General features: G+C 33.9%; 2 protein-coding genes across 14 annotated transcripts; one reads left to right on the forward strand and one right to left on the reverse strand.

Annotated features, from left to right (window-relative positions):
- The first annotated feature begins 12,569 nt into the window (after positions 1-12,569).
- Positions 12,570-28,873, forward strand: LOC113701881 (cyclin-dependent kinase E-1). The gene is made up of 16 exons (XM_027222762.2): positions 12,570-12,951; positions 15,198-15,308; positions 16,108-16,211; positions 16,295-16,337; positions 16,467-16,565; positions 19,035-19,104; positions 19,219-19,313; positions 19,427-19,460; positions 19,534-19,618; positions 19,745-19,822; positions 20,347-20,394; positions 24,055-24,087; positions 24,376-24,484; positions 27,787-28,005; positions 28,085-28,151; positions 28,475-28,873. Exons 1-15 carry the CDS (start codon positions 12,688-12,690, stop codon positions 28,148-28,150), a joined length of 1,458 nt encoding a protein of 485 aa, XP_027078563.2. The 5' UTR covers positions 12,570-12,687; the 3' UTR covers position 28,151; positions 28,475-28,873.
- Positions 28,874-35,096: 6,223 nt separating this feature from the next.
- Positions 35,097-49,662, reverse strand: LOC113702015 (outer envelope protein 80, chloroplastic-like). 13 transcript variants are annotated; one of them, XM_072058778.1, is made up of 18 exons: positions 49,083-49,660; positions 45,955-46,600; positions 43,182-43,383; positions 41,775-41,864; positions 41,547-41,629; positions 41,318-41,412; positions 41,154-41,223; positions 40,229-40,322; positions 40,027-40,111; positions 39,882-39,917; positions 39,119-39,272; positions 38,912-39,049; positions 37,682-37,752; positions 37,516-37,594; positions 37,281-37,396; positions 36,981-37,128; positions 36,160-36,229; positions 35,097-35,684 (listed from the first exon to the last, which is right to left on the reverse strand). In XM_072058778.1, the coding sequence occupies exons 5-18, from the start codon at positions 41,568-41,570 to the stop codon at positions 35,530-35,532; spliced, it is 1,335 nt and encodes a 444-aa protein (XP_071914879.1). In that variant the 5' UTR covers positions 41,571-41,629; positions 41,775-41,864; positions 43,182-43,383; positions 45,955-46,600; positions 49,083-49,660; the 3' UTR covers positions 35,097-35,529. The 13 variants fall into 13 exon arrangements, with proteins under 13 accessions (XP_071914879.1, XP_071914875.1, XP_071914874.1 ...); XM_072058774.1 differs by lacking the exon at positions 43,182-43,383 and having other exon boundaries at positions 41,775-41,943; positions 45,955-46,586; positions 49,100-49,662; XM_072058773.1 differs by lacking the exon at positions 43,182-43,383 and having other exon boundaries at positions 41,775-41,943; positions 49,100-49,662.
- Positions 49,663-72,089: the final 22,427 nt, after the last annotated feature.

A 72,089-nucleotide genomic window follows, 5' to 3' on the forward strand; every position in this document is an offset into this window, starting at 1 on the left:
TCTTTAAGCATTTCTGGATTTTATATCATCTTTTTCATTAAGAAATCATTTGCCGTTGTTTCTGATGTTGAGCAACTTTTCTCCTTTTCTTTCTTCTATGGAGTAGTTGGGAAATTAACTCCTTTGGTAGATTGCTGATTTAGATTTGTCCATTTGAGTTTTTCTCCCGTCTCTAGGAATCTTAATACATTCTTTTGGTCACAAAATTCTTGATTGAATCCTGTCCACCATATATTGAATCCCATCCATTTTCAACTTTTTCATGACTTCTAAAACACTTTTCATAATTTTAGACATATGACAAGAGCTGTCCCTATCAAATTGGAAGGCTGGATTCAACAAAAAATAGCTACACGAAGATCATTTTTCAACATATTATCCCACTTGCTATTAATTATATCAATGTATGGGCCGCCAAAATTTCTCTTGTTCTTAAACAGTTTGTTAATGCCATTAGCAACTCTCCACATGCTTTCATATACATAACTCAATGAAGGTTTTTTTACAAAATCATAAATAAATAAGTGCATAATTGAACCTATGACTTTGCCCATAGGGAGCCTTTCTCTTGTGGAAAATATCTAAATCGATTCAAATCTGAGGATCACAAGTACTTAACACAAATAGTAAATGGAAAGGAAGTAGGGGTTCCTATGACTTGAAATATGACGAGCGCGAGGTATACATATAATATTAAACTCATTCCAATCAAGTTTTACATTTATAAACTCCTAAATACCCCACACGCGATTTATCGCAAGTATACGAATCGTGAGCGAGTATAGGGTATTAAGGGTCGATCCCACAGGGAAGATTGCAATTACCGATGTTTTCAAACTCCTTTATTATTTAGACTATCACAAATATAAAATTTATGAAAATAACACTAGAAAGCTCCTAGAGATATGGAATTTCTTACTACTCTTGCAAATGACATTACCGGTTACTTGTATGTTATTATCTTGGTTAGTTATGACGTAATTTCCTAATGTATGTGAAACCTACTCTCGTAGTGAATCAACTATACTTGTAGTTAAATCATACCTACTCTCGTGGTTATGAAATTAACTACAAGTTCATTCCTTCTATGAAATTACATGAAACAAGTCACTTAAACCACATAGGTGCACCTCTACTTTCGTGAGTGTACTCCTTATGTTTATCACTTCCTTGAACTAGTGTTAAATTCCAATTCTCATTGCAAATTTAACACCTTTAGATAATCACAATTAATGGCCAGTTAATTATGATTAGAAAATCAAAAGTGATAAATAATTTGATCAAAATAATATCACCAAGTAGCCAAGTAAACATCACAAATAAAATATAGCAAGTTCAACCATAATTCTAGGCATAAACTTTAACTAAACATAATAAAAACACAAAACCAACTTGTATTATAATTAAACATGAAATCCAATACAAGAAAGAAAGTAGTAGAAGAGATATCACCCTTGTCACATGAGATCAACCTCTTCATCTTTGCTCCTCAATCTTCATCCAAATCTAACTACAAATACAAGATGGATAAACTACTCTACCTATACTATACTAATGAACTAAGGAAACTCTAGTGAAAACTACATTTCTGGTGAGTTTCTCTAGCCTTCTCCCAAGTTTTTTTTGAATCTTGCAAGTCCATGGCTATATATAGGTGCATGCAATCAGGAAATGAGACTTGAAAATTCCTTTTACAGCTGCTAATTGGTTGTCATACGTTCATCCATAACTGTAAATTATTGAAGGAAAAAACAAGTTGTACCAGTGGAGAGCAGTTATTTCTGACCAGAATCTGGCTATTTTAACTGCTATTTTCTCTATGATGACGGCTGAATTGGCTCTTGTACAAAACATATAAGTTGTAGTCCTTTGAAATAGCTTTCCAATGCATTAAGAATCATCCAATTTGGAGTTCTGAGGATCAAGATATGATAAAAATACCACTAACTGGTCAATTCCGCATTTTCAGCTCTCAGCAGCAGACTTTTACTTCTGTATTTCGATATTTTGACCAAGAAAATAGCCGAATTGGACTTTGATGTCTTCATACCAAATGTAGATCTGTCTCTTAACTTAAAAAATGGTTCAAGAATCATCTCAATCCAATGTATGTAACTCACGATATAGCCAAAATACAAAAACGTGTCAAAGCTGAACATCTTGCTTCCTTTTGACTTTAATTGCATTTCTTCTTTCACACTTCATATTCTATTTTTATCACTTTAATCCATCATCAATCATCCAAATATCTTCTCAATGCAGTCCATTTGATGATTGAATCATTAAACCTATAAAATATGAAGTTTTTACTGTAAAAATCCATAAAAATGTAATTTTTACCACTTAAACCATAAAATGCATATTTTCACTAGAAACTTAGTTTATTAGCTATAAAATTAAATAAAACACACCAAAACTAATTAATAAAGCACACTAAAAATATGTAAAATATATTCTTATCAAAATATATCCATAAAGTCTGACATTGAACCAATGATCATTTATTGGGAGAATTGTGAATCTACAATTTGGTTTCAAGTTTTCCTTGACACGCAAAAAATAGTCGCGTTCACCTATCATATGGACTGTGATGTCTTGAATTTTTACTTAATGACTGATGAAAAAAAGTTGGTCACATTCATTCTCAATTCGATATATCCTATGAATTTTCAACCTAGTGGAATGCCTAAAGAAACGAATGATAGTGTGTATTTTGAACTTAAAAAGGTCAAAGGTCAAAGCTGATTTTTGGCAGATTGCCTATAATCTTGAAAGAGATTATGCCTCATTTTTTAGGGTGGCCAGTGATGAAAAATCTAAGAAGCTGAAAGCAATATTTGCTTGAGACTGTTTAATTTCAATTTAAAGCCAAGACAAAATTTGATGATTTGACGTGGTTAGTTTACTGATTTTTTGACTACTGCTGCAAATTTTGAAATAGTTTTTTATTATGAAGTATTTTTTGTTTTTAGAAAAGCACTGTAGAATACAAAGTTTGAGAAATCTAAGAAAATTGCTGATTTAAAATTTCCAGTTCAAGAGGGTGAATTTGAGAAAATTGTTAATAACCTTCGCTAGAGTATTCTTGTTCATGGTGATACCATAGAAAATTATAATTATCATCTAGACTATTGTAAATTTCTAATCAAAATAATAACATGAAATAAAAGTCAAATAAGTCATAAAATCTATGTAAAGTCTATACATCTTGAATATATGATTTTCTATTTATTTTTTCATAGTTCGTTTATCGCTATAATTACATAATTTGCATTTGATTAGACAAGTTTCCTCTTTAGTAGTTGCTCAATTTATATATTGTTATAAACTAAATATGCCTTTGCAGTGTAATATCAAGTTATTACATATAATAGTGTGACATTGAATTATAACAATTTACCAGAATAACAAAACAGAAGAAAAAAAATTGTATTTTACAAGATTAGTTTTTTGAGTATCACACATTATTTTTTTAACCAACGAGTCGAGCTTGAGCTTAAATTTATATACTCGTTCGAGCTCGAGCTCGAGTTCGAGTAATACTGCTTGAGATCGAGTTCGAGCTCGAGTATGGTGTTACTCGAGCTCGACTTGGCTCGATAGTAGCCCTACCTAGACCTCAACCCTCTACACCCCAACCTACCATTCCTGTGAATGAACCTACCAACTAACCTTCCTCTTCAGGTGTACGAAAATGCCTCGGTAGGGATAAAGGAGTCCACGTGGCTGTACCCATACACTTTGGAGGTCATTTAAACTTCACTAAGGCTACCGATAAGCAGCGATATGTCATGTGTTGTGAGCAGCAAATTATCCCCTGCAAAAGTTATGAGAAGCTTACCATGGATGTATTGGGTATAAGGGAAGAGGTTGAACGGATGTTTACCGCCATTGGTTGGTGATCTTATCTTGATATTTTTTGTCCCGCCTTTGCAGAACTGGTTAGAGAGTTTTACTCCACTTTTGAGTTTGACCTGCCTACGGGGTATACTATAGATACTCCAAATGTGATTCACTTTTGACTAATGGGTCAAGAGTTCCATTTCTCCATTACTCAGTTCAATTTGGCATTTGGATTCATTACTCGGGAATATGTTGAGACTAGGAAGTATGCTAAGAGTGCTTGTGACTACATAGAACAATTTTTCTCTCACTACCCCGATATTTGGAAAGAAATGTCTGTTGAAAGCGACCGTTATGACTCTTCTAGATCCAAGAGTTCTTATCTTAAGGAACCCAATTCCCGATATATTCAGCGCTTCTTAGCCTATAGTTACTCGGGTTGAAAGGATAGCTCTGGAATACTTTCTCGCCCCGAGTTCTTTTTTATCTGGTGTATGAAGAATAATATTAAGATAAATTTGGGGTGTTGGTTGGCATCTCAATTTAAGATAGTTTTAACCAAGAAAAACAAACTCTTGATACTCAGGTTGTATATCACACACCTGGTAATCCAGTTAGGGGTTCTTAATCTCCAAAACCACAATCTCCATTTGGCTTTTGACATGAAATTTCTGGATGACGATTGTCTATTAAAAATAGGAGTTATAGAGCGGGTTGATGATACCCTCTGATTTACACTCCTGGGACCTATTCGAGCACCGGGTCACCGCCCTTCTACACGACCAAGGTTCTCTTCAGCTCCTGGATCTGCTAATGACACTGCCGGACCTTCCTCTTCTGTACCTCCTCCACCGCTGGCCTCCGATTCTAAGTGGCGATATGTACGAGCACAGGTTCATCAAATGGACGAGCGGGTGATGAATATTGCTGATTAGGTGGCCCAGATGTCTCATAACTTGGCCGCCTACTTCCACCATGTTGGCTTCACTCCGCCGTTCCCACCTATTCCATAGCCAGTCGGGACCCTCCACCACTTATTCGGGGAAGTTTCATTGTCCTATTTGCTTTATGACCTCCATTGAGGACAATGTCTGATTTAGGTGTGGGGGGAGATGTGGTACAATTAGTATTTTTAGTTTTTAGATATGTTTCCTTTATTTCTTGTTATTTGTTCTGCTTTTCTTTTATTTTCTTTTCACTTTTATTAGTAATCAGCATTTCTGTGACTGCCAATGATTGATGATGGTTGGCTAACTCTAATTCTCCTATTGTCAAATTTTAGTAATAAAAGTGTATCAAGTTAATTTGGTTAAGTCCAAAATATCTCTTTGGTGAATATCGATGCTTTTGTGATGCTTACAATTTTTGGTTAACTTTTCTAAGCATAGAGAATAACTGCTTGACATTTGACTTGTAAATTGGTCTAATTATTAACCTTAGTTCTCCATGTATGAGGAAATGAGGCTAGCTGCTATTATTTTATGTGATATCTTGAGTTATTTTGTTACCTAGTTGTCAATAAATTTGGCTGTACTCTGCTAGTTATTACTGCTAAGTAACTCACAACGCAAGTTTATTATAATAACTCACTAAATAGAAGTTAACTAATATCATAACAACATAAGTTTATCATAACAACTAATTTATTAGATAATGATAGATAGATAGATTCAGATAGGAATATGTCAGTACTTCACAGTATCATAATTTATATTCATTTGGCACTAAATTAAAAAGAATATTGTTAATTGATAAAATAAAAAAGCTGACCAATATTTCACTAATATTAAACCTACTCTTTAAGTTTTCTTAATAATTGAAAATAAAAAAACATGTTTATCTCAATACTACATCTAAGATGTTCTAAACAAACATCCTATAAATATAAAAGTATATCAACAAAATGAAAAGTGCTCTATTATTAGCCTTGTCAGCAACTCTATTGTTCCTCTTGTCAACAACCTTTGTAGCAAATTTGTTTTTAAACTTATACGTCCTTATATAGTTATACATTATACATATAATTACGATTCTTTTCCCTCTTGAGTGCGAACATGTGAATTAGTGAATCTAATAGAAGGCAATCTTTATGCTCAGAAGAAGTTTTGACAAAGTATTAAATAAGATATTGAAAAGGTAAAGTTACAGTGTCCTACCCGACAATAGTAGGATATCAATCATGTCTCAATACCAAGCTCTACAATCTTGATAAATAGGATTTCTTAGTCATCAGAAAGGTAGGTCAACTGATGCACTAAGGAAACAACCATAAGTGTTAATCATGTTATGTATCTCAAACTAAATTCATAATATATATTGATGAGGTCTTTTTTTTAACTTAATTCTTAATGGTGTTGGCTAGTGTTTTTTAGTAGACAATTAATGAATTACTGCAATAGACAGAAAGAGTGTATGAAAAGAACTACTCCAATTTTGAGAAAGTTTTGAAATATTCTTTTATGTCTGAAAAATCATGTGAAATTTAAATGTATCTAATTAAGTTGATTGATTTGTGATCTGAAATTGATTTTTTTAACTATATCATATTATCTTATAATAAATGAAAGAAATCAATTGTTTGTTACATTAAAAAGCAAATAATCTGCATATTTTTCAAAGTTGGCATATTAGGTATATCTTACAATATATAAAGTGCGAAAGATCGAACGGTATTAATTTTTTTGCTATCTTTTGAATCACAAAATATCCCATTCTTATAATTTTGCTCATCTAGGATAAGGACGAATTATAAATTTTATAATGTTAGTTATATAATAAATAATAGCCAGTCCTTGCTTTAGTACTATTTTATTACTAATAAAATTAACTATTTGATGTTTTATTTTTTTTCTTTTGCTATACTAATAATTTGCAATGCACACAGGTGTGCATTAAGCATTAGTTACTCTTATGAGGATACAATTTTATGATTTTGTTACTTGTTGAAATTATTGTACTTTATTATATCAAAGATTTGATAAATTGATGTACTCTATCTTATTAAATAACTATTGAGTTAAAATAAACAAGTAGTGAGAAAAAAAGATCTTCTTTCTTGATTCTTGACATCTATGACAAAACTATACAATCTAATATTTACCAAATCTCATGCCTAGTTTTATTATTAATTCAAAACAATTAGAGATAAAATACGATGCAAAACCCAATTTAAGTGTCACATCTTGTATATATGTAGGAGATAATACCATCATGTTCAAATAAAGTAACTAGAAGACACAAGACATTTAAACATTAAAACAACTAAAATTTTAAATCGATTATGTGCATCACAAGAAAAATAGCAATTCTAATTCCCATGAAAGTTTTATAGTTAATAATAAAATATGAATGTACCTGAACTTAGTGATATAGTACCATGATAAACATCTAATGTAAATCTGATATCTATTAATTACAAGAGAAAGAAAGATTAATAGAGCATTTAGTAAGATTAAAAACTGAAGTTTGAATCTAAAGATTGAAACATATTTGCTAAAGTTCTTTTTGATTTGTTGAACCCATAAAGTCAAATTTATTTGATAATCAACCAAACTGCAATCACTGAATTGAAATACTTTATACCATGTGTATCATATTATTTAATAGTAATAATGTGTTCAATTTTTATATGTACGTTAAATTTTTAAATGCATTACTTTTTAATACTAAAAAACTGTATGTTAATATGATAAGTGTGTTTGTGTATATGTGTAAGAGAGATTATGTGTATGTGTAAAATTGTGTGTATGAGAGAAAGTATTTGTTTATGTATCAAAAATATGTGGAAATGTGAGAAATTTTAATGAATAAATGTTATAATAAAAAATTCAGGGAATCAACTTATACAACTCTCACTTAATTTTTTGCATACAAATTAAGTGGGTCTTAAATTTTTTTTTTTTTTTGAGAAAAGGTATTAATGTATTCAAATGCAAGCATATTTTACTTTTAAGAAAACATAAAAGCACCTAATGCACTAATCTGAAATACTTAATAGGCTATCGAACACCTCTTAAGTTATGAAGTCTAATAACTTAAGTAAAAGCAAATAAGTGCAACCTCTGTGTCTCTCTTGGCACTAAAATCCCCATCGAGTATCATAATCATATTTAAAGAAAACATCTACCCCAAAAAAGTGTTAGAAAAGTGGAACTAACCAAATTTTGCTTGATAATTAAAACAAGTACATCTCTATTTTTAGAGCATGTAACATAACATTATAGAGGCATTTGAATAGAAAATATAGTCTTTTTATAGCAATGTGAATTTATCAAATCAACATTAGTTACATATATAGAATGAAGCCATCAATTCAAGTCAAAAATTGAACAATTTGAACATTAAAAAATAATATTTTCTATACAAAATAATATTTTCAAACATATTACATTCATAAGCTTTTTCTAGAAATGATAGAAAGTATAACAGCTACTTAGCTTGATCAAAAAAAGCTATCATCAAGTTAGAAGTAGTTCTAGTCAAAGTCACTTTCCTCACCTATAAAACAATCAAAATACACTTAAATCTTTTTTTTTTGTTGAATCTTTTCAATGATCATTTCTAGCTTCTTCTCAAGCATTTGATGGAAAGTTACTATTTATGCTGTTTTACTCTAATTGCTTGTCAATTTTTACTACAATATATTAGAAGGAATGCTCCAAAAATACTAGATGCAAATAAAAAACTCTAGCCCCTGTATGCAGTCTCAACCTTCAAACTGCTAGACATCAACTAATGGGTTGGCCAGTGATTTCCATGATAGCGTTCCCGTCCCAACTTGACTACATATTTCATGCTTACCATATGCTTTATACCCTTTGAATTGTAATTCCATGGTCTGTTACCATGTAAAAAACACGCAATTGCTTAGGATCATCTTGATCTTCTCATAGTGTTGGCTAGGAAGCAAGACGACTACTTCCTCTATCCCTGTTGGCACATCACAATTCATAACCCGATGGAGTCTACTTAATATGCACTTCTCCTCAATGTACCAAGTTGACAGTTCCACTAGTTAATACCTCATAAATTTTCCTAAGCAGGAGCCAGAGTTTTCCCAAAGTTGACAAGCGGTTGTGTTATTTCAAAAGTGATCTAAATAGTTCATCTTCAATTATTGATAGAGAGCTAGCTTGTATTATATTTGTGAATACTCCCTCTGAACCCTAGTCAAGTATTGTGTTAATTGATAAATTTTACTCATATTTTCTGTTTGGTGCTATTTATAGAAATTTGAGGTTAAAAGGACCTTAAAAGATAGTTTCTCAATGACTAAACTTTGTTTGGTGTGGGTACATCTTATTTTGCTATGAAGTCTAGAGAGTGCGGGATTTGAAGTGCCCCTATTGCGTGGAACTCTTGCTGATTAATTAGAAACGGACTTGGTGTTCTTAATAGGCTAGTTGTCATTGATTCCTTTATAAACAGAAATTACTTATTTTACCAAGTAGTAGTATTGCTTAAGTAAGATTCTTAATAAGGAGATGAGACTTTTTTAAGATCATTCCCTGAGCAAATCCTAGTTTTTTTTTTGGCTGTGTTTTCACTGTGAAGAGCGGCTAAAGTTCTCTTTTTATAATTGAAAATTAATTAAGACTTTTGGTTCTACAACAAATGTGATATCTAATTTGGTTTTTATGTTTCATTAGTTTTATATGTATATTCTCTATGCTTCTCAGGGTGATTGTTTTGTTTGATTAAATAACATACCCTTATTTGATTTGACAAAATAATTTGATGCCATCTAAAATGTCAAATCTGTAATTGTTTGATAGTTTTGATATCTGTGGTAAGTGTTATAAAATTTGATTGTAAAAGAACCTTTTGAATATATGTCACGAGAATATATGATCTAGTTTAAATAAAACTTCGTAGTGTATTTGCTGATTAGAATTGATGGCTTTTCTAAAACTTTATGCTGTTAATAGATTAAATCTTATGGTCGTACCTAGGATTATTATTGAATTAGAGAAGTAACTAATAGTTGTACCTTGGTAGCTAAAAAAAGTAAGAAAATGCAGGTTGTTAGAATTTATTAACATCGATAACCTATTTATTTATGACTATGTGAATTTATCTTTACATCAATGACCAGTTGATGAACCAAAGTTGAAATTATTCCTTCGACTAAAAGTTGTCTCTTATTAATCTACTTTTATTAAGTTTTGCCTTTTTATTTTGTTAATTGAATTATTTTAGTTTAATTCCTTGAAACACTATTACTGTTTACACAAAAAAAACCACCCAATCCTTTGAATGCAACCCTACTCCTTGCTACTGCATTCAAAATTATGTTTTTGGAATAGGAATTTTATACTTACTAGTTTGACACCTATCAATTATATAATATTTAGTTAAAACACTTTTTCCTTAAATAAATTATCAAATCCATCTAATAAAACATAAACTTGAGTCTCAAAATTCTCAAATATCTCAAAAAATCATAGATTGACGTCACAAATTATTTCCCAAATAGAAACTCAAACAAGAAATATGATTTTGAGTTAATCAATCACAAGATTAAAACTCAATTTTATGTAATTTACTATATAGTAAGAGCAATCTTTACACTCCCAAATTCTAAATTTCAATTATGAGACCAACTCAAATAGCAACCTTGATTAGGGTTCAATAGATGATCTTCTAACTTGTCTTTTAGTAAATCTTCCTTGTATCCAACTTGGACACCTTGGATAAAGATATAAAGAAAGAGTTTAGGAAAAGGTAAAGGTACCAGTAATGCTCAATTAGAATGCATGTGTTTTCTTTTTGCAACCTATAGAAAATGTTCCATGTTCATAAACTAAGGTATATAATAACATATTTTATACATAGTGGTGAGGATGATAAGGAAGAAAAATTAAGGTTCAAGAAAACTTTAAAAAAATAAATAAAAGGAAAAAAAAAAAGAGAGAGAAGAGCATGAATAAATGAAAGTAGGCTTCCATTTCCACAGTTGGCCCTTTGACAAGTTAGGTCAATGATGGCAAACTCTATCTCGATTTGCATTATCCAACAAAATTATCTTTAATAAACTCCTCATATATAATAATAATAATAATAATAATAATAATAATAATAAGCACTATTGTTCGTCTCTTTACAAGACCCATTTGTCTATTCATCATCATAAAGTTCAACTACCATTGCATGTAAGTTGTCTCATCTTTCCAATGGATTGACTTTTCTGCCCTTATAATTCTTCAGTCAGCATTTTGGCTTGGACACTCTTGTCATACTAAACATGCATGCACATGGTGCACTTTTTATCTGCTTGCTTGTTAATTCAATTATGATGTAGTCCTTAATCAGGTGACAATGAGTTAAGGCATTTTATAGGGTTGGTGATGGAATTCCACATTTTCAGCTTTCTTGGTCAAATTCTTTCAATAGAGGCTTCTTGATTATTACTTGCAACAATTTATTCTTATCGTTTCGACAATACTAGATCAACAATTTATTCTTATCGTTTCGACAATACTAGATCATGTTAAATTTTTTAAGTGTAAGGTCCACCCAAGTGTAGTGACAACTTTGTCATTCAGGGTCCGTTTGTTTCGGGTGAAAATGTTTTCCAGGAAAATATTTTCCTAATTTTTCGTGTTTAGTTGCACAAAAGTTACTGAAAACATTTTCCTATGTAAAATATTTTCACTCATCTTATGGAAAACAACTTCCCTTCCAAACTTACTGAAGTTGTTTTCCGAAATGCATGCATCCCGCCTGTAGTATGTTCCAAACTTACTGAAAACATCTTGTAGTATGTTCTTTTTTTTTTTTAGTGTAAACAGGAGAACTCGAACCCAAGACCTCTTCCTTACACTCCCTCCCCCGTACCACCCAACCCAACCCAACCCTCCCCCTAGTATATTCAAAATAAAAAAAAAACCTCATCCTGCTCATTCTATGCTAGTAATTAATTATGTATAATAGGGACATTTTTTTCTAGAGAAACTTTCAGCAGTGAGAGTGCAAGATATATGTCACAATAAGCATTGCATGTGATTGATATTTGACACTAAATGACCAGCAATTTGTTTATTGCTTATGGAGATATTTTTTATTCATATATACATTTCTCCAAAATTTTTTAAAATTAAACAATGAGATAAATTTTCTTATTTTGCATGGGAAGAAGTATGTAGTTATAATGTGCAGAAAGTAAAGATAGAGATAAAAGTGAAAATATTTCAAAAGTTAAACAAACACCAGAAAAATGAAGTAAGAAAATATTTTCAATAAGCTAACCAAACACCTGAAAATGATGAAAGGGAAATGATTTTCATGGAAAATTACTTCCACGGAAAATATTTTCCCAAGGAAAACATTTTACTTCCAACCAAACAGACCCTCAATGCCTTTTCTTTTCTCCCCTTTCATTGGCATGCATTTTAGACATTATAACATATGTTGGATCCTCCTTGTATCTTGCTATTAATAGTTAGATTTTTAAAAAAAAAAATACAAATACATATTTACATAATTATCTCGTAATATTCAATTGCAGATAAATTCATTTATGACTACTTATACATATTAAAATAACTGCTAAACAATAGAAAAGTTCCACAAAATAAAAAGCAAACTGGTTTGGCAGAAAAATCAGCAAAGGACTAAATAGACAAAAAACAAAGTACCAGACCTAATTACATGAGAAAATAAGTTCAGGGACTAAATTAGCAATTTCTCGATAGATTATCGTTTCATACAAGCAGAATTCCTAATTGGGGAGGATTTTTGTTGTTCTCAGGCGTCTATAAATGCATGTGCACAGATTGTAAGAACAGCTGAGGAGCTAACTGATCGAACAGTGAAAATTCGAGGAGATTTTTTCTCCGATTGAAAATGGGAGATGGAAACACCAATCAGAGCAGCAGTAGAGCTGGGAATTCGAACTCGATGAGCGGTAATAACAACACTAGTGGCAATGGAAATCGTCCGGAGTGGTTGCAGCAGTACGATTTGAACGGGAAGATAGGCGAGGGGACGTACGGATTGGTTTTCTTGGCGAGAATCAAGTCTAATCGCAGTAAATCGATCGCTATCAAAAAATTCAAGCAGTCAAAGGACGGTGACGGCGTCTCCCCTACCGCCATCCGCGAAATCATGGTAGTAGTAATCCTCTGACGGCTTTGAAGAATAACATATAGGTTTCTGCTAGGTTTAATTATGCATTTTTTTTATTTGTTCATGTATGTTAAACGTAGAGAAATGCATGATTGTTCAGTTTCCTGGGGGTTTCTTTCAGCTAGGCAGTAGGAATGGGAAAGACAGAGAAACGGAAATGGAAAACAAAAAATTAAAGGTCAAAGAAAAGCGAATGAAGGAGGAGGATGGATACTAAAAGTTGGGGTGTTTTTGTCCAGGAGCACCCAAATTAGGGTTTAAGTGCCTATTTGAATCGTTTGAGGTGAAAAGTGGTACTACCACTAAAATGAAAGGGGATTTTAGTGTAATTTATGTTTGCAATTTATTTTTACTGTGATACTCTATCAGTAAATGTTTATCATATAGTATAGCTATGAAAATGTATAATTTGTAGTTATGAAAGTTTAGAATAGTTTAACAGTTGTTATATGAGAATTATGCTAATACAATGTAACTAGATGTTATTTACTAATATTGTCTTGATAGAGTAGAAAACAGTAGAAAATTACATACTGTAATATGTTGTTATGGTACATCCTAATACCTAACTTACGAACTACAAGCCACAACATGGTTAATTTGGGAAGATAATCATTTTGATATTATTAAGTTACTAGTTTAAAAGAAGTATCTATTAGTTGGCTTGGATTGAGGGATTTGGGTGGATTTGGATTCGAAATCCTCACCCTAGTCCCTAGTGTTTGGATAACTCAATGAGGATTTGGATTTGAAATCCACCAATTGTTGACAGGGTTTTAGAAGTTAAAATTGGTGGATTTCAAATTCCCTCAAAATAGGTATCATTTCAAATCCCACATTATCTCCCTTGTTATTTTTGCTGCTTGCTGCTTTCTGTGCTTGTGTGTGAGAATTGGGAGGATGGTGGGCATTGTTCCAGACAGAAGAGAGTAGATGCAAAAGAAAAGAAGACGGCTACTATTCTGATGGTCCCACTGTATACGGATGCATGTCCGCTGTGTGTTGTGTGAGAAAGAAAAATGTTATTAGGCTTCATGTTGGTGTACCTGCTAGAAACACGTGAGAGACGGAAGCAGGGACATTACCAGTATAGCTTCCTAGTTCTTAATGGGGGAAAAATAAATAAAAGTTGGGAAATTGAACCTTTACCCTCAAAACTTTTTAATTTTTATATTTTGACCTCAAGTATGTTTGTAGACGCAAAATCTCCTTGTTCTGAAAATTTTTGACCAAACAATGTATCTCAATTAATTAGAATTGCAAATTCATTGATTTGAAATCCTTTCTTGAGTTGAATTCCATGCATCCAAATGGACTCTATGTCTTGTTTATGCCATGTAAGGATCATATGGAATATGACATAGATAATGATCTTTAAAAGAATCAAATAAAAATTCTTTGTGTAATAGCTAATTATATCATATGGCATATCAATAATCATTGGGGCAATGTAGGCTATGTAGAACAAGTGTAGTACAATTTCTCATTTTGAGTTAATTAACAGTGAATATAGTGCTTTTAAAAAATTCTTTGTGTAATAGCTAATTATATCATATTGCATATCAATAATCATTGGGGAAATGTAGGCTATGTAGAACAAGTGTAGTACAATTTCTCATTTTGAGTTAATTAACAGTCTGAATATAGTGCTTTTAAAAATTATAGTGTGGAATGGAATCATTTCATATATTATGGGAATTTCTACTCATTTTATAGGTGGAGAATGAATGGACATGGCTAAATTTTTCCTTCTTTTAGGAATTTTATTCATTTGGATATTCATTTTGTTCAGCTGAGTAATTTTTGGGGATAAAATATTAACTTAGACTTTGTTTCCAAGTTTCTATCGGTGATCGAAGCCAAAGTATCAGGCTATTCTGGAGCATTGTTTTGTTATATGTAATTAAATTTTACACCATCATTTACGTTATGAGGTCATGCAACACAATTGAGAAAGCAGGATGTGACACGTTATGATTAAATTGTGTATCCCATTCATTGGCTTGTTTGTCAGTAGGTACTTGTGTGGGAAAAATTACAGGTATCAAACTACCACACCTCAATGATTTAAGTAATCTGTTTGTCTTTTTAAAATGCATTTTGACAGAGCAGTAAGGTTTCTGGTAAAAAAGAAAAAAAGTGCAATATTGTAGATATGATAACTATTATTATATAATTTAGGATTCTGGTCTTTCCTAATGATGTAAATGATATGAACAATGCTGCAGTTGCTTCGGGAGATAAACCACGAGAATGTGGTAAAGCTTGTGAATGTGCACATCAATCATGCAGATATGTCACTGTATTTGGCTTTTGATTATGCTGAGCATGATCTTTATGTGAGTATACACTTCCTTTCATGGGTACAACAAAATTTTCTCAATTTGTTTCTCTCTCAGAACAAATTAATCTGTATTGAATATCATAATTAATTGTTGATGCATCACTTGTGAATGAAACAAAAGATGGCTGTTTATGTGGTTTTTATGTTATGACAAGGATCTTGACATTATGATATGTTTATTGGTGGCATGTACCATTTAAGTTGTCTCAAATAACTAGAATAAGGCGAGTTGAATGAAATTGGCACATGTCCTAGGACTGTTCTGCCATTCTACAATAAGACGTTGTGTTTTGTCTAAGATAACAATGTAACCTTTCCTTTTGTGTGACCTATTGATCTAGCCAACCAACTTAGCTCTCACAAAATTGAGGATTGTTTTGCAGATTCGTCATGGGCTCTGTTTCATGTATCATATTAGTTGATGGCATGCCAATCTGTATCATTTATAAGCTCGTACATTTTTTCCTTTTGTTGCATAGGTTATTCAGTTTAGCGTTGTCATTGCCACATTCCATAGTTCGTATTGCTAAATCCAATTTTCCTGTGGAACTGGCAAAGCATGAAGTTCTTTTATACAATTTATTTGTTCTTGAAAACAGAGTGCAGAAGAGCAAGAGCTCTTTGAGGTCTTCATTAAAATGTCTTTTTCTTTTTGTTGAGCAATAACATTATACCAAAAAAGAACGACTTTGGCGTATCACCACAGGAGAGCTTTGTTTTGAAGTAGGTGATATTCTTTCTCAAGTCAAGAAAAGAAGCTCAATGTCTTATACTTTTGTACATGTATGTGGCAGGAAATTATTAGACATCACAGAGACAAGGTTAACCAATCGATTAATCAATATACTATCAAGTCATTGTTGTGGCAACTGCTTAATGGTCTAAATTATCTTCACAGGTTAGGCATATTTAAATATCTTGTTTTGGTACTTCTCTAAGCTAATTCTTACTGAACTTTTACTGTGTAAAACTATTCTGCAGTAATTGGATTGTGCACCGAGATCTAAAACCATCAAATATCCTGGTATGTCTTGGTTCATTCATTGGGCATTCAGACTCTAATACATGCGCATAAATTCTATTTACCTGGGTGATTTTGTTACTTACAATTGTCTTTTATTACCTGTAAATTCACTCACCTTATGTGCATTAGGTAATGGGTGAGGGCGAAGAACACGGAGTTGTTAAAATTGCTGATTTTGGACTTGCAAGGATTTACCAAAGCCCATTAAAGGCTTTATCCGACAATGGGGTAGGTTTTCCTCTAATTTTCCTCCACTTCTCTGTTCCTTCTCCTCTCTCCTTTCCCCCATTAACTAATTGTTAAAGTTTACCTTCTGCTTGGAGATTATTGTTTCTATGATACTTATAATGCAAAATACTTGTTACGCTTTTCATATTCCTTATGGTGTAGCTTCGTAACCATATTCCATGTAGACATGAATTCTTGTTTTTGCTAAATTTACTGACTTGAACTATAGATATGTTATGTGTGCAAGTATTTTGGACTTCTTTTTGTATTTGTATACCACGTAAACATTATGACTTTGAGAGTTCTCTGTGTCTTTTGAATATGATGCTGAATCAGTTCTACTAAATGAGTAGGATAAGTATACAAAGATAACTAAGGTATTAGAATAGGACTCTATGGATGAAGATAAGATATTTATTAGGATTGGAATTAGGATACAGGGACAAATAAGGTATCGCTCTGTCCATCAGCCCCTTTTTACTATTTGTCTATTTCAGATAATGTTGCAGGAGATTAACAAATTGGGCCCATAAACTCTGAAGAAAGGAGGATCTCGCATGTATTTAATGTTGATATTCAGGAGAGATAAGATCAATTGCTTTTTATATTTAACTTTAGACAGGAATCACTAGTGTTTTGTCAGATGTATGTTTGGGGGAAGGGGGGATTGCTTGTGTGTTTGAGAGTTAATGGTGGGCTGGTTGGTGATAAGCTGGTTGTAGGGTTTGCAGTGAGAGGGTGAATCAGGTGGTGGCGTAACTGAGTGGAGATATCTCTTGGGGGTTCAGAGTGATGGGATTGCCTTGGAAGATAGAAGGTGTTGATGGTTATGGGGCTGGGGGAAGGCGATTTCATGTATGGGAATGGGGATAGAATAAAAGAGAAAGGGAACTGGATATGCTTATTTTCATATAAGTACATTTCTGAATGGATGCGAATGTCCTTGAACTTAGCTGAAATCGAAGGACATAATAGCTAAACCTGATTAAGTAGTTGAGGTATGCCATTTCGGATAGTTAAGTAAATGCTTTGAAACCTTAAATAGTTCAGTGCTGAAAGTATATGACTTTATTGACTATTCATGCTTTTCCACTTAATGTTTGTTGATTTAGATAATCTACCAATCATGTTTCCAAAACCTTTCATTACTACTAGTGTATTGGTATGTAAAATAGATGGCAAAGTGGTCAAGAAGTTAATTGTTCTATACCAAGTTCCGAAGACCAATGCTTACTTTGGTACATTAGATATGGGAAGCTGGAGTCGAGACTTCAACAGTTGAATGGAGGGAATATTAATTTAGGCCCATCAAGTTTGGAGATAGAATATATTAGTGGTTCTGTGTCTCTTTTTGAGTGGATCATCTGATTTCATACTCAAGCAATGTGTTCATTTCGGGTAGCATTTGCCTCTCTTGATCATTGATTGTGACCATTTGTTGAATTCTCAGAAAGATTGTACCTGTTGTTTGATTTTCTTTTCTTTAGTCTCCTTTACTTGTGTACAAAAACACAAAAGCATTTTGTTGTCACAGCAAGGTTCTGTATTAGGTAGATAACGGGTTCATGTTTTATAAGTCGGAAGGTTCTATTGGTTTGTTGAGATTCAGGGGTATTTTGAGAATTATTGAACTTAGGTGGTATCTTAGTTCTCTTGAAATGTAAATTAGTTAGTTCCTACAGTCTTGTGAGATTATTTCTTGTTCAGATGTGATTAAGTTTAATCTTCTAGGTACTTGTTGGGATGTGATTAAATTTATTCTTCTAGGTAATCTCAAATTTTGACCGAATGTTTGGTAGTTTTTTAGCTCCTTCCAATTCCATTGCGCACTGTGTTTTGGTTGGTTGAAAGCTACACCTTTTTCTGGAAGCTGTATCTATACCTCTTTAGTAACGTCCGCAGATTCTTATTTGTGTCTATCCACTATTTCTTTTAGGCAGAACTCCTCATCCTTGAATGATTAAATAAGATTGAGAATTTCATATGTAAAAAAAGATAGTTTTGGTCTAGAGAGACTACAAATTTGAGTTTGAGTCTATTAAATGAACTTCCTTGAAACTTTGCTGCTATTGAAGTCCAACATGCTGGTTCTGCCTTAATTTATTGGAGCCAGACTGACTTTATGTGCAGACATTTCTTGAGCACATGATTATATCACTGGACAACCTGCACATGGTGGAATGTCCTTTTTAATAATAGTTATATGATAAGCCAATTGAGTTATGGGTATATTTTGGTTGATATTGGAACTAGAATTCTGTTGCTTATTCAGAATAACCTGAAGTCTTTGTAAATTCTATTCTATTGATTCTGCAAAGAGTTCTTATGCCTCTTTTGCTCTTGGCTAGGACTTTAAACTAGTTCTATGTTTTCAACAGTATGTTCTCTTTTTTCTGCTAGTGACATGATATTGCTTTAAATAGCTCTTCATTTTGTCTTCCAATTGATCTGCTCAATGATCAATGACAGGTTGTGGTAACTATCTGGTATCGTGCACCTGAATTACTCCTTGGGGCGAAACACTACACTAGTGCTGTTGGTATGGCACTGGATTAGACATTGTTCTCATTGCAAGCCTTGATTAAGTCCTAACACTCCATGTACTGTACAAGTTGTTATCTTCAAATTAAAACGAAGTGTTTATTGTGAATAGACATGTGGGCTGTTGGCTGCATATTTGCTGAGCTTCTGACTCTTAAACCTCTATTCCAAGGACAAGAAGTGAAAGGGACACCAAACCCATTTCAAGTATGAATCTTTTCACATGCTTTCAACACCCTTTCAAGGACTGTAACCCTTTTAAATAACATTCAATCCTTACTCTGTGGGTGTATTCTAATAAAAAACTGTTCATTATGCAGCTTGACCAACTTGACAAGATATTTAAGGTCCTAGGTAAAGTCCTTTCAACTCCTCCTCTGTGTAGTGAATTTGGAGCAACTGCCTGAAAATTTCATCATGGCTGTAGGTCATCCCACGCAAGAGAAGTGGCCAACCCTTGTCAATCTCCCACATTGGCAGGCGGATGTGCAACAAATTCAAGGGCGTAAATAGTAAGATTACTTCTCATTTATTTAGTCTTTTTGGTTTTAACAAAAAGTACAAATTCTTTAGTTCCTCTCATGGAAGTCTGTTCCTGTTTCTAAGCAACATTTCTTTTGCATTTTGCACTGTTGCAGTGAAAATGCTGGGCTCTACAGTGTTGTTCATCTCTCTCCAAAAAATCCTGCCTATGATCTCCTCTCAAAGATGCTCGAGTACGTGACTACTTCTTGGCTTGGTTCATGCTGTTAAATGTTTAAAAGTGCTATCAGTGAAGAATGACTCTCTTGTATATACTAATATATTTCTAAAATTTTGTGAGGTTGCAAACTTTTTTCATTAATGAATTTTGATGGCTTAAGAAAGTGTTCTTGCTCCTCGTCCAAGAAGTCACATTCCTCTTCAACTTTGCTCACTAAATTAGAAAGCAATTTACTTGTGCTGGGGTACTATGGTGACCGACATAAAATCACCTAAGCTGAATTACTTTCTCTATGGTTTTTTACAGATCATAACTCTTCATGGTTAGTCTGGGTGTTTGCTACTCTGTATTTTGCCAATAGACCATGTGCTGCACAATCCATGTACAGATAGTGTGTGTCGAATTTAGTTCCTTGTCTGTGGTTGATAGCTTCCACTTTTGATAGTTCGTGCAGTGTTTTTTTTCCCCCTTTTCTTTGGGTTTGTTTTCATCTTATTTTAAAGGTTATTACTTATCTCAATATGATTTTACTTGCAGATATGATCCACGAAAACGGATTACAGCAGCTCAGGCTCTTGAGCATGAGTATGAACTCTCTCTATATATATACATATATGTATGTACGTACGCATGCATGCATGCATGCATGTGTCGATGTATGTATCTCTCATGTGCATATGACAATGGTTTGTCCCCTGAATTGATGGACATTTGTCTGGTTTCTAGCTGCAACATTTTTTATGCTCAGTTTATGATAACCTCAGAAGTTAAACAGTTAGGCTGTGATAATTTTTGTGGGGAAAAGATATTGTTATAGTATGCTATCTTAAACGTGGAGAAAAGATTGGCTCAGTTAATCTTTTCTTCGCTCTTTGCCGTCTGGTTTGGAGGCAGGGGAATTGATGGTTCCTTGTCTACTATTGTTTTAATATAATTACTTCAACCAACAAAAGACTTCCTTTTCAGTCCTCATCTTGTGGTTCATGGTTCTTGTGGAATCTGGAAGGAACTGTGGCTGTTTGTTAAGATGAGTTGCATAACCACTTGCTCTTTATCCCTTGCTATATGCACTAATTTTTGCAAGCACCCTATCCATTACCAATCTAATGCCATCTGTTATGTTAAGAACAGTGTCTGGAAAGAGTTTCCCAAGGTTCCTTTTACACCTTACCTTTACAAAATATTGGCTTACTATATGAGGGCCTAAAAGAGAGAGAGCATTTTATGGTTTTCCCTAGTCCATGGAAGTGAAAGTGCTTAGGAGATGCTGTACCTATATTCTGGTTGTAAGCGTCTTGGAATGTTTTCCTAATGACTCTAAGGACCACCATTCCAATTTCTGGTTTTTTGTGTTTTGCATTGGTTTAGGCTGGTTTCAGAGACCTGGTTGGATCCTGTTGCACTGTCAAAGCAGCTTTCTTCTTTTTCTTGTTTCTTATTTGATTTTCCAGTCCTTAGGAGATGAATAGGTTTTCCTGTCCTCAAGCGCACACCAGAAAATATATCAGCACATTACTCTTTCAAAAACAATTTTAGCTGCTTTATTCTGTCAAATATTTTATCCTTTTGGCCACAAATGTAAGTATGCCAAGTGAAAGAAGAAGTAATCATTGGCTTAGAATTCAGATCACATGAAGGAACTAGTTATGGTTTGTGTTGGATATTTGACTTGTTTCTTCATTAATCATGTGTAATTCCATGAAAACTGTAGTTATTGTGTTTGATTGTCAGAGGAAAACGGATGATTTTTTTTAAAGTGGTTATTACTTGCTCGTCATTAAGAGGGCTAAAAAAAAAGGAAAACTAATCAAGGCCGCTCCCCACTGATCATATGGATATAGTGTTCTGGCACGAATTTTTTGGAGCTTGCTGTTTCTTGATACAACTTGAAAATCTTGCTGTGAAGAGCTTGTTATTTTTCAAGAGACTATTTCCTGAGGCACCAAGTTTCTTGTCTTGATAGCAGGTTCGACATGTTGCATCGTATCTAGTAGCTGTCTAGTTGTCTTTTTAATCTGGTAGTTTATGCCTGATTAACTCTTCTTCCTATCATATTCTTGTTTTGAGGCTCTTCTACCCATGATGGAACTATTGGCCAAGCATGCATATTAAATGTGTATATATTTATAGTTGAATATAAGTGTCATGCAATAAGTATACATCAAGAAGCCTAAGAAGTCAATAGAAATAAGTGTGGGGGAGCTGATGGGATGGAGGAGGAAGGGGGGGGGTAGGGAGATGAGGAAGAAGGAGAGGGAGGGGTGGTGATGGAGGGGAGGGTGGTGGCAGAAGGTGGAAAGTGTTGGTGGCAAGAGGTTGGGGTGGTAACGGATGAAGAAACGGTGGTGGTATTTTATTTATTTTTATTTATTTTGTGTATAGAAATAAGGTGAGTTGTATTTGAGAATTTTTATTTATTTATTTTGTGCATAGAAATAAGGTGCGTTGCATTTGAGAGTATTTTTATATTTATTTTATGTATAGAAATAAGGTGAGTTATATTTAGGAGTTTTTGGGAATTTTATTGAACTCTAAGGGTATAATATCTATATCAGCTGGAAATTTGTTTGTTTCCAGTACAAATACTTGCAAAATGGGCACGTGTACCTCAAATCCATTAATTCAAATGATTTCCATCACTTTTTCAAATTAGTTCAAACCACAAGGTACTGGAGTGTGTGTTTTAAAACTATGGGGAGCTTTTCTGTAGGTTCACTTAACCACAGAGGGCTTTTCTGTATTTTACCCTAAAAATAGAGAGTCCTTCCAACTCTCAAGAATGGAAGGAATTATGTTTGCTACAGAGAGAAATGAAGGGATTGGGCTAGAAAGAAATGAAAGACGGAATTATGTCCTTGATTTTCCACGTAGTATTCCTGTTATGTTCATCCAGTCACCTTTATCCTGCCATCTTGCCTTGAATATGTGCCTTGACAAAAGCCTCGACCATGATTCCCCGTCAGATGGGATTTACACATTGAGACTTAGCATATGTATAAGTGGAGGAAAGGACACTAATATGGACTCCCCTCTAATGGTGAGCAAATTGAGAATACCCCAAGTTTAGAGTTGGGCGCGTTTGCCATCTAAATTGTAGCCTGGTGAAGCTTCCTTGCTGGCAGACTTGGTCCAAGTCCCTTGGAATGGGGCACAAAAAGGTGGTGGTCCAATTGTCCTTATACCCTTCAAAAGCCCTTCTTTTCTTTCATTCACACCTACATCACAGCTACAAGTGCTACTAAATACATCTTGTCCTTGTATCCTTTTCCAGCAGCACATCACCTTTTCCACTGACTTAAGCGTAGCCGAGTATTCATGTGTGTTCATGTTCTATTTTGCAATAGAGCAGCAGATGGTCCTGATCTTCTCCCCTGTCCTTGCACAGATAACACCAACTTAAGAATCTTCCCCTTCTGAGATTCTCAGCTGTGGGAATGTAGTTCCAGGCAGTAGTAAAAAAAGACAAGACCACCTTTTTTGATGCATTTGAGTTCCATATTGTTTCCTGTGTCCTTCCCTGTGCCACCAAGATTGACTTAATAAATCCTGACGAGAAGGCTCTTCATTGGTTGAACCTCATCTTTCCTTGGAAAAGGATTCTGCAGTAACTTAAGACCTATTTGAGGAACAGAAATTGCCTATTGGTAGCCACGGCAACTACAGAGGGAAAATCCTAAACTTGTGCTATCCCATAGCAACATTCAGTCGAAAAGTTATTCCACATGTTCATGATTAGAGGTTCTCCTATATGTTTATATTAGTTCACCAGGCACAACCATATGGGGTGCTATCATTTAGTTATCCCATGTTAGTTCCATTGCACTGAATGTTTACCTTCCATCTCTTGCTTCTACCAAAGCCATCATCCTTATAGCAACTCTCCAGAGCCACTTCTGCAACAGAGCTTCATAAGAAACCTTAATTCTCAAACCACTTTGCCTGATGGGATAAGTTACAGCACTCTGGTTTACCCTAGTATTTGTTTTTCCCCTTCTTACCATCCATAGGAAGTTTCTCTGCGTCTGCTCAATGCATTTTAAGCTGGAGCTTGGAATAATGTGCAGAGATTGACAGTGAATAATTGGTATAAGGGGATGGAACCTACTGTTCACATTCTGATGTTGGACAGCAAGTGGTTTAATGCTAATGTTTGAGACCAAGTAGTCTAACGTTTATACTCTTTGTTTTGATTTTAAGAATCAGATGTCCTTTAAGTGGCTTCTAAACTTCTTTTCTTTTCTGTAGGTATTTCCGGATGGAACCTTTGCCAGGTCGCAAGTATGTACTGTGCTCTAAACCTTTTTTCTTCTGTACTTCTAATCGAATTTTGCAAATCCAATTCTGCAGAATTTATTAATTTATTATGAATAATTGTTATTCTCAGTACTTTGCTTCAGATTAGTCAGAACTTTCAGGGTGTCCCTTTGGGTTGTTTGGAGGGGGGGGGGGGAAGGGGGAGGGGGGAGGGTTGGGGGTGAGGGTGTTTTTGTGGAGGGAAGGAAAATAATAGAAGGGTGAAAGGTCTGTCCTATACTTGTTTTATATTAACCAGTTGACTACTGCCAGTGCGCTTGTGCCACCACAGCCTGGAGAAAAAGTTGTAAACTATCCTAATCGGCCAGTAGACACAACTACTGATTTTGAAGGAACAATTAGTCTTCAACCTTCTCAACCGGTATGCTTTTCAAGTTCATTACTTTAAGTCCCTTAATTCTATCAAAGCTTTTATTGTATGTGCATATTGCCACTGAGTGATTAAATTAACAAGAAGGAACAATATGATATTCTCTTTTCTACAAGGAGTAATAATACCTTCCAACATACATTTTGAATTATCTGGGTTTTGGTGTTTGAGATTGTTGTCCCCTGTAGCATCTAATTATTTGTTTATTTTCATTTTGCATAAGATTTATGGTCCACTCCCTTGCACAGTCTGTTTTCTATTGCATGAGAACTGGAGATGCGACTTAATATTTTGTTCTATTTGTTAATAGGCTTACAATGTTCAGAACAAAATTCTGAGACTTGAACTAGATGTTGAATTAGACCCTGTTTAGATGATATCAAGTCTCTTGCTTAATATCTAGTTATTTTGCCTCTACTACATTCAGAATGTTCTCCTCTTCCTTGATTTAAGCCTGCCTAAAATTGAAAAAAAAACCTTTAGGGAAGCTGTTGAACAAGATTTTCTAAACTTCAGGACTTGTAACCTTGTCCAACTAAGGTCTTAAAATGTTTTTTCCAGTTTGCATATGTAAAATGAGAAACAAAGAACATATGCCATTTACCTCTTGTTACAAAATTTCGATATCTAGTGCCTATGCTAATCATATGCTTTAGAAATGATATTTTTTGCAAATATATTTGGAATATGTGTTACTGTTTAAACATGCAAATGATATACATCTCCACATTCCTTTACTTGTGCATTACACTTAATTATGTATGCAATATTTGCTAAACATTTTTTTTCCATCTATACTATATGAGATTAGAATCTATGTACCTCTATGTTATTGGAGGATTAATTTAGAAAAAATATAGAACTGAAAGTCTGTGCATATGTATGTATCCATATTTTTGAATACAAGCATAGATGTACTATCCCTTGGCTTTGACACTAGTCATTATATGATGCATTTATTTTCGCAAAAATTATGTTTTTCTCTTTATGTAAATATAGATTGCAAATATCAATATTTAGGGTTAAAAGATTCATAAATCTGTGCTGTATAATATCGACATTGTAAGTTCTCATCTTCTATTAAAAAAAATCATGTCATAAACCTGTTCTTTTATTATGGATTCAACAATTGAAAAGTAAAAATATTGCATTTTCACTTTACTTTCAGATTAATCTGAATGGCATTCCACACTTTTTAGAACTCAAGTTCTTGGTAAGGGAAACAAAATCTTATCACTCTGAGTAACATGTTACCCTAGCAGTTTCTTTTTTCTCAATTCAAGACAATGACCAGTTCTATGAAGATTGAAGAGAGTAAAGAAGGAAATAGAAGAAAAGACTTTGTGGAAATTCTTTATATTTGAAGCTGTTTTGGAAATCTTCCATTGTGAAACCAGCCCCATATAGAGATAGATTCATGTCTCCTGAAACATGCCCTTTGATCAGGAATTGGTACAATGCTAATTATATATTTTACTGGATTAATTTCTTTTTGGTGGTCTTTTTCCTATTTCATTGTTTTCCTCTAACGTTTGTGCATTTTCTACCAAATCTTGTTATGGTTTTAGTTTGTTTCACCCAAACCACCATAGGTGGCAACCCTGTCAAACTGTTCAAGAAAAATATTGGTAAAACAAAACATTTACATCATATCCCATAGCAAGGGAGTGGCATTCATTCGAGATTGACTAGACATGGAAAGTGTGAAGTGAGGGGTATTCTCCTAACATTACAGTCACATACTATTATTATAAATACAAGTTGGTCACTTATTGGTTATATGAGTTTGGGTAGATTGATTTTCTTCCCAAATTCTTTGGCTCTCAGTGGTAGCTAGCCTAACAGTGTAGACAAGTCCTGTTATGAAGTATCAAGGATAATAAAGCCGTCTTAAATTTGTTGAAGAACAATTGTCCTACTCTATCACAGACATTTAAAACATAACTCTTAAAATATTAAGGACGGTGAAATCCAATTCCAAGCATAGATTTGCTCTGTGTGATTTTGGCTAAGACTTGGGCCACCTTGCCATTATAATAGCGGGTCTGGCAAGCTGGTTAATGTTTCAAAGATGTGGGAAGCTCCTACTTTAATATATAGGGTCCCTATTGCGCTGTTTCAAGATCAAGTTTGATCTTTTGAATGATTATTTCAGAATGGTTTAATTTGAAGTATCACATAATTGCAAGCCACAAGTTTTGTTCTTATGGAAGAGTGGACAGAAGTTTCCCACGAATTAATGTGTGCTTGAGAAAACTAGAATTAGAACTATGGTGTCTTATCAAAGTAGGATCTAATATTTTTAAAGGAGTAAAATAGTGAACGTGATTTGTGAAAATTGTATGACTCGGTGAAATTACTTGTCAGATTAGGATTTTTGGTTTTGAAAATGTTTTAGATGGCCTGATTCTCCTCGATCTTTGAAAAATTCATTTTGTGCCTGATATATACATGTTATATGCTAAGTTGTCTGTAAGTACTAGGCAAAGGACTTTTAGAAGGGAAAGGGTTAGAATTCCCATGGATACATTAAGTCATATGACATCTGCAAGGGTGTGAAAGGATAAAGATGCCTTACTTTCCCCACAAATAGCCTAATTCAGAGTGTTCCTTTTAATTTCTGGTCTCATTGGAAGCTGCAAGAGCCTTACCTCACCATGATGCAATATTTTTGAATGGATATACTGTCTTCATAAATCAAGGTTTAGAAAGATGCATTACTCAGAAAAAGCTCTTTAATCCTACTGTAGGGCAACCTTTACTGGGCAAAATTGAGAATAGTCATTAAAGCATAATATATCACGATTCCATGCTGTTAAATTTTGCACATTCTCCATTAATAAGCACTTGAAAGTTGGAATTGTGATGCTTATATGGGTATTGATGTTTGGGTTCCGGTTGCTTTTTGCATGGCATTGGGTTTTAGAATGAATTGATCTGCTCTTCTGGATGTAGATGGATGTTGAAAAAGATGTCTGTCAAATTTGTTCTTTGTTTTCTTTGAAATGTTTCTTCAAGTGCAAAGCATTTCAAAGACATCTGTGGTTCTTGAATTTGTTGCTGGAACCATCTCTGAACCATGTTGACTTTGAGGTGTGATGAATTGGCTTTTAGTGCTTCAACTTTTTCTCAAAGCATTTATGGAATATCAGTGCAGTAGAACTTTTGCATCTATATAGGGAAAGGAATCATATAGCCCTGTGGCTATAAGCAGTAACTTATCCCCAGTTACTCTTGGACTTAACTGTTTGTCTAAAAGTTATCCTCATACATATTCTCTCATAATTAAGCAGGCATCATCAGGAAATGCAGTATCTGGGGGCATGCCCGGTCCTCATGTGATGACAACAAGATCTGTTCCCCGCCCTATGCCTATGGGCATGCCACGGCTCCAACCTCAAGGAATGGCTGCTTATAATCTTACTTCTCAGGCTGGAATGGGTGGTGGGATGAATCCTGGTGCCATGCCTATGCAGCGAGGTGTTGCTGCCCAGGCTCATCAGCAGCAGCAGGTTTTCTTTTGTTTTGCTGAAGATGTACCTTGATATGACTTTTTGTTGTTCTTATGAATGTTATATTCTCTGGTGATAGATTAGGAGAAAGGACCCAGCAGGAATGACGGGATATCCTCCACAAAAAAATTCAAGACGCTTCTGAGGTAATTTTTCAATACTGTACTCAGAGCATATTATATAGCTTCTGTGCTGCTATTGCATTATATTTTGACACATTCGGTAAGATATGGTATAGAGCCCACTAACCTCCTGTCAGGACCAGTTCTGGCAGTGGGGAGATTTGTCAAGGCCTTCGTATCAAGTTTTGTTGATAATTCTGTTAACACTCTTCTTGTTCATTGATCCACTGCACCGCCTTCTTGGTCCCTGTTATATATTGTTTAAAATTCTAATATCTAATTCCTCTTTTTTTTTGTTTCCTTTTCTCTCTCTCTCTCTCTCTTTTTTTTTTTTTTTGGTTGCACAGATACTAGGGTTTTTGATTCTTGTCATGTAACGGGTGTACAAGCTACTAACAAATGATAGAATGTATTGTGATGTTATTTTAAAAGCTAATTATGACACAAGAAAAAGAGAGCAGCATCCAAAGCTGCCGAGCAAAGAAATTGATCGGGGCCTTTTGATTTAGGGGAGCTCCATCTGTTTGTATAGATAGTACTTCAAGAAAAGAGATTTTACTGATGCCCAGAGAAGGCATCTTAGACTCATAAGTAGAGTTCTTCTCTGGTGTATTGACTGAGTAGGAATGTATAGTTACCAGTTTATAATCACACGCCACTGTCATAGGTCTAGTAATTTGAGTCCTCTTATGTAGAAAGAAATATTTATTGCATATCATATAATGAGCACTATTAGCCTTTACCCATATTCAGCTCAACTGATATGTTTCTTCATTTCCCATGTAACAAGTTTCCATCACTGAATACAATCTGTTATTGATCATCTAAAACTACATGCTTCCTGCCGAATTTTTTATGCATCAGCAACTCACAGTAAGAGTGTGAATTTATTGTGCTGACATTTCTTTGATGCTCATTTTAGTAGCTGTTGGTTGGACTCTTACTTAGTTTAGCTGATTGGACCAAAATTTTTTTTTTTTTTTTTTTATGTGTGTCATAATGAACTGTAAATTTTCCCCAAATTCTTCTGGATGTTCAACTAGTGTGACAAAGCAGTTCAGAAAGTATTGTGCACTGGGATTGGATGTTGTTGTCCGCCAGTTGAAATTAAAGATACGGCGCTGGTTTGAGGTTCTGAAAGGATTAGAATGACGGTTGTTATTTGCTACTAACGAGGTACAGAAAATTGAGCGAAAGCCTTAAATCATCCATGAAACTTTTTGTGTGTACTATAGATGGTGTTGAAGGAATGTATGTGATCTTGAGATGGAACTCGTTTCTCAATGCTAGGGCATTTTATACCGCAATAGAAGCCAAAGTGAAATTTTGATAAGAGGCAAATGCAAGATTCTTAATTGGTATGTCTGTAAGGTTTCCGGTGTCTTGTGGAAGATCCTTAGTTTCCAGCCCATTGACAGTCTCCACTGAAACCTTTAATTCAATAATGTCCAGATTTTTTAAGTATTATCAGAACCCATAATCTCTCTCTCTCTCTCTCTCTCTCTCTCTCTCTCTCCCTAAGAAGAAGTGATTATTCGCCACTCCAGTTGATATGCTAGGTATCGACATTGTTTCTTCTCTCCCCACGCCATTGCAGGATCGCCTTCCCCAGAACAAGAAATCGTTTCACTCGCTCAAGTACTAAAATAAGTGCAATAGTTTAACAAAGATAATTCTTTATTGTGACTAGTGAAGGTTTACGCGATTCCCTTTCCATCCCTAACTTTTAGGTTCAGGATTTGAACCCTCAATCTAAGGGCGGAGAGATAGGCTGGCGATGCTGCTAGAGCACAAATTTGCCAACCAGTGCAAATCTCACCTAAACATCGAAATTGCCTTTCTATCCTTCAATTTCAATGTTACAACAATCGTAGCACCCTCTGACATACACCACTTCCTCGATAAACATCGTTACCAATATTGAAGAATAGCATATTGTCATCACTGGAATCAACCAAAATCTTGTAATAAAGTATTGCTCAAAATTTGGCCCTCCTTTTCTTTTATTTGCCATCCTCAGATTCCTTTCACTGATTAAAAACCCAAGTGCATCCGTAAAGCAGCCACAGAACCAGGCCACCACAACCACAACACTGCCATCATTATCCAATATTCAATTGCAATTCAAATGGGCATTATTCCCTTGTTATGCATTATGACATTATTAACTTTTGTTTGTGGAAGATGTCTGAAGATTTCTTGATTAAATTAGGAGAAGAAATCCATTGCTAAAAGAAACACATAAACATGGAAGATTCCAACCTAACTTGTCAAACACAAGTACAACCATCAAAACCCTCTGATATTTTAGTTTGCAAACATAAGTACAACCATCAAAACCCTCTGATATTTTAGTTTGCAATCACCTTCGGCATTGCTTCTTTCAGAATTCTGGGCTGGGATGATAGTTAGATTGAGTAGAGAGAGTTGAGGGATTTTGAAGTGGCTGTGAAAGGGCTTTTAATTTGGTGAAGAAAGGGATAAATAAGGTGGCTAAGAGATGTGTAAAGGGAACTGAATTTGACAGAGCGAGATTGGGAAAGATCAAAATCGAAATGGTGTTTTGACCATCTAATAACGGTAGTTTAGACATGCAGATAAAAATTGCTCTAGTGGGAAAATATCTGTTTTGACAATGTCGCAAGCCCGGAAAAATATGGTAATAGATACTTATTATTTTTCTTTAGAATGTACTTCTCTTGAATTCTTGCATATCCAATATTTATAACGGAGGGATTTCTTTTAAAGTAAATTTTAGGTTAGTTCATCGAGTCTCATCTTTTTCAAGTTACTATGATTTTCCATGCAATATTGGAAGCTTGGGCCCTATGGTTTTTCCTTTTAAACCCTTTAATTTATTATTTATTTATTAAAAAAATTTTGCCACAAAATAACCCTTTTCATGATAGACAAGGAAGCTTTACATTAAATTGTATATACATACATCAGAGAACTTTATACGCATCAGGCTAGACTAGTCTATACACTCATAAGATAACATCAGAGCTAATAAAATTGAATGTGGGCCAAACAATCTGGGAAAATCAGTAAACAACGAAGATCTCTCCCCCCATTCCAGAATCAAATCCAGATCTTCCCTATTCTGAGTCACTTTTGTACGAGAGCCTATATGCCGCACACAGCATTCACTGCTTCATGCACCACTTGCACAGGCTGTATCTTCCTCTGTTGAAAGATGCATCTGTTCCTTGCTTGCCATACAAAATTTTTAGCAGCAGCAAAATCTAGTCTCCTTAATTGATGGATTTGGGGCAGGAACGGTTGCAGGAAGCAACGGTTCTGAAAGGTTGATGGCCAAGATTTGACCAAAAAAAAAATGTAAGGTCCAAATTTCGTTTTATAAATCATTTTTCACATCATGTGTGGGGTCCACAAAATTTTGTTCTATAGTTATATGTTATGCAAAGTGAGTTAATCGTGTGCAAACTGGCAAAATGGACAAAATTGGTCCGGATGGTTTCTCTGTTGACTGTTCCTTGGCTAATTCCTTCAATTATTGTCCAAAAAAAAAAATCGGAAGAATGTTGTTCTGACATAGGTATGGTACGAAACTATGCTTGCCAACAAAGGAAAAAAAAATTTTAAATGTTGGCCGGGCTTAGAATTTTTTTTTTATCCATATGTTTCGGAGCAACCAAAAAGGAGGAGGAAGAGGAAACTCATGATGAATCAGTTCTTGACTCGGTGATCAAATTTGTAGCTGATTCAGTTAAGCAATTTCTAGTGGCCACAGCATGGATAAAGGGCCTTTTCTTGCATCTTTCTTGGGTATACTATATTTTATACTTATGCTAGCTGACCTTTCTACTATTCAAGAAAAATAGTCTGACTTTAGGGAAAAAGAAATAAAAATTAGTTTGAATGTAATTTGTGTGTGTGTGTTTTTTTTTTTAATTTTCCATGTAGATTTTAATGGCATTTTTAACTGTGGTTTTAGCTCATTTTTAGCTGTGATCGTTTGGTTACTGCAAAACAGCTAGATATATCCTCTATCTTAGAAATGGTTAGTATATACTACGTATAGTAGATTATTTCTTGAAATTTATTAAGTGATATTAGTCTTAAAATTAGTAAGGATTTTGACTAATTGCTGGTCAGCATATTTTTCTCTGTTGGGTAAATTTTGAATTTTTATTTTCATTTGCTTCTGTTATTTCAATCAATATGGATGGCTACATGGTGGCAGCGGATGTGGAAACGGAGCCAGAGGATTAAGAAAAAGAGCTGCGTTGCTAACTGGGAAAAAAGAGCCCCCATTGAAGTGGATGCCAGGCAAATAACCAAGTTCCTTTGGTGGGTGCTCATTTTTCATAATCTGTTTGGACATAACAATTTCTGTGACTTACAATTGATGATCTACGTTGGGCTATGTGATTGTTTGCTGGAGCAGATTTTCTTTGCTTGGAAAAGACTGTTTAGTTAGAGCCGTAGAAATTTGACTAGGCAATTGACCCTATTTCACTAATTTTAGCCCTCTACTAACTAGTACAGAATTGATGGTGTAAATGTATTAGAGAATGATTTTGTTGTAAATATGTTTACTTGCACTTTTTCATCATATTTAAAAAAAAAAAAAAATTTACAGCTTGGCCGCAAGCCCAGCAGCCATCATTTAAAAAAAAAAATTATTTTTTCTTTCCTGCCGGACTGACTATGCTTGGCAGATATAGTTTTATACCCATGTTATGTCAGAACAATATTCTTCCGATTTTTTATTTTTTGGCCAATAATCGAAGGAACTAGCCCAATTCCTGCCCCAAATCCTCAATTGATCGGCAAAGAACTTGGAACAACATAATCAAATGCTGCAACATAAATAAATGTCTACACCACCAGCATTTGCCTTTGAACATGTATAACGTTTACTGCATAGCATGTCTAAAATTTGGGGTCAAGTATTTAATCAAAAAGGAAAATGACCTGTTTCATCTTTCACATTTCGCAAAAATATTCTTTTCGTCCCTCACTTTTAAAATAAAGCAAATTCATCCCTGACATTTAAAAATTAAAGTTATTACATCCCTGAACCTAATTTTCAATCTGAATCAAACCATTCAATAGCCCAGTAATAAATTTCGGAAATAGAATTGATAGATCACTCGGTGACATTTATTAAACCAAAAAAATAAAAATTATAACATAAAAGGCCATTCTTTGTCTTGGAATAGTGGGATTTTTTTTTTTTGGTAAATCTTTTCATACACCGTTAGTATATCCGCTTGCGAATCTAGATGTGTATCATAAATATAAAATTTGGTGTTTAAATTTAAATTGAAATGATATGGCGGTACATAAAACCGTCAGTGTATACAATGATAATGTAGGAAAGATTAAAAATAATTTTTTAAGGTAAAAGTTCATAACACTTCAATTTTTTTCACTTCTTTAGGGTAGCAACGGCTGCCCCTACCCGGCACCTGTGGTGGCCTCCAGCAATCGTATCTGTGATTCTTGAGGCTCCATATCCCTAGCAACTACCAACCGTGCCAGAAACACTACTTATTGATCATTAGATAGTGAAACCAAAAGAAGTGATTAAAGTGATAGAATTAGAATACTATCATTAAACTTGTCATTGATCTAAGACTAACTACTAAACTTGTCAAGTAATTAGTTCGAACCCTGATAAATTTTCTGAAGGGATAGATACATACAATTGTCGGTTAGGAGTTCATCTGCGCAAAAGTATTTAGAGACGTCTCAGTCCTTTAACGTTGAAAACAATTTTCATAGAAATAGCTTGCTAGGCGTCATCTTTTGATACTCATGCATAGCATGAACTACTAGGTGTGTGGCAAGTAGATACAAGTAGAAACTTTTTAGGTTCAGGATAGGTACGGTTAGGAATTCTATATGGTTGTGTAGTTATCGCACAATTTACATGATGTGGAGCATATTTACATAATTTTGTTGTATGGATAAATTTTGCTCCTGTACACTATTTTAATGCATAAATACAACTATTTTTATAAATGTACATCAAATTATGAAAAGTATCAACTATGCCAATACTATCTAATACCAAACGTACATGTTCCAAAGTATAACGTGGATATTGAATTCTCTTAAGATATTTCACACTATAACGTGGATCAATATCATAAAAGTATTCAATGAACGTTGGCCACATCATGATTCATCTTTGTTGTTTCTAACATTTTCGTTATTTCAACCCACTAATATTTTTTATTAAATCCAATGAATTTTAAGTAATTTCACTTTGATCCATTAAATCTTAAAATATTGATAAACCCCAAAACGCTTTGTTTCTCATTTGAACCAACTAAATTTTTATTAAATCTATAGAATACTCTTTTAGGGTAGCATTATCATTCAGAATTTATCCGTTAGTTTGAACCATTAATATCCAAATTCCACTTTAGTTCCAAACCATAAAAGGGTTTTCTAGGTATTTTTTAAACACGGGGAAATTTTCTATAGTTTACTAGAGTATGAATGGAAAGTGAAAGTTGCCTGTAGAAATTCCATATGCTGCAATAGTTTCAATATTTTTCTCTCCTTTCGAGCAAACCCTTTAGCTAGAGACCAGTTTGAACATAATGAATATGGTAATTGTATTTTCCATAGGATATGACATATAGCTGTTAGCCAACTTGAAACCCCTTTGTTGGAGAGCAGTTTAAAAGTAATGATTATGGTACAAATGTATTTTCTACCAAATATGACATACAAACGTAAGAGAATGTTCTAGCCATATCCCTTGGCACGAAGTTGCGCAGGACAGAAAATGTCAAATTGCAAAGTGCAAATTAGACTACTTCTCACATGTCCTAGCATTCTTGCCAGAAACTTCTTACATTTGGGTTCAAGAACAATGGAGATGAAAGCCTCTTTGATCTTCAACACCGTGCAAAAAACTGAGGGAAGTGGTTATTGACGAAGTTCAACATCAGAGAGCAACAAAGGGGTAAACGGTAAGAGAAGAAAGGATGCAAGTTTAGATTTTCAACTTAAGTTCCATCAGAACACAGATTTTTGACTTGGGCAAGGCCAAAAAAAAAAAAACTGGCAGCAGAATTTGCTTTTCCTAGAAACTAAATCCTATATTAAGATATTTTGTACCTTCCCACTGATTGTCACAAAATTTGTATTTAAACTACAACATAAGATTAAACTGAAAAAAAAAAAAGAAAAAAGAAAATTGCTTTGTACCAAAATTTACATGATTAGTGGGCTCAACAAGCTTTAAGACTGCGTCATTATGCCTGAATGAGGTAAATCTATCTCAATTTGCTTCCACATGAAAAGGGCAACAACATTGTTTTTCATCCTCACACCAGCTATTTCCAGGAGACAAAATTTAGGCACTTTTAAGCAACAAATGATATCAGAGAGAGTGAGTGGTACATGCAAGGACATTTTAGTTTCGCAAGCCAACCCCAAAGTGAAACCTCCCTTTACGTTGATCATTAAATGCATATTCAAGTCTTAAAGGCCCCAGAGGAGAATCCACACGGATTCCAAGCCCGTAGCCATATCCACTGCCGGGCTTTCGCCTTACACCAGCAGGATCACCTGAATTTATGAAGTTCAATTACGTAAATCATGAATCATTATACTGTCAAAGACCTAAGTACATAATCATCATACAGAATACAAAAGCAAGCCTTTAAGACCTAGCAACATCAATAGCATAGGCATCATACCATCAAACCATTTCACACTTTGCCTGGAAGAGCAATTAGACTAAGAATCAAATGCTCAATCAAATCTTATCCATATTTAGTTCCACAAGTTCTTTCAAGTTTTCTTAAACCCACTTTCTTATATGTATGGAACACACCCATGGTGAAGTCAGACAACCCTCGAGGCTCACTTAACAGCAGCTTTAGTTGAGTGCTTCTAGAACTGTGCAAAAAGCATCAAAAACTTGGTGCCACTTTACTGAATAACTTTTTCTACTCAACACAAACAAGTAATGCGGAGTAGATTATTAACCTGCCAAAGAGTACAAGTTGCAGAGAAGACATTGAAGATCAGAAAGGCATACCTGGCACAGTAGTTCCAGATCCAAGGTCAGTTCCATAATCAGCAAATATGACCCCTTCAACTGGCCCTGTCTGCAAATAGTTGAATTCATTACAAGACATTCTAAACAGGAGTAGTTCCTCATAGAGATTAGAGTCATTATCAAAGGATAAACCACAAATCATGATTTGACAATGCAAGGTTATAAGAGAGTTTGGTTGTCCCCATTAGCTGCGATTTGGAGAACAATGAAACATCACTCATGATTTAAAAGGTCTTTTGTTGAGCTGGAGTTATTGTAGCAATAAGAATAAAAGAGCTAATTTATTAAAAACTGTCACTTTAAAGAGAAAGGAAGCACAGCACAATTGATTTAAAAGAACATCTAAGAACGTTAAAAGTGTCATTTGAATACCCTTTACTTTTGAATTCAGGAATGTTCTTCCAGAGATTGCTTTCTTTTGCTTCCTTTTTTGGCCAACTTACATAGCTCTCTTCATAAATATGTTTTCCTATGTCATTCATGTTACACCCTCAGTGCCTTAAATATAATCCACAAAATGGAAACAAAAATACTAAAAATCATGAAAACAAAATACCATCAAAAGAAAAAGGAAAATCTATGACAATGCACACACAAAGACAATGTGCACGTGTGCGAATTAGAGAATGCGTACATATATACACGTGCATATCCATATGTGTGTTATAGCGCACAAATTACACAGCAAAACTTTTGGAAGAAATTCTTATGCCAGCTTATAAAAGGCGATTAACAGAATCAGTAGGAAAAAAATCCACTATTGCAAATTCTGAGGATCGAACTTTAGGTTCTCCACCTACCAGAGGGAATGAAACTTCTCCACAACCAACCGCACAAGACCGACCTGATCCAACAGCTCCTTCTTCATAACCCCGCACACTATTGGTGCCACCAATTGCAAATGCTTCATGCGGTGGAAAATTTCCCACAACATGTCCACCAGACAAACTACAAAGATGAGAAACCAAAACAATCAATAAGCTAATCTTACAGTATAAAACAGACATTGATTTTTGTGAGACTTAAACCATGACATTGAAAACCAAAAGCTCCAACCCAATCTAGGTAATACTTCATGAAAAAGTGTACACGGATAGTACCTTAAATGAAAGCAAGCAAGACCAAGCACCAAACCCTTCCTCGCACGAGCATTCACTCTGTTGAAAAATAGCCATTCTGGCCAAACAGGAATTCCCTGATCCATGTTAAAAGCAAACTGCACAACAATTTCAACAATGCCAAAACATTAATGCAGCAGGTCAATAAGTCTAGAAACTCAACACCAAAACATAGGATTGATCAAGAAAAGTTTACAATAAAGTTCAGATAACCAACCATTGAAGAACCTGGGTCTCCAGAACCAGTATAAACAGTCTCAAGTTTAGCTAGTAGCATGTCATCATGGGTATTGCCACTGCAGCAAAAGTATTACATGAAAAGATGCTCAATTTTGTAGTCCTAGCAGTCACCAAAATTGTAGCAAACATAAAAAAATGCCTACCTTGCTGTAAGTGGGCTGCTATAGAAATCCCTTATGACAGGATTGCCTTTGTCATCATGAGCACCAGTACGCTGAAACATAGAACATTTGTTGCCAAGGAAGCCAATCAACAAGCAAAACACTCGAGAATGTCCTAAGCGACTTAGCATAGTAAAATAAGGAACAAATAGTGAAGAATGATGAACCTAACAACAAAGGCATAATGCACAATGAGGAAAACTAGCATTTTGTTATATCATGATTTTTCTGCAAGCATAGCAGCATTTGTCAATACAAATCCAGCAAATGTAAAACATTGACAACAACAAAATTTTGTCAGAGGAAATAAGGTACAAAAATGGGAAGTAAAATGAAAGTTACTGATACTTATGAAACATCAACATTTTTGTGGGATCGGACAAAAGCATAACATGTTAAGGAACATCAGGTCGATGCAGGAAGAAATTCACATTTAAAAAGTACAGAATACAAGAAAAATAAGTTTGTGAGTAAGAGAGACTCAATTTGCAAGTAGCTCAATTGAGGTCAGCTTGTTTGAGCCTACTCGAGCTTGAGTAGCACAAAAACATTCATATATCATTTTTAAATAAAAAGTGCGAAAAATTACACACTTGAGAATATATAAAAAAAAAAATGAGTGTGTGTAGAAGAGATACATTGAGCTTGACAAACTTCTGAACCTCACAAATATGTAATCAAGCTCGAGGTCGCCAAGCAATTTGAGCTCAATCACTTCAAATTGAGCTTTCGACCATGCAAGCTAGCGATCAGTCGAGTTTAGCTCGAATATTTTGCAGTCCTATGCTTTATGATCAGCATCTATATTCTTTTCTCTGATCCTTTTTAACTAAGTGTGCCCTTGCAAAGCCAAGAATCAGATATAAAAGCTGAGATTTGAACATGGGTATGATATTAATACACCCTTTTTAACTTTTCCCACACCCTTTGAGTGTTTTTTAGGCCAAATGACAAGCATGCATGGTAGGCAAGAAGAAACATGATAGGTATGTGCAAAAAGCTAAGTTTGTGTGGATATCATTGCCCTTTAAACATTTAGCATGCACTTCTTAGAAGTTCATGCATTCTAGTTCAATTTCAACCAGGATACCAAACAACAAAAACTAAATGATTGCCATATATGTTATTCACATAAACACAGAGAAATGCCTAGAGAAATAATGAACCAGTTTCTAAACGAAATAGGCACATAACTGCACATCAGGAAATTACCTGAAAAATAACTCCCAGAGTTCCATTCCACTTTGGCCTGAATGGCCGGCCGTATTCAATTCCAGCTGTTACACGCCCGATCGTAAAGCTATTACTATCGGGTTGGTTCCCATGAACAAGTGTAGGGGTTCTGGAATTCTATTTAAAGAAACTGAGTCAAATAGAAAGTCTTAAGTAAAAGATGAGATTTTGATCTAGTCCTAATACCTGGATCATGATTGACCTTGAGGTCCTTGTATCATCTCCTTCAATCCATGGGTCCGTATAGTTAATTCTGAATATTGAGTCAATTTGCCCCCTCTCCAATGACACATTAAGCTTTTGGTTTTTCCCGAATAGATTTTTGTGGTAAATTGCACAGCTGCAGTTAAACAATATGATAAAGCAGCATACTTTATAAATTTAAATAGGTATCATGTACTGAGATACACAACAAGCACAACAGCGTTATGACACGGAATTCTTTTTTTAATACAAGATGACTCTATGCTGGTCTTTCAGACAATTGTAACATGTATGAAGTGTAATATAGATCCCATTTACAAGAGCATATAAATAACGTGATGAAAATTTAGCTTAACAGATATCCCAATCAGGAGCCAGATAATTTTTCTTCTTTCAAGGGGGATTTGGGTACAAGTAAAAGAGGGGTTGTTTATGAGAAATGAAATCCATTTACAATTTCAATTAGAAAGACCTCAAATACTCAGAAATAAAGAGTATACAACACCTCATTTTCTGAGTTGATCAAACCAATTATATAGTGTTGTTAGAATGAAAGCCAACATCTTAGTAAAGAAAAACTCATTACGATGTGGTACTTCTAGTAATAACCAAAGAAAATAAAAAATCAATCAGTCGAGACAGAGAGAGTCATCAGAAGAGCATGCTAAAATAATTTGAAGCAAAAGCTAAAACAAGAAAACAATAACTTTATGCTGAGAAAAATCATTTGTAGCAGCAAGATTACCTTCCTATCAGTCCAGCTAGAGGGCCACTTGTTATCCTACAAAACAAAGTCAAACAAGTAAATTGCAGCAAAAGACGTTAAAATTAGCACACATACCTGTATGTACATGTGCCCATGCTAAATATCACATTTTTTATACACATACCCGCTTGAAATTCCACCACCAGCTGAGATTCCCCCTCCACTTTTGCGCTCTACGATATTCAATGTCAAATCAATCTTGTTACTGTCTGCAGAGTTATGCCCAGAAAAAGAGAAAACATTAACAAGTAGTACAGAGATATATGTCACAATTTTTTACAAATAAAGCATCTAGAATGTTACGCAAAAGTTATCTGTTGATTCACCTCCAGCAGGCTGAGGAATTATACTAACATCTTCCATAATACCCATAGTTAGCAGGGTATCCACATCTCTTTTCCCCTGCAGCATACTGTACACCTACATCAGAAAAATTCAGAACCAAGTCACAAAAGGAAGCAAAATGTAAAATTTATTGCCAACAATGTTATGCATCTATAGAAAGTAAAGGCAAAGTGGTAACACCAAAATTATGATACTAAAATTGCTTGCCAATCCAGATTAAATCTTGTACAAGGCTTGAAACTAAGAATGATTGCTACTAAATATGGACAAAGAAGTCAACTAAATCATATTCTTAAAGAAAATATGCTATATCTGGAAAGTGAAACATGATATATGCACAAAATGACAGCTTCCATGTCTTTGGAGTTCAACAAAACAACTATGTAGACATATAATATTTAATGCTTCTATAAAGCGTAATTATAGCAGTTCAGCTTCTGATTACTGACCATAACCATTCATGGTTGAACAAATAAAGTTTGTGGTATGTGGAACTTGTGTAATACTCTTTTAAGTTCATTTGAGGAGAGAAGCATTAAAAACGAGACTACTTCAAATAAGTCCAAAAATCATCTAGAGAGAGAAGAATTGGCAAATCATGATTTCCTCATCACAATGAAAATGCATTGCTATATTTAAGTAACAACCATTTAAAACACACTTGACCCCGGTGAAATATGTGCAGTTTTACCAGTATGCCAACCTGAACTGTTTCAAGAATGTTTCCCCACTATGATCAATTCAACAAACTTGGCATCAAGTTTTTCACAGAGCATTTAGATCCAGGACCCCATGAAAAGAAAGTAGTATACTTTATAATAAAGAGGTTTCTTGATAGCTCAAGGACAAATAAGCCAATAAACACACCAAAATCAGGTAAATTAATAAGGTTACTATGAATTAAACCTGTCCCTTCTTCGTGGTAAGTTGGCGTAGTATTGTTTCAGGCCTTGTTTTGCCAACAGTTGGCTCTCCACTGCAGTAATAGGAAAAATTAGGATATATGAAATCACCCTTAAGAGGAAAATTTAGTATGCGATAAGCATAACAGTCCAGCATCAAGTTCTTACGTCCTGTCAAGAAAACGTATTGTCACATTGTTGACCTCAGCTTCTGAAACCTGTAACCTAATAACGCCACCAGAGAGAATCTCTATACCTGATACCTAGAAATAGATCAAGATTCAATAAGATATGAACTCTTTGTCAACTTGATGGCCTCACAATTATCGAAGTCCTATAACTCTTTAAGATGGAAAACAAAGGAGAAACCCTTGTTCATGTCAGATTAGACACTAACCATGCCGAAAAGACCCCTCTCCATATACCAACCATTAATGGAGTTTATAACTTCATCCAGCCGCCTGATGTTAACCACTTTTCCTGCATGACTTGACAAAAACATAAGTGCAACTCAAAACACAAGAAAGCTATACATTAAAATATTTGTAATATGGAATTCACGGCAGAAGCAGAGGCGCTCTTGCAAGCTTCAGGTATTTGGGTCAATATGCACCAGAAAACATACCATATCCATCACGAAAGGCATCCTCTATAAACTTTGATGGAAGAACATTAGCTCCTTCACACACCAACCCCTGGAACTCTTGGTTTGGTTCTACCTTGGGCCACAAGAAACTCATACAAATAACTACACATTCACAGAAAATTCTGTGTCTAAAAAACCGAGAAGTATCCTGTAGTAATCAGAAATTTATTCAACATGACATGCAACCAACCCCTAAATAAATGAACATTTCAAGGAAGCCTATAAAAAAATTCTACAATCCCATAACAGCCCACTGCTTAGGAACTGAGGGTCAAAAGTTTAACAAGAAGAATTAAATAAAAAGGGCCAATATAGGTTCTTGCGGTTTATTGACAAATATATTGTTTGTGCCACAAATAAGTGACTAACTACCAAAAAATGAAAAAGCAAAGAGTGTGCCGTACATATAAATCTCACCAGGTGCATGCCACCTATCTGTAGGGCTTGCCCATGGTGCATGACAGCAGGGTCCAAAGAAATGTACATAATTTTATTGGTAAACATTTTTTGCACTTTTTCTTGATCTAAACTTTTTTGGTGACATTCAGCCATAGATAGGCAAAAGTCAGTGAAAGTGCATATATAGAAAGCAAGGATCCCAATCTTACAGAAACTAAGAATTGCCATCAATCAGATAGAAATGAATCAATCTTTTACTTAGCCAAGGAGGCATTGGCCTAGACGCTAAGGCTGAGGCACCAAGATTTAAAGGTCCTGAGTTCAAACCCCCCTTTCCCCTCCCTGTTTCTTAAATCCTACCCCTCTCCTACTAAAAAAAAATGAAAAGAAATCAAGATTTTATTCTTTTCCTCTCTCTTTCATGTATAGAGTGGATGTTATTCACAGCAAGCAATTTTTTTTCAATAAAGATATTGAATTACAATGTAATGGCCAGACAAAAAGTGATATTTTATAGCCCATTTGATTTGCAGGGAATTACCTGGGGAAGTAATCAAACTGTAAGTTTTGGTAAGTTAAAGCACCTCAGATGTGAAAAAGGAACCATAAGGAGTAGGACAACATAACCAACATAGAGAAATATTCATAACTGTAGTGGTTATGCAGTGACTTCCAAATGAGTTTAACTGAAAGATGTCTACAATCAGCCTTTAAAACTGTTGAGGGATGAAAGGTCCCCAAAAGCCGTGGCCAACAAACAGCCCGTCGGCAAACATTGATCTTTTGCAAGGTGCACTATATTAGGTTTGCCAGACAACGCAGACGAATAAAATTTTATTTCAGTGAATATATACAAGAATCTTTAAAAGAAGTGCAATTCTAAGTGACAGGGCTTGTATTCATCCTTCAAGATTGAATATTCTCAAGGAAAGGGACCTAACTCTTCAAATATGACAAAAGCGTCCTATTTAAGCACACATTCATCACCTACCTGGCTCCATCAAGCTTGAAAATAATCGCTCCCATAGTTTCAACCCCTCCACCTCCCTCAGCTTTAATCAGGAGAAAATTGAGCATTAATTCCTTCTGTGAATTTATAGGTTCAATTAGATTGTTATGCGCTTTCTTCCTGTGGAAACGGATTTGGAAGAGCAGTGCCCCAAAACAGTAGCTCTTTTAGCTTGGGAAGCTGTGGCACAAAAATCCTAACTGGTAATATCTTGAGAAAAAGAAAGAAAATCAATGTGAACTGCTATTTTTTGTCTAAAAGATGAAGAAACAAATGATTTATCATCTCTATTTCACTGACCAATAGGTTTTCGATTTATGGATTAACTTCTTAGTGACTTGTAGTATTCAGTGGAAAATGCCAAGGCATGTAATCTGTTGATATGCTAAAGCTTTTATACAAGAAAAAAGCTAGCACTTTGAGACATAGCTTGTCTATACATTTTTAGGATCCTAAAATGAAGTGAACAAGAAACATCTGAAATTGTTTCATGGAATATGTTGTTCTTATCCATAGCACGATCCCAGATGAAACACAACATTGTGGAGTAAAATAGTTAGTATAATAAATTGGCTTGTGCACCCTCTTGGTGCCTCATTTCTTTTCTTTAATAAAGAGACTTTCAAAATAATTTAATAAACAAACTAAAACAGACTAGTGGTCAAGGGAGGACTCTTGGAGTCTTTCCCTCGACTAGATGCAGAGTTTGAATCTTGTGCCTAGCAATTAGGGATAGGAAGGGTGTGGGCAGACATGGGAGGGTAAAAAAGAAAGGCCCATAAAAGCCGACGGTTGACAGCTTCAAAACAAAAAGAAAACAAGCCTAATGAAGCTTCCAACCTAAAGGCAAGCTCAGTCAGTTTAATACCTTTTTGCAACTACAAAAAATTTTCAAAACCTAGTTTTATCTTTTGCTCAACCTCCAAGAAAAAAAAAAAAGAGAATTCATTTGTCCATAGTTCATATTTGAAATGTTTGAATTACATCTAAGAAGAGAAAATTCAATTTTCATACAAAGACTTAATAAAAAGTTCTCTCTCAGCTCAGCTTTTTTCAGTTTATTAACCAAAAAGACACCCAAAACAAAACATCCTTGACTTTACGAGTATTCTAAAAGTCCTTCATTTATTTTACAGACAAGGGGCTAACACAGGTATACAACATCAATATTGATACTATGCACTCAACTCTTAAAAAGTAATTGCAAATGATGCCCCTAGAGATTTTGTTGTCACACAAGACAAAAATTCAGACAAATGGAATCCAATTAGGCAGTCAGTGAATACAAATCAGTCTCAGCTAAGGTTTTCTCCCGGTTTAGCTAAGACTACCAAAGCTTGGATGCAGTGGCAAAGCCAAAATTAGTTTCCAGTGGGGACAAAAACAGTATTAGGGTTTCTTCTTATTTTTTTCTAAAAGATACAACAACAATACTTATGTGACAAAGTAAAAAGAATACATTTATAGCATGATTAGTATAACCCAAAATGACATGCCCAAACTTACTAGTAAAAATAATCATTTTCCTTTCAAAAGCATACTTAATATTTTTAAATTGCTCATTGACCTGCAATATTGTTAGGTACAAGGACAGAAAACTTGTATTATACTGAAAAAAAAATCACCCACATTGCATTGGAAAATATTATCTTCACTTTATCTTTCATTGAGCAGAGCAGTTACTTAATCATATGCACTAAATACCAAAATGTATTTTTTGTTTTATTGGAAAAAAATCCAGACAATATACTTAACTGATGGGTAATAAATCAAATGACTTCCAAGGAAACTAAATGATTGGAGTAAAAAGCATTTGATTTTGGATTGTTTAGTATTCCAATTACATCAAATTACAAAACTATTCAATTGATCTTGGAGTAATACATTCACTGTTGAAAAACTTATTGGGGGCAAAGCTAAAGATTTGGAAAAGTTGACGGCTATGCTAGTGGAATTTTGTGGGGGTAGGGGCCTCACTTTGAATCCACTACAGCTTGGATGTAATTGAAGTATATTATCTACTTCTTAGACCTTCTTCACAGCATTACTTAAATTCTAACTATGATTCTGACATGTTGCCAAACCAATATTCTCATTTTACTGTGTGCACCAAGGTTCACATAAAATCCAATAGCTTTATGGAAGTTAAAAACTTTGTTGTTACCAATTATTGATATTGTCTATTTCAAAAGAAAAAAAAAATAGAGCAGGCCATTTAACTACAAGTGCCCCCTCCAACACGCATGCCATAAAATCAACAGTGACACCACTGGTTCAACAACTTTCTTGTTGAGAAAATTGATAATGTCACTTTGACCACCAAAGTCAACCTAAAATAGTTTGCAAAAGCTTTCAAAAAGGATGGGCTTGCTAGTTGTGGGATTGCATAAAGACCACATAACTTCAGCCTAGGTAATGCAAAGGAATTATGAATGCATTTCTGTAAAAATACAGCTCGAAGAACACCCTTTTCACCAATCTTTCCAAAGTACTTTCAATTTTCTGCTCCAATGTGCGCTATTTAAAACTTGCAAGTTCCAAAGGAACTATTCCCAAGTTCATCTCCACAAAATTTACATCGTTCTCAATCCCCAAAATCGACTGTACTTTCTCTATTTCATTCCAAAAGCAAACAAATGACAATACAAATGCACGAGTTATATTTAATCAATCCCCATACAAAGAAAATAAAATTGCTGAAAACATAAAGACATAAAATAAGCACACAAGTATTTGTGGAATGTAGAGTACCTGAAACACCAGTCGAATGCCATCCCGGGTATCGACTGCAACCGGCATGCAAGAGGCAAAATATCCACTAGCAATTATCCGATGAACATCCTCCTGAACATCACGAACGGTCAACGCTGAATTCGGCCGCGAAGCCTTCAAAGCATTTTTGGCCTCACTCTCCAAATCCTTCCTTTCGAGTTCATCTCCATCTTTGTTCGTCACCCACACTTCACTTATCAAAACCCTCTCTTCATCACGACTTGTAATCTGACTCTGACTCGGACTCTTCAGCACTGTCTGATTTGTGGACCCACTCAAGTCAGACTCGGCATTACCACCATCAGAAAGTGCAAGAGAAGCAGAGCAGAGAAGGGAGGACTTCAAAGGAGGGTGAAAACGGAAGGAACTAAGCAAATTCAGGGGTTTAGGGAAATTAGTAAAGAAATTGGTGATGGAGTTCTTTTTGAGGTTAAAGTTGAAATTGAGAGACTTTTGGGGTTTCATTAGAGAATTGATTAAGAATTGAGAGGTGAATTGGAGCTTTGAGAAGAAAGTGATAGAGGAATTGTGACCAAGTGGTGGAAGCTTGATAGAGCAAGAAGTGAAGCGGACGTCATCGTTTCTTGGCATTGTGGAGCAAAGCAAAAATTCTGCAGTGTTAGAGCTGTAAAATTGTTAGGGTTTTATGGGGATTAGAGTAGGTAGGAGAATGACTCCCATGTCAGTGACGAGACAGATTCTGAAGAAAAAAGTGAAAAACATATGTCTAGACATAATGGAATCTCTGCAGTTATATCTCAATCAGCAGTTAAACATATTCCAACAACCTGAAAAATGGTACCAGAGAAAAAAATTCCTATTTATGAGAAACCCAAGGAGCTCAAAGATGATATATCATTTTAGCTTGTCGAAAATTTCACTATTTCAGCCTGATGCAATTGTATACTCCACTTAACTATTCCAGATAAGCCCACTAGTTTACAGGACTATACAGAAACAAGCACAAAAGGATATCTTTTTTGAGGCAAGAAATATCATATTCAATCATGTATTCTTACAGAGCTGGAGAAACCAGCAGGGTGAAGGAACTCCTTCTAAGCTACACTTTATACAGAAGAAGTGAAAGTAACCAAATCCTGGAAATAGCACCTTTAAGTACACTTGGTCAATACATTAACATTGAAAAGTCAAGGTTTAATTGTCTTATAATGACTTTAGAACTCATTACAACTCAGAAATTTCTCAACTACCCATGTTCTTTAAAACTTTTGTGTGTGTGATATTTCTCAACTAACAACCGATCTTAATTTGCAGTAAATTAGAAACATCACGTACAACCTTTATCAGGGAAAAATACTAAAATTTATGACAACAAGACACTCCCAACCACAGAAAAAATTAAAAAATAAAAAAAAATTCTGCACTTACTAAAAAAAGAACAGAAGAATCGGTAGAATGAAACTCGAACAAATTAAATTGAACACTACATTTAATACTCAAACAAATATGCATTGATAGACCTCTACACGGAAAATCCCTACCTAAATGAATATTTCAATCAAATATTCTCTTACATTAGTCCTTAATCCAGCTTAATTACGTTGTTTTCACATTATTCAGTCAAAATTAAGTACATATCACTGCAGAAGACAGAAACCCACAAAATAAAACAAAAACAGCCAATTTTTGAGATTCCAATGCAATGCAGATACCAATAAACATTCATAGCCATGTATTTTCATCGGAAAACTTAAGTACCAGAAAAAGGGGGGGAACAAAAAAGGAAGCAGAAAAACCACAACTCGAAAGTAGAATAAAACCGTAAAATTCAGAGCTTGAATACCAATGCAGATGGCTACACCCATTCAGATACACACACCAACATTTTTATCCAGAATTAAACACAAAATCAGCGAAATCATACATTTAATAAACGCAAAAAGACTAAAACAACTTACCGAAATTGCGAAAATTTTCTGGGAAAAGTTCGAATTCCAAATTGAAGTTTGAATTTAGTGAATGTCTTGGAGTGATTGAGTGAGGTGAAACGGCTAAGGGTCCGAAACGTTGATTGTTAAGCTTCTGAGAGAAACGACGTAGTTTCGTTGAATGTATCATTATACCTACCAACTCTTTTTGATGTTTTTATTTTTTGGTTAAATGCACTAAACCCCTGAACTTTGCCCTCAATTGACCTTTACCCCTAAACTTCTTTAATAGGCGCTTTATGCACTCCTCTTTTGATTTTTTGGACAAAAGTGCCCATGCAATATTTTTTTTCTTCTCTTCTTTTTTGACTCATTCCCTTTTTACTTTTCTACCACTTTTTCTTTTATTTTTTCCTTCTCTCATGCCATTATTTTGTAACAAGTTCCATTTTCCTTGTATAATCAGTAATACGTAAAGGTTTAGTTCTTCAATTGCAAGTTGTCTAACGAAAGAATGAAAAATCTATTCTTATTTTAGTCAACAAATATTTTACTATGTTTTCAGACTTGGACCGGGAATTGACTCGGCCAAGTTCAGGGGTCAGGGGTCAATGGGTTCGACCGGGGTCGATAGGAGGTCGAACCGGATAATGTTATAAATACGTTATATATATATATATATATCCCTGAATCAAATTTACAAAATATAACCAAGAACCCAATCATCCAAATTTATATCCCTTTCACCAAACAATTCACCAAATGTAAAGTTATACAAATTTCATGAATGTAATTAGTCATTTATGCTAGAAAAAGTACCAGACTATAAATTGCCATGACAGAAAAAACACATAGAAGGTCTAAAATAGCCTACAAGATCACTACAAACCAGACTAGCATGCAAGAACTTAACCTTTTTGTAATCTAACTTGCATGCTATATTTGTCAATTACCACAAAATTGAAAGTTTAGAATTTAATAAGCAGTTTAAAGCTATCACCTAATACCTTTATTAGTTCCACTTGGCTACTCATTAGACGAATTAACTCTTTAATTAATAATCAAATTGTTGCTTCCAGAATGTCCAGAGAAAAAGGGCAGAAATATTCTTCTATTCTATCTATTTTTCCCCCACAATAACGTCCAGAGCATAACGATTCTCTTTCCATCATCAAGCAAAAATGAAGAACACAATTAGCTTCAGATTCTAAAAATTACCAGACTGAACTCGACACCTTGTGCGTTGCTTAAGCCTTGAAATTTGAAGAAACTGGCGGTGTTGCAGCGGTGGAGGGTGGAGGTTAGAGGTTGATGGACAGATGACCGGCGGCAATCGCAATTAGGAAACGATCAACCTTATTTGGCCCCCCTTCTTCCCCTGCTCCGTCTCGGGTAGCCCTCTTCCTTGAGTTTAGTATTACGCACTTGAACCCCTCGAATCCCAGAAGTGGATTTCTTAGTGATATCGCGTAGGAGAACTTTCTATGTGATGTGCGCGGCTACAGAGTCGCCTGAAAGAATTGATAAGCGCCGCATACCAGTTTTCCATTTACTTATAGCCTATCTTTCGGAACTTGAGGTACAGTCCAAGGTCGCTTCTTCCTTGACGTAACCCATCCAGATTGGGAGCATCCTATGCCCTTTACTCAACAATGGTGCAATCACCTTCCGTCTCCGGTGATTATGAAGAGACGGCGGTCGAGGCTTTTTAGGGTTAAAGAGAAGTAGATGGCGGTGGAGGTTTAGCAGAGTTCGTTTGTCTAATTTCATCCCATTTTTTTTCCTTTTCTTTTGGGTCCGTTTGGATTCCTTATAAATTGGTATTTCAAAAACAACTCTAAAAACACGCATTCATACAATATATCAAAAACAACTCCAAATACATATTTAATATGTTTATTTCAATTTGTATATTTCAATTATGTATAGGATATATATATTATATTAATTTAAATATATTTATTTATACATATTATAAATATTTTATTTTGTATAAAATATATTTTTATATATTTATAATATATTTAATAACATATTATATATAATATAAATATGTAATTATACATTTATATAAATATTATATATTTAATATATACATAATATATATTATATATATTATACATTTATATAAATGTACATTTACACATATGTAATTATACATTTATATAAATATTATATATTTAATATATACATAATATATATTATATATATTATACATTTATATAAATGTACATTTACACATAATATATATATATTTATACATTTATATTAATATACATAATATTTATTATACATTTATATTTATTATATTAATACATTTATACATAATATTAATATATATTTATAATATATTAATTTATACATTTATATAATATTCATTTATAATTTATACACATTTATAATAATAAACATTTATACATTTATAAATATATTTATATTATGTATTATTTATAATATAATACATTTATATATTTATTTATAAATATATAAATATATTTATTTATAAATGTATTATAAATGCATAAATGTATATAAATATAAAATATAAATGTATATAAATATAAAATATAAAAATTATAAATTATAATATTCATTTATATAATATTCATTTATAATTTATACATTTATAATAATATACATTGATAAATATATTTATATTATGTATTATATATAATATAATACATTTATATATTTTTATATAAAAATATTTATTTATAAATATTTATAAATGTATTATAAACGCATAAATGTATATAAATATAAAAATATAAAAAATTATAATTTATACATTTATACATTTAAATAATATTCATTTATAATTTATACATTTATAATAATATACATTTATACATTTATAAATATGTTTATATTATGTATTATATATAATATAATACATTTATGTATTTTAATATAAATATATTTATATTTTTATATATATAATATAATACATTTATGTATTTTTATATAAATATATAAATATATTTATTTATAAATGTATAAATGTATAGTGTTATAAAAATATAAAAATTATAAATTATAAAAATAATGGAAAATATGTTTTAAAAATACATCTAAAAATAATTCATAAAACATCTACAGTAAAAGTTTTTCATATAATTTTTGAAAAACAACCCCAAAAACAACTAATCCAAACGAACCCTGTATTTGTGTCAAAAGTGCAAATTTTATTATTTTAGTTATAATTTTTTATCATATTATATTGTATTCAAATAACTTTTGTTTAATTATTTTTATGAGTTTCAATTGTAAAGTTACGATGAATAATAATTTGGTGATATATTGATATTTTAGTACTTGATTATTTGTTCAAATTTAATTATAATAAATTATATAATAAATATTTTTAATCCCGCTGGTGCCCCCACAGGGGATGCGGGGCGGGGTGAGGGCGGGACGGGGGAATTCGAGGCGGGGGATGGGGCGGGGGACGGGGGTAACTAATAGGCAATGGGGCAGGGGACAGGGGAAGGATCCCCCCCCCCACCCCCGCCCCATTGCCATCCCTAGTTCCAATCCCTTGCAAGTTAGTATAGTGCATGAGCCTTCAATATTATGCACGTAAATATGTGCCTCGAAATTTCACGTACCCTCTCACCAATACTAAATTTGATCAATCTAAAATATAGCTATAACAAACCAAATGAATCTATTGAAAAGAACCTCTCATTAGACTAAATTCAAGATTTTAACTTAACTTTACCAAACTTTTAATAATGTTATATTTAAGTGAGCATGCACATGTTTCCCTAACAAATTAGACGCTATCAACAGCTATGGAAACCCGTTTCAAGAAATTGGAACAGAAACTTAGAATTGTCTGCCCTTTCTATCGATTACGTGGCTTATGAAAAAAAGAGGGAAACTAAAAGAGGGGAAATACATCCCATTATCTCTATGTATGTGCTACGAATTGGACTTAAAAATAGTATTCATCAGGAAAGAACCCTCATTTATACCTTTTCAAACTAATACCATTCGCAGTGCTTGTCTCCTTTGTGGGGAGGTCTTATTGTAGTGTTTTTCAACCTTATTAAATGCAGTTCAAAAAATTTATCTATTTTTCCGTAACTGCATAGTAACGTCCTTGCAATATAGGTCTGGTCTTCCAGCTTATTATAGTAAGTTGGACATTCACAATTTTATCCCCACCGTGCAACACGCGATTAATACCTCCTCGTCTTTTATAATCCTTGTTTGAAGCTTCTTCACTTAATGCTTGGTCCAACTTGAGACGTTAATTTTAATTATTTAATTTTAAAATTGATAATTCAAAATCTAAGGAATATTAATTTGGTCATACTTATCCCCACCCTCAACAACCTTCAGCTGAGAAATTTTATTACAGTCTAGACCAAGTATTTGACAAATTTAATAGTTGAGTTTTCACTAGTGGGAATGCCCTGAAGAAGAATGTGGAATTCATAATTATACTTTAAGATTGTGGGGTCCATATTTGTTCGGTTAAGAGTATTTTAATTGTGAGAAATAAACTATTAAACTTGCCTAGTAAATAGTAATTAATATGGACGGTGATAAAATTCCTTACCTCAGCATCTAGAATCAGAAAACATATCATCTATGTGAAACTTTGAAATTCATCTCTAGGCTCTAATCTTATGTTATATACACTTATTATTATATTAAAAAAGGCCGGTTTTGCTATTTCTAAAGGTGCAAACAAGGGCAGTTCAGACCAATTTCTGTCTCATGCATCCCGTGTTCTTCCGTCCAGATTGCACTTTTCATTGTAAGTTTTAAGGCTAGACGGCTAGACAGTTTGATATCAAATCAAGAAGTCAATGAACAACTTGTTTTAAAAATATTTTAAAAAATTCACATCTTTTTCCAAGTTATTATTATTTACCAACTACACGTTATTCAGCCTTGTACTATCCAAAAAAAAAAGTGAAAAAATGAAAGACATTTTTTAGAAATAAAAAGTGTCAAAAGACTCTCAAATTAATTTTTGTCGATTTCATCTTTGCAGCGCTTTCACCAGTAGGTTTAATAAGCGACTTCGTACCAGAGCTCGGCCCTCCACTTTTGCAATAAACTAACGCAACTAGTATCTGTATATACTTATACTACTACTTGGGTCAAGGTGCTATAGTCAAAACCATGGTATCCTATAGTCAAAACTGTCTTTACCTATACCGCTACTACTACTTCCCCTCAGTTGCTTCATCACCGGTCACTTTGTCACCATGCTCATCTTGATCACCGGTCACTTTGTCTCTTTGCTCACCGGTATCACCTGTCTACGAGTCAGTAATACAACCAGCATTAAGTATTGAGAAAAGATCCGGCTACCCATTATGCATCACCTGGTAATAATTTAACACCAAATATAATTTCACCCATTATGCATCACCGATATAATTTAACCCATTATGCTACCCATTAAGACTTTATAATTTAACACCAAATAAAGCCACATTTAAGAAGAGCAAATTTGGACATCTCAATCTCCAACTTTTCACAAGAGTTTTCATAACCAAAATGATAGATAGTTATTTGTAAATAAGTACAGACGAAGCAGAAGAAAAGCACAAAACACCGATGACAACTTGTCAAAGAAATGCAACTCAAATTACATATCGAATTGAACTATCAAATATCAAAGATTTGACAAACAAGCTGTGTATCAAAGCAAAACATGAAGTGGCCCCCAGCACACCTTTATATGAAAGAAGAAAAAGAACCTTTATGATAGAAAAAGAAAAAAGAAAACAGAGATTTTGGGAGAATACCATGCGTTTTTCTAGGTTTCCCATTCTTAGTTGCAGGCCTTTAATCGTGTCCTTGAGCATTCGGGTTTGTTCGTCGGTTTTCGTGTCCTTGAGCATTCGGGTTTTTTCGTCGGTTTTGTCTACATCCTCCTTTATATCCTTTTCCGGGGTTGATTCATGTTGCTTTGATATCCAGTGAAGCCATGCTATGGTCGATTCATAGCACACCACATCGTTGATAACTCTAAGCAAATGGAACCGATTTTCCAGGCCCAAACAGCATACAACAAACTGTAAAAGATTAAAACAATAATGGATAAAAAGAAGAATAAAAATAAAATTTGATTTACATTGTAAATTTACATTTTTTTTCTCACACATCCTCGTTTAAGACGCAAAAATATCCTGTATAACCAAAATCCCAAAGGGATACGGTACAACTGAGAAATGTCTTTTGCAACTATGAAAGTAGCCACGTTAAAAATTGGCTCTGCCAAAGATCTTCTTCCTTGGTGGAAGAAGTATATCTGCAAAGTTCAGGAAAACACAAAAAATAAAACATAAAATCTTTAAATCTTTAAATCTTTAAAAAAAAATATGCTATAATACTCAAGAATCTCCTACCGAAGACATCAAACAAATAGAGCTCATATAAGCTCCAGTTTATCGCCCTTTTTCATTTCGTCGCATCGCCAACCGCACACCATGCCATACCCTGTCGCTGTTGCCAGTGCTGCAATCAGAATAATCTTCGGTGGAATGACCCTAGCACCACCTTCAGGGAGGTTCAGGCTAGCAAATGCTTGGGAATACATAGCAGAATTTTGCAGGGTGACGGTGGTGGTGGTATTGGGAATGCAACGAAAGGTGATGAGATTATGGATGAAACGATGGCGGGGTTGGTTGAAACAAGAGGTGTCAAAATGGGTGACTTTGAAGGGTTTGGATTGGGTAAAATGGGTAATGGGTATAAGTGAGTCAATCCATTTATACCCATTTAATTAGATGAGTATAAATGGGTAAGTCAAAAAATGAATTGGGTAACCCAATTACCCATTTATTTTAATTTTTTGTAAATTCATTTAAATTCATTTTTGCAAACTAAGTTATCAATTTATACCGCTCTTTGTACCCATCATTAGTTTTAAATATTTACTTATAATGTTCAATAAGCCTAATTACCAAATTTTTTTCATTTATACTCTATTTCACAAAATTACATATTATTTAATAATTGAATAATAAGAATATAAAAATTTGAATTAAGTACTATAAAAGTTAATATAAAAATTTAATCCAAAAATTTTTAACCCCTAAAATTTTTTCATATATAAATTTAAAATTTCATTTTAGAAAGATAAGAAAAAAAACTCAAATTTATCATAAGTTGGTAATGTCGAAAAATGAGCAAGTTAACAAACTAAGAGAAAACAAAATAATAAAATAAAACCAACAAATAATAATAATAATGAAACAAAAGTAGTTAACATAATGACAAAATGAAAAATTTGAAAAAAAAATGGGTGGGTGAAAATAAGAGATTTAGGGGAAGAGAATTTTAAATAGGTTAATTGGGTTTGATGGGTTACCCAATAATAACCATTTATTAAATGGATATTATTGGGTAACCCATTTATATCCATATACAAAAATTTAAGATAATCATACCCATCTATTCATGGGCGGGTATGGATAAATTTAGTTAAGTGGGTTGATTTGCCACCTCCACTGAGCATGCACATGTTTCCCTAACAAATTAGACGCTATCAACAGTTATGGAAACCCATTTCAAGAAATTGGAACAGAAACTTAGAATTTTTTGCCTTTTCTATCGATTACGTGGCTTATGAAAAAAAGAGCGAAAATAAAAGAGGGGAAATACATCCCATTATCTCTATGTATGTGCTACGAATTGGACTTAAAAATAGTATTCATCAGGAAAGAACCCTCATTTATACCTTTTCAAACTAATACCATTCGCAGTGCTTGTCTCCTTTGTGGGGAGATCTTATTGTAGTGTTTTTCAACCTTATTAAATGCAGTTCAAAAAATTTATCTATTTTTCCGTAACTGCATAGTAACGTCCTTGCAATATAGGTCTGGTCTTCCAGCTTATTATAGTAAGTTGGACATTCACAATTTTATCCCCACCGTGCAACACGCGATTAATACCTCCTCGTCTTTTATAATCCTTGTTTGAAGCTTCTTCACTTAATGCTTGGTCCAACTTGAGGCGTTAATTTTAATTATTTAATTTTAAAATTGATAATTCAAAATCTAAGGAATATTAATTTGGTCATACTTATCCCCACCCTCAACAACCTTCAGCTGAGAAATTTTATTACAGTCTAGACCAACTATTTGACAAATTTAATAGTTGAGTTTTCACTAGTGGGAATGCCCTGAAGAAGAATGTGGAATTCATAATTATACTTTAAGATTGTGGGGTCCATATTTGTTCGGTTAAGAGTATTTTAATTGTGAGAAATAAACTATTAAACTTGCCTAGTAAATAGTAATTAATATGGACGGTGATAAAATTTCATACCTCAGCATCTAGAATCAGAAAACATATCATCCATGTGAAACTTTGAAATTCATCTCTAGACTCTAATCTTATGTTATATACACTTATTATTATATTAAAAAAGTCCGATTTTGTTGTTTTTAAAGGTGAAAACAAGGGCAGTTCGGACCAATTTCTATCTCATGCATACCGTGTTCTTCCGTCCAGATTGCGCTTTTCATTTTAAGTTTTAAGGCTAGACGGCTAGACAGTTTGATATAAAATCAAGAAGTCAATGAACAACTTGTTTTAAAAATATTTTAAAAAATTCACATCTTTTTCCAAGTTATTATTATTTACCAACTACACGTTATTCAGCCTTGTACTATCCAAAAAAAAAAGTAAAAAAATGAAAGACATTTTTTAGAAATAAAAAGTGTCAAAAGACTCTCAAATTAATTTTTGTCGATTTCATCTTTGCAGCGCTTTCACCAGTAGGTTTAATAAGCGACTTCGTACCAGAGCTCGGCCCTCCACTTTTGCAATAAACTAATGCAACTAGTATCTGTATATGCTTATACTACTACTTGGGTCAAGGTGATACAGTCAAAACCATGATATCCTATAGTCAAAACTGTCTTTACCTATACCGCTACTACTACTTCCCCCCAAATGATTCATCACCGGTCACTTTGTCACCTTGCTCATCTTGATCACCGGTCACTTTGTCTCTTTGCTCACCGGTATCACCTGTCTACGAGTCAGTAAGACAACCAGCATTAAGTATTGAGAAAAGATCCAGCTACCCATTATGCATCACCTGGTAATAATTTAACACCAAATATAATTTAACCCATTATGCATCACCGGTATAATTTAACCCATTATGCTACCCATTAAGACTTTATAATTTAACACCAAATAAAGCCACATTTAAGAAAGCAAATTTGGACATCTCAATCTCCAACTTTTTACAAGAGTTTTCATAACCAAAATGATAGATAGTTGTTTGTACATAAGTACAGACAAAACAGAAGAAAAGCACAAAACACAGATGACAACTTGTCAAAGAAATGCAACTCAAATTACATATCGAATTGAACTATCAAATATCAAAGATTTGACAAACAAGCTGTGTATCAAAGCAAAACATGAAGTGGCCCCCAGCACACCTTTATATGAAAAAAGAAAAAGAACCTTTATGAAAGAAAAAGAAAAAAGAAAGCAGAGATTTTGGGAGAATACCATGCGTTTTTCTAGGTTTCCCATTCTTAGTTGCAGGCCTTTAATCGTGTCCTTGAGCATTCGGGTTTGTTCGTCGGTTTTGTCTACCTCCTCCTTTATATCCTTTTCCGGGGTTGATTCATATTGCTTTGATATCCAGTGAAGCCATGCTATGGTCGAATCATAGCACACCACATCGTTGATAACTCTAAGCAAATGGAACCGATTTTCCAGACCCAAACAGCATACAACAAACTATAAAAGATTAAAACAATAATGGATAAAAAGAAGAATAGAAATAAAATTTGATTTACATTGTAAATTTACAATTTTTTTCTCACCCATCCTCGTTTAAGACGCCAAAATATCCTGTATAACCAAAATCCCAAAGGGATACGGTACAGCTGAGAAATGTCTTTTGCAACTATGAAAGTAGCCGCGTTAAAAATTGGCTCTACCAAAGATCTTCTTCCTTGGTGGAAGAAGTATATCTGCAAAGTCCAGGAAAACACAAAAAATAAAACATAAAATCTTTAAATCTTTAAAAAAAATATGCTATAATACTCAAGAATCTCCTACCGAAGACATCAAACAAATAGAGCTCATATAAGCGTCCAGTTTATCGCCCTTTTTCATTTCGTCCCGTCGCCAACCGCACACCATGCCATACTCTGTCGCTGTTGCCAGTGCTGCAATCAGAATAATCTTCGGTGGAATGACCCTAGCACCACCTTCAAGGAGGTTCAGGCTAGCAAATGCTAGAGAATACGTAGCAGAATTTTGCAGGGTGACGGTGGTGGTGGTATTGGGAATGCAACGAAGGGTGATGAGATTATGGATGAAACGATGGCGGGGTTGGTTGAAACTAGAGGTGTCAAAATGGGTGACTTGGGCGGGTTTGGGTTGGGTAAAATGGGTAATGGGTATAAGTGAGTCAACCCATTTATACCCATTTAATTAGATGAGTATAAATGGGTAAGTCAAAAAATGAATTGGATAACCCAATTACGCATTTATAACCCATTTATTATAATTTTTTATAAATTCATTTTTGCAAACTAAGTTATCAATTTATACCGGTCTTTGTACCCATCAATAGTTTTAAATGTTTACTTATAATGTTCAATAAGCCTAATTACCAAATTTTTTTCATTTATACTCTATTTCACAAAATTACATATTATTTAATAATTGAATAATAAGAATATAAAAATTTGAAATAAGTACTATATGTTGACCTTGGTCGATCAATCCTTGGTTTTGATGATTAACAAACCAAAATGTAGATTTGGGCTAATGTTTTTATGTGAGCAATTTGTTAGAACAGATTCTTGTGGCACAAAAGAAGAAGCAAAAACAGGGCACTCATGTGGGACGTCCGAAAGGAAGCTATCGGACGTCCGAAAGGATGAAGAACATCAAGAAGGAAACTCTGTGGACGCTCGTGAGGAAGCATCGGACGTCCGGAAGGATCGGACGCACGCCTCGGACGCACATCGATCACATCGGACGTCCGAGAAATTTCGCAAAGATTTGATGACTCTCTGACGACGTTCGGACGCAGGGTTCGGACGTCCGACAGGCCAACGGCTAGTTTTGACAGCATTTAATATTTGACCGTTGGAGAGCCTTTTGAAGCCATTTCTCACCTTCTATAAACACCCCAAAGCACAAGAAGATAAAGAACTTTTGCCAACACAAAATACAAGCTTATAAGTGAGATTTTTGAGTAGAAAGATTCTTTGTTGGTTGTATAAGGGGTTGGGAAAGTTGGGTTGTGAGGTTGCTCAAGTGAAGGTTACTCTCTAGGAGGAGTAAAACCTTGGTGAAGGTGAACCTATCACTTGAAGTGGTAAAACCTTGGTGAGGGTTGCCTCATTTGTATAAAATAGCTCTTAATTAGGTGTGTGATCTTTCAAGTGTAGGTTGTTGAGGGTTAACTTGAATAGTTGTAAAACTCCTTGGCTCAACCAAAGTGTGTTTGGGGTGAGGAAGGAGTGGGCCTTCACTTGTACATCTTGGTTAGCATCGCCATCTATTGAAGAGGCTATTGGATTGATATTTGGTTTGCATTTCTTATCTTTTCTCTTTAATTAAGTTTTCTTTATTGTGCTTAAATTTGATATATTTTTGTGCATCATTGTGAAATTGTTTGTACTCTTTGGGTTGCACCAGGACTTACAATTGGTATCAGAGCTTGGTCTCTTTTGATCAAGCTTAACCGCTTAGAGTAAAGATCATGGCAACCATAAAAGTTTCTTTTTTAGAAGGGCAATCTATTGATAGACCACCTATGTTTAATGGTTCTCATTTTAGCATGTGGAAACAAAGAATGATGATTTTCTTACAATCCGTTTATATTGAATTATGGTATGTGGTAGAAGATGGTCCTTATGAAGCCAGAATAATTGACTCTACCACTAATTTGAGTAGATTAAAGACTAGACAAGAATTGAATGAAAAAGACAAGAGATACCTTTCTTTGAATGCCAAGACCATGTATATATTGTACAATGCATTAGATGTAAATGAATCTAGTAGGATTAAAGGTTGTAAATCAGCTAAAGATATTTGGGATAAATTGTGTGTATTTCATGAAGGTAACCAAGATATTAAAGAACAAAAGAAATCTTTGCTTGTTTCTCAATATGAATTTTTCAAAATGCATCCTCTTGAAAATGTTGATAAGATGTGTAGTAGATTTTGTGACATTATTCAAAATCTTAAATTGCTTGGAAAAGAATATTCTTTGGGTGAGAAAAATAGAAAGATTTTGAATGCCTTGCCAAAAGAATGGGAAAACAAAATAAATGTTATAGAAGAGGCAAAGGATTTAAATTCTATGTCCATTGAATCTCTTGTGAATTCCCTAACCTCTTATGAATTAAAGCTGAAATTCAAAGTGCAAGAGGAAGAAAATGCAAGAATGTATAAGAGAGGCATAGCTTTTAAAGCATCTCAAGTGGGGGATAACCCATCCTTCATGGGTAATGAAAACATGGAAGTGGACAATGATATAACTCCTCACATCAAAAGTTTCAAGAAGATCTTCAACAAGAGAAGTTCAAGAGGAGATTGCAAAATTACATGGGATGAATGCAATTCAAAAAGAGAAAAAGAAGAGTTGGCACAAATGGCACTAATGGCCTTTGGAGAAGATGAGGTAAATTCTTATCACTCTTCTTGTGACGAAGATAATGAAGATGATGATGTGAAAATTCTTATGATTAAAATGCATAAAAGTTTGAGAAAATCTTATGCTAAAAATAAAGATTTGAAAACAAAAATAAATGATTTGTTGTAAGAAAACTCCAAATTTTTTCAAGAAAACAAATGTTTGAGAATGGAAAATGATGATTTAAAAAATCAAAAAAGTGTTTTTGATTGCAAAAATAATTTGAAAAGGAAGTTGGAAGAGAAAATAAAGTTTTATGAAAAAATGTTGGAGGAACAAAATGTGTTAAAGAAAAGAATTAATGACTTGAACGAGTTTCTCCAAAATGAAAAACAAAAGTTTTCTCAAACAAAAGAAAGCAAATCTTTTCAAGGCACAAATAAGTTTGCTATGATAAGAAGTAAGAAAATTAGTTGCATTAAATCTACCTATGTGCAAAATACTTCTATCATGTGTCACTTTTGTTGCAAATTTGGACATATGCAAAATGATTGCTATGTAAAGAAAAATATGAGAAAATGCATGAAATCCATGTGGATTGCTAGATCATGTCGTATTAACTCCCAAGAACCCTATAAAGAAGGGGTACCAAATGAAATTTCTCATATTTAGGTACATCATGAAGTTTTGATCCAAGAAGTGCTAAATGGTTGTAAGTACATTTGAAAATTTTGATATTCAATATGGTCTTGATTTGAAAAATAAAGGGGGAGTTTGTTTTTTTTTTTTGATTGATGCCAAAAGGGGGAGTAGGATTTATTGAAATTTCTTTGTATGTTGGCACTTTCTAAGGGGGAGCTTTAATTGAACTTGTTTGATAAAAGAAATCTTCATTTTGTTTGTCATCATCAAAAAGGGGGAGATTGTTGACCTTGGTCGATCAATCCTTGGTTTTGATGATTAACAAACCAAAATGTAGATTTGGGCTAATGTTTTTATGTGAGCAATTTGTTAGAACAGATTCTTGTGGCACAAAAGAAGAAGCAAAAACAGGACACTCATGTGGGACGTCCGAAAGGAAGCTATCGGACGTCCGAAAGGATGAAGAACATCAAGAAGGAAACTCTGTCGGACGCTCGTGAGGAAGTATCGAACGTCCGGAAGGATCGGACGCACGCCTCGGACGCACATCGATCACATCGGACGTCCGAGAAATTTCGCAAAGATTTGATGACTCTCTGACGACGTTCGGACGCAGGGTTCGGACGTCCGACAGGCCAACGGCTAGTTTTGACAGCATTTAATATTTGACCGTTGGAGAGCCTTTTGAAGCCATTTCTCACCTTCTATAAACACCCCAAAGCACAAGAAGACAAAGAACTTTTGCCAACACAAAATACAAGCTTACAAGTGAGATTTTTGAGTAGAAAGATTCTTTGTTGGTTGTATAAGGGGTTGGAAAAGTTGGGTTGTGAGGTTGCTCAAGTGAAGGTTACTCTCTAGGAGGAGTAAAACCTTGGTGAAGGTGAACCTATCACTTGAAGTGGTAAAACCTTGGTGAGTGTTGCCTCATTTGTATAAAATAGCTCTTAATTGGGTGTGTGATCTTTCAAGTGTAGGTTGTTGAGGGTTAACTAGAATAGTTGTAAAACTCATTGGCTCAACCAAAGTGTGTTTGGGATGAGGAAGGAGTGGGCCTTCACTTGTACATCTTGGTTAGCATCGCCATCTATTGAAGAGGCTATTGGATTGATATTTGGTTTGCATTTCTTATCTTTTCTCTTTAATTAAGTTTTCTTTATTGTGCTTAAATTTGATATATCTTTGTGCATCATTGTGAAATTGTTTGTACTCTTTGGGTTGCACCAGGACTTACAATATAAAAGTTAATATAAAAATTTAATCCAAAAATTTTTAACCCCTAACATTTTTTTCATATATAAATTTAAATTTTCATTTTTGAAAGATAAGAAAAAAGGATCAAATTTATCATAAATTGGTAATGTCGAAAAATTAGCAATTTAACAAATTACGAGAAAACAAAATAATAAAATTAAACCAACAAATAATAATAATAATGAAACAAAAGTAGTTAACATAATGACAAAATGAAAAATTTGAAAAAAAAAATGGGTTGGAGAAAAGAAGAGATTTAAGGGAATAGTTCGAGAATTCAAGATCAAATGGTGGATAGGATTCAATCAAGAATTTAATTCAAAGTGTTAATACTCAAAGAATAAATAATACAGATAATATATTAAATAGTATATCTCAAACATTGCAAAGTCTAACAACAGAAGCTCAGACTCAAACTCCTAGAATAAATACATTAGATAATATAATAAACGAAGAAATATCATCAGAAGAATCAAGCTACTCGGAAAATAATGAAAATATAATTTTACCTATAGAAGAGCAATTTAAAGAAGAAGATAACAATCAAATAAATAAAATAAGAAGAAGAAGACCTTTTAAAAATAATAAAAAAGATTGGCAAATAGTAAGCACTAAAAATTATTATCCAAGACCTAGTCCCCCAGATATTCAATATGAAGAAAGATCAAAATTTCATACCACAAAATATGATGGAGATTCAATTTATGAATGGAATATAGATGGAAGAGCAGAATATGAAGTATTAAACACTTTACAAGAAATGGGAATGGCTAGACTAGCTTATAAGTTAAAAAATATTCAAGAAAGAAATATTGCAACATTACTAGTATCAGGATTTACCGGACAATTAAAAAATTGGTGGGATAATGCCTTAACACTTCAAGATAAATTACCAATACTAGATCATACAATAGAAGTAGAAGATGATCAAGGTAATATTCAAGTTCTAGTAAAACCTTTATTCCAACTAGGAGTAGATGCTCCTATATATCTAGCTTTAAGAGATACAAGACTCAAAAGATATAAAATCTCTCTTTTATCTATGATTCAAACAAATGTATGTAATGGACCAATTTACTTTAACTGTGCTCCAAATTTTTCAGTAGACTTAACAGATCCACATGTTCTGAATTCAGTCATATTAGATATTCATTTACAATAATTTAAGATACTCATACCCATCTATTCATGGGCGGGTATGGATAAATTTAGTTAAGTGGGTTGATTTGTTACCTCTACTGAGCATGCACATGTTTCCCTAACAAATTAGATGCTATCAACAGCTATGGAAACCCGTTTCAAGAAATTGGAACAGAAACATAGAATTGTTTGCCCTTTCTATCGATTACGTGGCTTATGAAAAAAAGGGCGAAACTAAAAGAGGGGAAATACATCCCATTATCTCTATGTTTGTGCTACGAATTGGACTTAAAAATAGTATTCATCAGGAAAGAATCCTCATTTGTACCTTTTCAAACTAATACCATCCGCAGTGCTTGTCTCCTTTGTGGGGGGGTCTTATTGTAGTGTTTTTCAGCCTTATTAAATGCAGTTCAAAAAATTTATGTATTTTTCCGTAACTGCAAAGTAACGTCCCTGCAATATAGGTCTGGTCTTCCAGCTTATTATAATAAGTTGGACATTCACAATTTTATCCCCACCGTGCAACGCGCGATTAATACCTCCTAGTCTTTTATAATCCTTGTTTGAAGCTTCTTCACTTAATGCTTGGTCCAACTTGAGGCGTTAATTTTAATTATTTAATTTTAAAATTGATAATTCAAAATCTAAGGAATATTAATTCGGTCATACTTATCCCCACCCTCAACAACCTTCAGCTGAGAAATTTTATTACAGTCTAGACCAATTATTTAACAAATTTAATAGTTGAGTTTTCACTAATGGGAATGCCCTGAAGAAGAATGTGGAATTCATAATTATACTTTAAGATTGTGGGGTCCATATTTGTTCGGTTAAGAGTATTTTAATTGTGAGAAATAAACTATTAAACTTGCCTAGTAAATAGTAATTAATATGGACGGTGATAAAATTCCTTACCTCAGCATCTAGAATCACAAAAATATCATCTATGTGAAACTTTGAAATTCATATCTATACTCTAATCTTATGTTATATACACTTATTATTATATTAAAAAAGGCCGGTTTTGCTGTTTCTAAAGATGCAAACAAGGGCAGTTCGGACCAATTTCTGTCTCATGCATACCGTGTTCTTCCGTCCAGATTGCGTTTTTCATTCTAAGTTTTAAGGCTAGACGGCTAGACAGTTTGATATAAAATCAAGAAGTCAATGAACAACTTGTTTTAAAAATATTTTAAAAAACTCACATCTTTTTCCAAGTTATTATTATTTACCAACTACATGTTATTCAGCCTTGTACTATCGAAAAAAAAGGAAAAAAATGAAGGAATTTTTTAGAAATAAAAAGTGTCAAAAGACTCTCAAATTAATTTTTGTCGATTTCATCTTTGCGCTTTCACCAGTAGGTTTAATAAGCGACTTCGTACCAGAGCTCGGCCCTCCACTTTTGCAATAAACTAACGCAACTAGTATCTGTATATGCTTATACTACTACTTGGGTCAAGGTGCTACAGTCAAAACCATGATATCCTATAGTCAAAACTGTCTTTACCTATACCGCTACTACTACTTCCCCCCAGTTGCTTCATCACCGGTCACTTTGTCACCTTGCTCATCTTGATCACCGGTCACTTGGTCTCTTTGCTCACCGGTATCACCTGTCTACGAGTCAGTAAGACAACCAGCATTAAGTATTGAGAAAAGATCCGGCTACCCATTATGCATCACCTGGTAATAATTTAACACCAAATATAATTTAACCCATTATGCATCACCGGTATAATTTAACCCATTATGCTACCCATTAAGACTTTATAATTTAACACCAAATAAAACCACATTTAAGAAGAGCAAATTTGGACATCTCAATCTCCAACTTTTCACAAGAGTTTTCATAACCAAAATGATAGATAGTTGTTTGTAAATAAGTACAGACGAAGCAGAAGAAAAGCACAAAACACCGATGACAACTTGTCAAAGAAATGCAACTCAAATTACATATCGAATTGAACTATCAAATATCAAAGATTTGACAAACAAGCTGTGTATCAAAGCAAAACATGAAGTGGCCCCCAGCACACCTTTATATGAAAGAAGAAAAAGAACCTTTATGAAAGAAAAAGAAAAAAGAAAGCAGAGATTTTGGGAGAATACCATGCGTTTTTCTAGGTTTCCTATTCTTAGTTGCAGGTCTTTAATCGTGTCCTTGAGCATTCGGGTTTGTTCGTCGGTTTTGTCTACCTCCATCTTTATATTCTTTTCCGGGTTGATTCATGCTGCTTTGATATCCAGTGAAGCCATGCTATGGTCGAATCAAAGCACACCACATCGTTGATAACTCTAAGCAAATGGAACCGATTTTCCAGGCCCAAACAGCATACAACAAACTGTAAAAGATTAAAACAATAATGGATAAAAAGAAGAATAGAAATAAAATTTGATTTACATTGTAAATTTACAATTTTTTTCTCACCCATCCTCGTTTAAGACGCCAAAATATCCTGTATAACCAAAATCCCAAAGAGATACGGTACAGCTGAGAAATGTCTTTTGCAACTATGAAAGTAGCCGCGTTAAAAATTGGCTCTGCCAAAGATTTTCTTCCTTGGTGGAAGAAGTATATCTGCAAATTTCAGGAAAACATAAAAATAAAACATAAAATCTTTAAATCTTTAAAAAAAATATGCTATAATACTCAAGAATCTCCTACCGAAGACATCAAACAAATAGAGCTCATATAAGCATCCTGTTTATCGCCCTTTTCAATTTCGTCCCATCGCCAACCGCACACCATGCCATACCCTGTCGCTGTTGCCAGTGCTGCAATCAGAATAATCTTCGGTGGAATGACCCTAGCACCACCTTCAGGGAGGTTCAGGCTAGCAAATGCTAGAGAATACGTAGCAGAATTTTGCAGGGTGACGGTGGTGGTGGTATTGGGAATGCAACGAAGGGTGATGAGATTACGGATGAAACGATAGCGGGGTTGGTTAAAACTTGAGGTGTTAAAATGGGTGACTTGGGCAGGTTTGGGTTGGGTAAAATGGGTAATGGGTATAAGTGAGTCAACCCATTTATACCCATTTAATTAGATGAGTATAAATGGGTAAGTCAAAAAATAAATTGGGTAACCCAATTACCCATTTATAACCCTTTTATTTTAATTTTTTGTAAATTCATTTAAATTTATTTTTGCAAACTAAGTTATCAATTTATACCGCTCTTTGTACCCATCATTAGTTTTAAATATTTATTTATAATGTTCAATAAGCCTAATTACCAAATTTTTTTCATTTATAGTCTATTTCACAAAATTACATATTATTTAATAATTGAATAATAAGAATATAAAAATTTGAAATAAGTACTATAAAAGTTAATATAAAAATTTAATCCAAAAATTTTTAACCCCTAAAATTTTTTCCATATATAAATTTAAATTTTCATTTTAGAAAGATAAGAAAAAAGGATCAAATTTATCTTAAATTGGTAATGTCGAAAAATGAGCAAGTTAACAAATTAAGAGAAAACAAAATAATAAAATAAAACCAACAAATAATAATAATAATGTAACAAAAGTAGTTAACATTTTGACAAAATGAAAAATTTGAAAAAAAAATGGGTTGGAGAAAAGAAGAGATTTAGGGGAAGAGAATTTTAAATGGGTTAATTGGGTTTGATGGGTTATCCAATAATATGCATTTATTAAATGCATATTATTGGGTAACCCATTTATATCCATATATAATAATTTAAGATATTCATACACATCTATTCATGGGCGGGTATGGATAAATTTAGTTAAGTGGGTTGATTTGCCACCTCTACTGAGCATGCACATGTTTTCCAAACAAATTAGACGCTATCAATAGCTATGGAAACCCGTTTCAAGAAATTGGAACAGAAACTTAGAATTGTTTGCCCTTTCAATCGATTACGTGGCTTATGAAAAAAAGGGCGAAACTAAAAGTGGGAAAATACATCCCATTATATCTATGTTTGTGCTACGAATTGGACATAAAAATAGTATTCATCAGTAAAGAACCCTCATTTGTACCTTTTCAAGCTGATACCATCCGCAGTGCTTGTCTCCTTTGTGGGGGGGTCTTATTGTAGTGTTTTTCAGTCTTATTAAATGCAGTTCAAAAAATTTATCTATTTTTCCGTAACTGCATAGTAACGTCCTTGCAATATAGGTCTGGTCTTCCAGCTTATTATAATAAGTTGGACATTCACAATTTTATCCCCACCGTGCAACGCGCGATTAATACCTCCTAGTCTTTTATAATCCTTGTTTGAAGCTTCTTCACTTAATGCTTGGTCCAACTTGAGGCGTTAATTTTAATTATTTAATTTTAAAATTGATAATTCAAAATCTAAGGAATATTAATTCGGTCATACTTTTCCCCACCCTCAACAACTTTCAGCTGAGAAATTTTATTACAGTCCAGACCAATTATTTGACAAATTTAATAGTTGAGTTTTCACTAGTGGGAATGCCCTGAAGAAGAATGTGGAATTCATAATTATACTTTAAGATTGTGGGGTCCATATTTGTTCGGTTAAGAGTATTTTAATTGTGAGAAATAAACTATTAAACTTGCCTAGTAAATAGTAATTAATATGGACGGTGATAAAATTCCATACCTCAGCATCTAGAATCAGAAAACATATCATCTATGTGAAACTTTGAAATTCATCTCTAGACTCTAATCTTATGTTATATACTCTTATTATTATATTAAAATAGGCCGGTTTTGCTGTTTTTAAAGATGCAAACAAGGGCAGTTCGGACCAATTTCTGTCTCATGCATACCGTGTTCTTCCGTCCAGATTGCGCTTTTCATTCTAAGTTTCAAGGCTAGACGGCTAGACAGTTTGATATAAAATCAAGAAGTCAATGAACAACTTGTTTTAAAAATATTTTAAAAAATTCACATCTTTTTCCAAGTTATTATTATTTACCAACTACACGTTATTCAGCCTTGTACTATCCAAAAAAAAAGTGAAAAAATGAAAGACATTTTTTGGAAATAAAAAGTGTCAAAAGACTCTCAAATTAATTTTTGTCGATTTCATCTTTGCAGCGCTTTCACCAGTAGGTTTAATAAGCGACTTCGTACCAGAGCTCGGCCCTCCACTTTTGCAATAAACTAACGCAACTAGTATCTGTATATGCTTATACTACTACTTGGGTCAAGGTGCTACAGTCAAAACCAAGATATCCTATAGTCAAAACTGTCTTTACCTATACCGCTACTACTACTTCCCCCCAGTTGCTTCATCACCGGTCACTTTGTCACCTTGCTCATCTTGATCACCGGTCACTTGGTCTCTTTGCTCACCGGTATCACCTGTCTACGAGTCAGTAATACAACCAGCATTAAGTATTGAGAAAAGATCCTGCTACCCATTATGCATCACCTGGTAATAATTTAACACCAAATATAATTTAACCCATTATGCATCACCGGTATAATTTAACCCATTATGCTACCCATTAAGACTTTATAATTTTACATCAAATAAAGCCACATTTAAGAAGAGCAAATTTGGACATCTCAATCTCCAACTTTTCACAAGAGTTTTCATAACCAAAATGATAGATAGTTGTTTGTAAATAAGTGCAGACGAAGCAGAAGAAAAGCACAAAACACCGATGACAACTTGTCAAAGAAATGCAACTCAAATTACATATCGAATTGAACTATCAAATATCAAAAATTTGACAAACAAGCTGTGTATCAAAGCAAAACATGAAGTGGTCCCCAGCACACCTTTATATGAAATAAGAAAAAGAACCTTTATGAAAGAAAAAGAAAAAAGAAAGCAGAGATTTTGGGAGAATACCATGCGTTTTTCTAGGTTTCCCATTCTTAGTTGCTGGTCTTTAATCGTGTCCTTGACCATTCGGGTTTGTTCGTCGGTTTTGTCTACCTCCTCCTTTATATCATTTTCCGGGGTTTATTCATGTTGCTTTCATATCCAGTGAAGCCATGCTATGGTCGAATCATAGCACACCACATCGTTGATAACTCTAAGCAAATGGAACCGATTTTCCAGGCCCAAACAGCATACAACAAACTGTAAAAGATTAAAACAATAATGGATAAAAAGAAGAATAAAAATAAAATTTGATTTACATTGTAAATTTATAATTTTTTTCTCACCCATCCTAGTTTAAGACGCCAAAATATCCTGTATAACTAAAACCCCAAAGGGATACGGTACAGCTGAGAAATGTCTTTTGCAACTATGAAAGTTGCCACGTTAAAAATTGGCTCTGCCAAAGATCTTCTTCCTTGGTGGAAGAAGTATATCCGCAAAGTCCAGGAAAACACAAAAAATAAAACATAAAATCTTTAAATCTTTAAAAATAATATGCTATAATACTCAAGAATTTCCTACCGAAGACATCAAACAAATAGAGCTCATATACGCGTCCTGTTTATCGCCCTTTTTCATTTCGTCCCATCGCCAACCGCACACCATGCCGTACCCTGTCGCTGTTGCCAGTGCTGCAATCAGAATAATCTTCGGTGGAATGACCCTAGCACCACCTTTAGGGAGGTTCAGGCTAGCAAATGCTAGAGAATACGTAGCAGAATTTTGCAGGGTGACGGTGGTGGTGGTATTGGGAATGCAACGAAGGGTGATGAGATTACGGATGAAACGATAGCGGGGTTGGTTGAAACTAGAGGTGTCAAAATGGGTGACTTGGGCAGGTTTGGGTTGGGTAAAATGGGTAATGGGTATAAGTGAGTCAACCCATTTATACCCATTTAATTAGATGAGTATAAATGGGTAAGTCAAAAAATGAATTGGGTAACCCAATTACCCATTTATTTTAATTTTTTGTAAATTCATTTAAATTCATTTTTGCAAACTAAGTTACCAATTTATACCGCTCTTTGTACCCATCATTAGTTTTAAATATTTACTTATAATGTTCAATAAGCCTAATTACCAAATTTTTTTCATTTATACTCTATTTCACAAAATTACATATTATTTAATAATTGAATAATAAGAATATAAAAATTTGAACTAAGTACAATAAAAGTTAATATAAAAATTAAATCCAAAAATTTTGAACCTCTAACATTTTTTCCATATATAAATTTAAAATTTCATTTTAGAAAGATAAGAAAAAAGGATCAAATTTATCTTAAATTGGTAATGTCGAAAAATGAGCAAGTTAACAAATTAAGAGAATACAAAATAATAAAATAAAACCAACAAATAATAATAATAATGAAACAAATGTAGTTAACATAATGACAAAATGAAAAATTTGAAAAAAAAAAATGGGTTGGAGAAAAGAAGAGATTTAGGGGAAGAGAATTTTAAATGGGTTAATTGGGTTTGATGGGTTACCCAATAATACCCATTTATTAAATGCATATTATTGGGTAACCCATTTATATCCATATACAATAATTTAAGATACTCATACCCATCTATTCATGGGCGGGTATGGATAAATTTAGTTAAGTGGGTTGATTTGCCACCTCTACTGAGCATGCACATGTTTCCCTAACAAATTAGACGCTATCAACAACTATGGAAACCCGTTTCAAGAAATTGGAACAGAAACTTAGAATTGTTTGCCCTTTCTATCGATTACGTGGCTTATGAAAAAAAGGGCGAAACTAAAAGAGGGGAAATACATCCCATTATCTCTATGTTTGTGCTACGAATTGGACTTAAAAATAGTATTCATCAGGAAAGAACCCTCATTTGTACCTTTTCAAGCTGATACCATCCGCAGTGCTTGTCTCCTTTGTGGGGGAGGGGTCTTATTGTAGTGTTTTTTCAGCCTTATTAAATGCAGTTCAAAAAATTTATCTATTTTTCCGTAACTGCATAGTAACGTCCTTGCAATATAGGTCTGGTCTTCCAGCTTATTATAATAAGTTGGACATTCACAATTTTATCCCCACCGTGCAACACGCGATTAATACCTCCTAGTCTTTTATAATCCTTGTTTGAAGCTTCTTCACTTAATGCTTGGTCCAACTTGAGGCGTTAATTTTAATTATTTAATTTTAAAATTGATAATTCAAAATCTAAGGAATATTAATTCGGTCATACTTTTCCCCACCCTCAACAACTTTCAGCTGAGAAATTTTATTACAGTCCAGACCAATTATTTGACAAATTTAATAGTTGAGTTTTCACTAGTGGGAATGCCCTGAAGAAGAATGTGGAATTCATAATTATACTTTAAGATTGTGGGGTCCATATTTGTTCGGTTAAGAGTATTTTAATTGTGAGAAATAAACTATTAAACTTGCCTAGTAAATAGTAATTAATATGGACGGTGATAAAATTCCATACCTCAGCATCTAGAATCAGAAAACATATCATCTATGTGAAACTTTGAAATTCATCTCTAGACTCTAATCTTATGTTATATACTCTTATTATTATATTAAAAAAGGCCGGTTTTGCTGTTTTTAAAGATGCAAACAAGGGCAGTTCGGACCAATTTCTGTCTCATGCATACCGTGTTCTTCCGTCCAGATTGCGCTTTTCATTCTAAGTTTCAAGGCTAGACGGCTAGACAGTTTGATATAAAATCAAGAAGTCAATGAACAACTTGTTTTAAAAATATTTTAAAAAATTCACAT

This window comes from Coffea arabica, chromosome 7e (genome assembly GCF_036785885.1).
Source record: "Coffea arabica cultivar ET-39 chromosome 7e, Coffea Arabica ET-39 HiFi, whole genome shotgun sequence".
Classification (NCBI taxonomy): Eukaryota; Viridiplantae; Streptophyta; class Magnoliopsida; order Gentianales; family Rubiaceae; genus Coffea; species Coffea arabica.

What these genes read in the sequence shown, in the direction of transcription:
- LOC113701881 (XM_027222762.2), top strand. Translation starts at nt 12,688, where the DNA reads ATGGGAGATGGAAACACCAATCAGAGCAGCAGTAGAGCTGGGAATTCG. An exon ending in GGTCTAAATTATCTTCACAG is followed by an intron (nt 16,212 to 16,294) that starts GTTAGGCATATT and finishes ACTATTCTGCAG; the next exon opens with TAATTGGATTGTGCACCGAG. An exon ending in ACACTACACTAGTGCTGTTG is followed by an intron (nt 19,105 to 19,218) that starts GTATGGCACTGG and finishes TATTGTGAATAG; the next exon opens with ACATGTGGGCTGTTGGCTGC.
- LOC113702015 (XM_072058774.1), bottom strand. Translation starts at nt 46,566, where the DNA reads ATGCCAAGAAACGATGACGTCCGCTTCACTTCTTGCTCTATCAAGCTT. An exon ending in GAGACCCAGGTTCTTCAATG is followed by an intron (nt 37,397 to 37,515) that starts GTTGGTTATCTG and finishes ATTGTTGTGCAG; the next exon opens with TTTGCTTTTAACATGGATCA. An exon ending in GAGAAGTTTCATTCCCTCTG is followed by an intron (nt 36,230 to 36,980) that starts GTAGGTGGAGAA and finishes AACTATTTGCAG; the next exon opens with ACAGGGCCAGTTGAAGGGGT.